Genomic DNA, 56,779 nt, shown 5'->3' on the forward strand with positions numbered 1-56,779 from the left:
CCCTTGGAAAAGTCCTTTCCCTTCTATAAGCTTCTTAATTCTGTCTGCTCTGTTTGGGTCCCTGGGCCTTTTGGGATCTGTAAATAAGTGGGCTCCTGGACTGTTTTCAGTATTTCAAACAATCAGAGGCACGGATGCGTGTCAGCGCAACTCTGGCCAATGCCCAACCACCATTTTCGGCTGGAATGATTCTGGTCGGACCTGGCTATGAATCCGGCTCTGGGTGACCTTGATCGTCTGTAGAAGGGCGGGACCGCATGCTTTAACAGGATTTGGAGACTCCTTGCCTTGCCCGGGACCCCAGTGCTCAAAGGAGCGGGTATGCGCTGGCCCAGCAAAGCCACCCCCGCCTAGAGACTTCTTACGGCGGCGGTGGTGACGCAGCGACAGGCGAACCCCACGGGCCAGGCAACCCCCGCGCCGCGGTCCCAGCCCTTCTACTCGCTGAGAGCGCACGCCTGGGGCGAGGCCCCACCCCTCACAGCAGGCCCCGCCCCGCCGCGCTAGTCCCCACCCCTCGTCCGCTGCCCCATCCGGGCCTCAGGCTGTTCCACATGTGCACGCCCCTCTTGGCGTCGCCCTATCCGAGGTCGCGCCTGGTCCGGGAGTCCCCGCCCCCCCGGGCTCTGCCCAATCATGACCTGCCCCACCCCCCGCCCGGGACCCCGCCCCCGCCCCCGGGTGCTGCCGGCTTGCTCCTGCCCGGGGCCGCCCTGCTCTGCCCCGCCCCTGCCGGCCCGGGTGGCCCAGGCGCGGCGCGCTGCGACCCTCTGCTCCCCTGTGAACATGGCGCTGCGAGCGGCGAGGAGCGTGCGAGTCGCCATCCGCACCCTGCGCGTGGCCTCGGCGCCCGCCGCGCCCTGCCCTCCGCGGCCCTGGCGGCTGACGGTGGGCGCTCTCCGGACGCTGCACACGGGACCCGCTTTGCTCTCGGGTAAGCGCGGCGGGCACGTGGGGTGAGCCGGCACCTCCCTCCCCGCCTCGGCTGGTTCTTCCCGGGCTGGGTTGGACTTGGACTAGGGCGGGTTCCCACTTTTGAGCCACCTGGCGTAGAGCGAATGCAAGCCCTGTCCCAGCTTACGTTTATTGTTGGGATCCCTAGTTATGTGGCCGCTTCTCCCTCTTAAGTAGGCGTGAGAATACACAAGCGGTCTTTGTACCGGGGGCCTGGACTGAGCCAGGAGCGGGAGGCCTGCAGGACGGAGTAAAAGTAGTGGTGACCAGGCTGGTCCCCGAAGGCGAGTCGGCCGCTCATGCTGGAGAAGCCGGGCAAGCATCGCTAAGCTTAGTGACCGTAGTTTATTTCGCATTTGTGTGCATCTTGAAACCCTAAATGTGGAGGTCTTTAGTTTACTAAATGGACCATTACTGAGAATTCCGAAGTAAAATTACAGCAGAGGTACTTGTTAAGATTAAAGCACTGGATGTGGATTTTTACTAGCTAAAACAAGCATAACGTGTTGAAGACTCAGTTATTTCCCCCAAACATGTTAAAGTCTTCTGGAATCTTTACAGAAGTTCTGTTGTATTGAGTCATTTTGTTTTGGGGCAGAAATGAGGCCTAGCTTAAACTGACTTGAAATAACTGGGAGACCTGCCCGTGAATGTCTTGGCCATTTGTGCTACTTTAGCACGATTAGCACAGCGGTAAACAATTTTCTGTCTTTATGCGCAAATATTTGAGACACTAACTGCTCCTTGTCAGATCTCAGACTCCTTACTTAGGGTGCATAGATCTGTGATGGCTGTTGTCTTATTGTTTTAAAAACCTGTTTGGAACTGGAATTGCTGATAAATTTATTTATTCTAAACTTTGAGGCATAAAGATGTGCTTCTCCCGACTTGCTAATATTCCCTCCGCTCTGTTTGTGACACTTATTAATACACATTACCAATGTAAATACGAGGGTAAAGCATTTCTTGTATAAGAATTTCAAGTCTATGTTTTTGTTTTCGTTATTCAGTGTTGCACTGTCTGTAGCTGTTTGCATTATCTGCTTATCTAGTTAAATATTGCCCAAAGTCAATAGCCATGGTCTGGTTAAGCACCTAGGTTTTGTTTTGTTGTTTGGGCAAATAGGTTTTTAATAGCAGTTTCAATTTTGGTTCTACCTCTTATGAACTATGTGATCTCAAGCAGTCACTTAACTTCTCCAAATCTTTTTCCTTCATCAGAAAAGTGGGAAGTAATACCTACCTCACAGGGTTGTTGGAAGGATGAAATGAAATAATGTTAACTGCTGTACATACAGCCTGTCACATAATAAGCCCTTGATGAATGTTGTTATTAAATATTTTAGTGCGTAGCATCAAATAAATAGTAAAAAAACCCGGTGAGTATTAATATAAAGTATATTGTATCTGACTAATAACGTTGAAAGGAAAATGCAAAATTTTCATGAATTAGTCACAACTCCTAATTTTGAGGCCAAAAACCATGTTGTTTCAAGGCTGAGTAAGAAAGTAACTGTTTACCTAATCTGTCCATTTTTTCCTTTTAGGCCAAGGGTTAAAGGAGAACTGTACTAATCATTGTATTTAGCCTAAACAGCATGCCTAGTAAAAGAAAAAAAAAAAAAAGACTCTACAGACTGAATTCAAGTGGACCTGTGTGCACTGAGCTTACTAATGTTGCCCCTTCTCTAAACTTGTGGTTGTTCAGTTGCTAAATTAAGTGTCACAGCAACCTTACTCCTAAGATTATCTTTACAGTTAGTCAGGATGGCAAGGCCAAAGTCAAGCCAGTAGTCCCAGAGAGGTCATATATGTATAGTTGTCCAGCCCCTACTTTCAAAAGGTATGTTAGTTTTAAATTGCTCATAATTGGTGATGTAATTAGCAAGTTCTAGAGTTGTAACAGAATAAGAGGGATAATTGAGTGTTGTAGCCAAGTAATTATGTACCATCAATTTTGCTCAGAATCCCCTTTACTTAATAAACTTTATTATTATTATTTGGCAGCTGGCCCCTACAGGGATCCGCATTACTTAATAAGCTTTTTATTTTTTTTCGTTTTTGACCGGTAAGGGGATCGCAACCCTCGGCACGGTGTGGTCTGCACCACGCTCAGCCAGTGAGCGCACCGGCCATCCCTATATAGGATCTGAACCCGCGGCCTTGGCGCTACCAGTGCCGCACTCTCCCGAGTGAGCCACGAGCCACGGGGCCAGCCCTACTTAATAAGCCTTAACAAATTATTTCACTCCTTCAACTGTTGAGTACTTACGGTGTGCCAAGCACTGTTTAAGAACTGGGGATACAAACGACAATGAGATAACCCCTGCTGTTGCTTGCTCTATACTCACAGTCTACTTCCAGGGCAAACTGACAAACAGGCTAGAGCTATGTATGTATGTTAAGTGCTGTGTGTTGGGGGTTGGGTTGGGGGGAAGGGGATGCAGGCTGGGAGAGCGTGTTGGATGGCCCAGGAACCCAGACTTGAAGAGTTAGACAAGGCTTGAGGCAGGAAAAGGCTTCTAAATTGAGTCCTGAAGTAGTTAGAAAAGGTGGTAGGGAGTGTTACAGTTAGAATCCTACTGACAAATCTTAACCTTTCTTACCTAACATCAGATTAACCTGAAGCATTCAGTTATTTGGAATGGAGCAAAGCAAGTTCCTTTGTGACAAATTTTGCAACTTCTTCCATTGAAGGGTATGAAATTTAGAAAGTTTCATATTAGGGGAAAAAGAAAGCAATGATAAGTTATACACTTACCTTCTGCTGCTGTAATAAAAGCCACTCAGTGCTCTTTTAAGTACAACTATCTTTTAGGTAAGGCCCAAGAATGAATCGGGAAAGCTTACTTTAAAACAGTATTTGAATTAATGGACTGTTTTCCTATTAAATTCTGGAAAAATACTTGGCTTCAGAATGTGATATATATTTAAGAATATATCATATGCTTTTTAAAGAAAAATTATTCTTTGAAGTAAATACTTTTAATTTTAAATCCTAAATAACTCTTTCACATCTCTTGACTGTTGGGCAGTCTTCTTCCAGGAATCCCTGAATAGTTTGACCATGTCCTTGAAGAGAAGTAGCTTATAAAGCCAAGGGCTAACCTGTCTAGTGAATGTTGAGCAGAGCTTGAATTTCCACCAATTAGTGGCTTGTCAGGTGACTGCTGAGTTCTGTTCTTAGTTTTCTTCCTTAAACAAAGGTATCCACTTTTCAAGGGCAGGCTTGAATTTGATTAAAATAGAATTTTAAGAACTTAATCAAGTTAAAATTGTTCTAGGAAGTCAGTTTCATTCCTGTAAAATTTCACTTCGTAGCCAAGTTGCAGTGAACCCCTTAGGTCAACTCTACCTAAACAGGCACATTTTTTTAAAGGTTAAATCATTTAAAAAAAAATTATTATTAAGTTTATTTATTAATATATATATACTTTTACATTCTAAGATGTTGTGGAGTTGGAGGGGAAGGAGAGAGAGGAAAGGGGAAGGAAATAGGGTGGGAGGAGGGGGAAGGAGGGGGTAAATGATTTCTTATATGAGCAATTTTATGCTGCCTCCCCAAACCCCATTACCCCAAGTTTGTCTTCAGAGGGACAGACTTCTGCAAGACAGACCAATAATAAGTATGCATTTGAAATGTGCTCCAAAATTTTCCTTGTGATTTAGGCTGAGTTTAAATGTTAAAGTAAATAATCCAATCTTCAAAAGGTGTACAGGGTGTTCAAATCAGGCCATATTTGCCTGAATGATACCACTGTTTAGAAGATATACCATCTTTACACATGATCTTTGTTCTTTCCTGGGCAGTGTACTATTGAAAGGCAGCGTCAGTAAGTCAAACACAAACACTGGGAAAGTTTTGCCTTTTAACAGCAATGATGTGAAAAGTGCTTTTTAAGAAGTGATGCCACGGCTTTTCTGAAATATTGGTCTTCTGTTTTAGTGCGTAAATTCACAGACAAACATGAATGGATAACAACAGAAAATGGTATCGGAACAGTGGGAATCAGCAATTTTGCACAGGTATTGGATTGTCTTGAAATATTTGTGACAGTCTCTGCTCTTGCATAATTTGGATCATTTCTACCTTTTAAAAATGGTTTATTCTGCCCATAGTACTTTGGGCCCTTGAAAGGTCCTTAGAAGAAAATCAGTCAGAGATGAAACAAGGAAAACATAATTTAGTTAAGGTAGTTTGTGGTATTTTAAGAAATACTGAAACGTTAGCACTTAAAAGTAGGAAACATACCGTACGCAAGAAGGAAATATATTTGTTATATATCGGGCAGTTAAGGAAAGAAGAAACAAAAGAAGAGCAAGCAAAAGGGCTGGAGGGTTGCTACTACTTGTGGTTGCAGTGATACACACATGATCACAGGGACATGAAGAAGAGCGAAAACCTAAATAGGCACAGATTACACAAAGGGAAATCTTTTATTTAGGCTATCTTTAATCTATAAATTCCCCTATCTCCACTATCCCATATTGAGATATAGTTTAAAAGAAAATGAGAAGCCAAATAGTAGCATAGGTCAGTGATTTTCAACTGGTTGTATGTGTTGAGTAAGGCAGGAGGGGAAAAGGGGATGATCACTGGTGGGAATAGATAAAATTCCTCAGAAATGTTGGATTCTTGGGTATTGAGAATCACCAACAGTTATATCTTCATTGGCATGTATGTGTACTTACTATGAGGGCTAGCACGGGATGTTTTGTGAAACATTGTGTAAGATGTTGTCCTTACCTCTTAGGGTTTATCTATGAAAGGAATCACATACATGGAAACAACATACAAAACATTACATGATAGATATCATCTGAATAGTATAAGGGGTTGGAATTCACTCACCTGTTGGAGAGACCACTTCTTCCTGGAGTCAGAGTCTTCAGGGGGAGTACAAGGCGTGAGGACTACTATTTGTAGAATCAATGAGTAGGATTTCAGCAAACGTAGTAGGGGTAGAGGAAAACTGCAGAGGTGGAAAAGTACAATGTGTTTGTGCTCAGAAGAGCTAGAAGTCTTGTTTGGGACATATGGTTTGTGACTAGGGTCACTACAGCCTATGGGGCAAATCTGGCCAGTGGTCTGTTTCTTGCTGCTCCTAAATTAAAAATAGTTTTTACTTTTTTTTTTTTGGTGGCTGGCCTGTACGGGAATCTGAACCCTTAACCTTGATGTTATCGGTACCACACTGTAACTTTGTGAGCTATGAGTTAGCTAACCAGCCAGCCCTGATTTTTAAAGGTTTGTGAGGAAAACCAAAGAATGTGGTCCTCAACTGTAAAATGTGTACTGTCTAAATTACAGGGGATTTAGTGTTTGGCTTGTTCCTGTTTACTGGGGGGTTTAATTTGACTTTGAGTTTTTTTGTTGTTGTTTTAGGAAGCTTTGGGAGATGTTGTTTACTGTAGTCTGCCTGAAGTTGGGACAAAATTGAACAAAAATGGTGAGTTTTTTCTCATCATGGAACGTCATGATTCATGCCATGAATTTTCTTTACCTGATTATTACCTCGAATAATAACTTGTTTGCACCCAGGAAAAATTAAGAGTGCTTTTGACTCAAGTAACAAAATACGTAAAAGTAGTTTAGCAATAGGAGTTTATTATTATCTCATACAAGCAGTTCGGAGATAGGTGGATATAGGGTTGGTTCAGTGGATTGGTGAAAGTTATCAAAGATACACCTTTTTGTGCTTTTCCTGTATGTCAGAGGTCACAAGATGGCAGCAAAATTTTCAGTCATCACATTCTCAAATGACAATATCCAAAAGTAGAAAGAGAGGGGCAGGCTCTCCCTTGTCTCCATCGAGAAGGAATATCTCCACCAGAAATCTTGGCAGACGTTTCCTTATATTAGCCGGGTCTGGGTTGTCCTGCCACCCCTAGCTACAAGGGATGCTGGGAAGGAGAATAAGGAGCACTTGTAGACTTTCTAATGCAAGGTAGGAAGGAGAGGGAAATGGCTCTTAACACCTCCCCATGTACTGACTGACAGGGTGTGCTACCGCTGTGGTCTGTGAAGTTTAAAAAATAAATCTGCCCTTCTTTGGAGGCAGTAGAGAGCGTCAGGGAAGAACATGGGCTCGGGAGTCAGAATTTGGTTTTAAATCGTGACCCCACAACTTATCAGCTGTGTGACTTCTGGGAAATTAATTAGGCCTCATTTATAAGTTAGGATACCTATCTCATAGAGTTGTTTAAGGATTAAGTGAGCGTAATGTCCAGCATAAGATATGTGCTTGACAAATGTTAGCCAGTAGTGCCAGATATGTTATGAGTTCCTTGACATGCATAAGACAGTTCTACAGAATTTAAGTATTTGTTTTTTAATTATCTTTGACAGTATTGGCCATATCTTTTTCTGCTTAATTTTTTCTCCCATTATTTATCTTGTTTGAACTTTCTCAGTTTCCTGGCTCTCAATATCCTGGTTGGCCATTATATAATATAGGTCATATCCTTCTTTTTTGACGGTCTTCCAGGAAAACTTTTTTGATTTCATGGTAAGACCCTTGTTGTGATTGATAATCTTTGTCTCTTCATTTTTCTATACATCAACTGAGCAAAATTGTTCTTGTTTTCTTTACTCTTGTTATTTACTGTGTATCCACTCTGCTGCTCTCAAGCAGATCATGTTTCTGAACATCTCTTTACAGCAAGTGAGCAGCATAAAAAATTCTGTTAATATAAATGTTAGATAATATCCTTAAACTAATGAATGCCCTTTGTAAACTTTCTAACTTTTTTTTGTACAATTTAATGAGTTTTGACAAATGTATACACCTGTATAAACTTTCCTAATCATAACTCTTCTCAATAGACAACCTCTTCTCAAGTTTCTACATGGTAGATTAATTTTGCCTGCTTTTTAAATTAAAAAGGTATACCTTAATTTAAAAGGTAATACCTTAAAAAGGATACCTTAATTTAAAAGGTATCGCACAGTATCTGTTAAATCCTGCTGTTTTTGTCCAATATCATGATACTGAGATCCATTCATAATGTTAAGTGATTAGCAGTTCATTCTTTTTTAATTACTGAGTAGTGTTCTACTGTATGAATATAACACATTTTTATTCATTCTGTTGATAGATTTTTGTGTTTATAGTTCTTGACTACTATAATATAAAGCTACTATAAACATTCTTGTATAAGTCTTTTCTGTGAGGTATGTCTTCATTTCTCTTGGGTAAATATATGTAGAAGTGAGTCATGGTTAGGTTTATGTTTAACTTAAGAAAACTGCCAAATGGTTTTCCAAAGTGGTTGCATCATTATACATTCCACCAGAAATATAGAGTTCCAGTTGCTGCAAATCTCATTGTGGTTTTAACTTGCATTTCTCTAGTGACAAATTATTGTTGAGGACCCTTCCATATGCTTTTTGCCACTCATATCTATTTTGTTTTATTAAGTCTCTACTCAAGCCTTTTACTAGATTTTTTACTTGGATTGTCTTTTTATGATCAATTTATTTTTAGGCATTCTTTAAATATTCTGGATACAAATTGGTTTTTAGGTATATATTTTGTGAATATTTTGTCATAGTTTGTGGTTTTACCTTTTCATTTATCTGTTTCTTGATGAGCAGTAGCTTTTAATTTTAATAAGTCCAACTTACTGTTTTATGTACACAACATTGTGTCTTCTCTAAGAATCTTTGTCTATCTCCATAGTTCCCAAACCACCCCAGTGGCATGGGTTGTTGTAGGATATTTAAAATTTTCAATACCTGTTGGATACCACAGAAACTAATAGCTCAATGGAATTTACAGTTTCAGTATTAGATTTCACCATATTACTTTGGACAATATATCTTTGAAGCAAGTACTGCATGAAAATCAAAGTGGAACATCACATAAGGTCATGGTTGTGTTCAGTCTGATTCCCTGATGTGTCAAGAAATTGTGCAGTATGCAATATTAGGCAGATATGTATCAGTAAATAATTGTTTAAGAATGAAAAATATTTTTCTTTCCATTTACGTGTATTAAAATTTCAAACAGATATTCAATTGCTAGGATGTAAAAACTTGCTAAGCAGTTTGGACCTAACCTCTTAATAAATTGAACCTGTTAGTTTTTAAAATTATTTATTTATTTTTTGGTCTAGGAATCATTGTAAAAAAATTACCGAGACACTAAGGGCACTGTGAAATTGAGAGTGTTTGGGCTGCTGTAACAAATATCATAAACCGGGTGACTTACAAATAAAAAACATTTCTGACAGTTCTGGAGGCTGGGAAGTCCAAAATCAAGGTGCTAGTAGATTTGTTATCTGGTGAGGTGGCTCGTTCCTCATAGCAGGCACCTTCTCTGGGGCCTCTTTTTAAAATTGTGTGTGTGTGTGTGTGTGTGTGTGTGTGTGTGTGTTTTGTGTGTATGGCAGCTGGCTTTATGGGGATCTGAACCATCGACCTTGATATTATCAGCACCATGCTCTACTGAGTGAGGTAACTTGCTCATCCCATTCATGAGAGCTCTGCCCTAATGACCTAATCATCTCCCAAAAGCCTCCATCTCCTAATACCCTCATCTTGGGGGTTAGGATTTCAACATATGAATTTTGGAGGGCACAAACATTGACACCACAGCACCACATTTACAAAGATATTCTCCTGTTTTCTTTTTGGAACTTCACATTTTTAGCCTTCATGTTCAGGTCTATCAAGTTTTCTGTGTGGTGTGAAGGAAGAGTTGAACTTCATTTCTCCCCTCTATGTTTACTTATGTGTTCTAGCACCATTTGTTGAAAGAAAGTTTACTTTCACTACTGGATTGGTTGCTGCCTTTATCAAAAATTCAACTGACAATAAACGTGTGGGTCTGTTTCTCTACTCTCTACTCTTTTCCATTGGTCTATTTGTCTATCTTTATAACATACCAAATCTTGATTATTTCAACTTTATAAATTTAGTTTGCTGCTCTTTTTCTAGTTTCTTAAGGTGTAAACTTGGGGTTTTGTTTGTTTGCTGTCTCCCTTGTGGTAGGTGGCAGCTAAAATCTTAGTTCAATTCTTTTAGCCTTAGCTGGGACACTGGAGTTTGCCCTGTGTGTGCATGGTTCGGGGATCATTCAGAGACCTGAGCAGAGTTTATACACAGAATTTAGGGCTTTCCCTTTTAATCTTTATCCTGCCTGAGATTTCCCACCTCATTTTCCAATAGTTGTGGTAGCCTCAAACTTTTGTCTTCTGGTCTTTTGAGACTCAGATTTTCCTTCAGAATTTTGGCTGCCCTGCATGGCACAGACTGGTGCTTTTCCTCTGTCAAAAAGCCATTACCTAAAAAACAATCCGAATTCACCAGTATCATTCCTTCTTTCAAGTGTTGCCTCTTTTCCAGAAACAGCCTGTTTTTGTTCATTTTCCAGTGTTTTTAGAACCCCAGTCATTGACTTAAAAACACTTTTTAAAATGAAACCTAAATATATAAATTTCTAAGCAATATTTTAGATATATCCCACATGTTTTGATATGTTGTATTCCCAATCATTCATTTCAAAGTATCTTCCAATTTCCCTTATGATTTCTTCTTTGACCCATGAGTTATTTAGAAGTATGTTATTTTGTTTTCAAGTATTTGGGGCTTTTCTAGATAGCTCATTGTTAGTGATTTTTAACTTAATTTGTTGTAATAAAGGAACATATTCTGCAAGATTTTAGTTTTTTAAATTGTGACTCATATTATGGTCCAGCATATGGTCTGGTTTAGTGAATGTTCCATGTGGTAATGGCTTTTTGAGAAGATTGTATATTCATTTGTTGGATATTTTCCTAATCAGTTTGGGCTGCTATAATAAAATGCCATAGACCGGGCAGCTTAGGAACAACAGGACTGTTTCTCACAGTTCTGGAGGCTGAAAGTCTGAGATCAGGGTGCCAGCATGGTCAGGTTCTGGCTCTCTTCTGGGTTGCAGACTGCTGTCTGCATGGCAGAAAGAGAAGAGAGAGCTCTCTGGAGCCCTTTTGTAAGGTCACTAATCCCATTCATGAGGGTTTCACCCTTATGACCTAATCACCTCCCAAAGGCCCTGCCTCCTAATACCATCACAGTTACCATCACATCAGGGGTTAGGATTTCAACATATGAATTTTGAGGGGACACAAGCATCAGTCCATAACAGGTATAGAGTTCTATAAATCTTAGTAGGTTAAGTTGGTTGGGGTTTATATATATATATATATATATATAGGCCATAATTTTTTTTTATATATATATATAATATATATATAAATTTTTGTGTGTGTGGCTGGCCAGTGGGGGGATCTGAACCCTTGACCTTGGTGTTATAACACTGCACTCTAACCAACCTTATTGATTTTTTGAGAGGGAGTATTAAACTCTCTTGACTGTGATTATAGATGTCTGATTTTCCCTTTAGTGTATTTTTGTGTTGTATATTTTGAAGCTCTTTAATTAGGTTTTAAGATTCTTAGTCTTGATGAGTTGATCCTTTTATTACAAAATGTCCCTTTTTATCTCTGGCAATTCTCCTTGTTTTGAAGTCTACTTTGTCTGGTATTACTCTTGTCGTATCAGCTTTCTTACTGTTTATGTGGTATATCTCTTTCCATCATTTTACTTTTGACTTAGCTGTGTCTTTAAGTGTGTTTCTTAAAGACAGGTGTTTTCCTTTTAATTAGAATGTTTAGTCCATTTACCTTTAGTATAGTATTAATATACTTGAGTTTAGGTCTAGACTCTTCCTTTTTTGGTTTTCACATTGTCCTGTTTGTTATTCCTCTGCTCTTCCATAAACAAATTTTAGTGTTTGATTATATTTCCTCCATTGGTTTTTAAACTAATACCTCTTGTACTATTTAACAGTTCTCACAATATGCTACCTTAATTTATCACAGTTTATTTAGAGTTAATATATCACTTCATATAACATAAGAAACTTTGGACAGTATAATTTCATTTTCCATTGTGCTGTTTTTTCCCAGTTTTTTTTTTTTTTACATCAACAGATATAGTTAACTCTACAACATGGTATAATAACTTTGCTTTAAACAGTAAAGTGCCTTCTATAGAAAGCAAGAGAAAAAGAAATATTTTATATTTACTCATTTACCATTAAAAAAAACACAAAAAACCCTTTTCATTTCTAACTGTAGATCTGTGGTTTTAACTTGTGTCATCACCTTTAGCCTGACAGACTTTAGCATTTCTTTCAGTGAAGATGTGTTAGTGACTACCTTTACTTATCTAAAAATGCCTTTATTCCATTTTTATTCTTAAAGGATATTTTTGCTATGTATGGAATTCTGGGTTGATGATTTTCTCTCCCCTGCCAGTTTATAAGTTTTCATTCCATTGTTGACTCTTCCTGATGAGAAGTCAGCCATCCTTCTTGTCTTTCTCCTGTATGTAATGTTATTTTCCTCAGAGTGCTAAATTTTTAACAGTTTGACTATGACTTATGTAGAAGTGGCTTTTTGTATGTTTATCCTGCTTAGGGTTTGCTGAGCTTCTTGAATCTGTAAGTTGATTTTTTTTTCACCAAATTTGGAAAATTGGTGAAAAATTTTCACAGGCCCCCAGGCTCTCCATTTTCCAGTCTTTTTTTTTTTTTTTTTTTTTTTTTTAACTATTCTTTAGATTGGTTAATTTCAGTTTATCTTTCTTTACATTCACTGATTCTTTCTTCTGCTGTCTCCAGTTTGCTGTTAATGCTATTCATGGAATTTATTTTAGATATTATACTTTCCAGTTCTAGAATGTCCATTTTTAAAATTCCCATTTCTTTGCAAGTATTCTCTCATGTATTCATTCATTAGATCTTTTTCTTTAAGCCTTTGAACACATTTATAATAACTACTTGTTTCTCTGGTAATTCTACCATGTGGGTCATTTGGGGATCTGTTTCTGATAACTACTTTTTCTCTTCACCATGGCTCCCTTCTTTCTAGGATTTCAACCCTCAATTTCCAGCCACTCTGGCAGTCCCACATTTCATCATCTTCTTTTTTTTTTTTTTTAAAGATGACCGGTAAGGGGATCTTAACCCTTGACTTGGTGTTGTCAGCACCACACTCACCCAGTGAGCTAACCGGCCATCCCTATATGGGATCCGAACCCGTGGCCTTGGTGTTATCAGTACCACATTTCATCTTCTGACCCCTCAAGCATATAAGACTATGGTTTTCTGCTTGTGTTTTAGTCACCCTGTGCTCTTTGGATGAGGCAGTGTTGTCGGGGGACAAACTGTATAAGTGAAGATCTCATCCAGTTTGGTTCCCTTCTTTCAAGGATTGACTTCCCTTTTGATCACTCTATAAAGCCTTCATATAATTGTTTTTTATGTTTTGTTCAGAGTTTATAATTGTTATCTGCAGAGAAGTGGTCTGATATGAGGCATTTCACCATTACTGGAACATCCTAAAGTTTTCATTTTGTTATTTTCTGAGCCACAGTAAGTTGAAAGTAAGTTGAGTTTTATGAACTTAAGCACATCTGTTATTCTGACACATCACTGTTTGTTATTCACTTTGTTCAGAACAGAGAAGTCCACTTTATTGAGGATGTTTATATTCTTCTCATAGGTGATATGAGCATGACAAAACCTATGGTTTTATTTGTGGTGGCTGGCTGGTACGTGGATCCGAATCCCTGACCTTGGTGTTATCAGCACCATGCTCTCCCAAGTGAGTTAACCGGCCAGCCTCAGTTTTATTTTTAATTAAGGAAATTTGGAATTTTTTATTATGACTGTATGAGAGGTGACCACTTCTCCATATTTTATCCTTTTAAAGCCATTGACTTTTGACATTTAATATTTTTTCCATTTAGATGAGTTTGGTGCTTTGGAAAGTGTGAAAGCTGCTAGTGAACTCTATTCTCCTCTGTCAGGAGAAGTAACTGAAATTAATGAAGCTCTTGCAGAAAATCCAGGACTTGTCAACAAATCTTGTTATGAAGACGGTAAGTTGTTGCTAGAAATTTTTCAAAAGATTGCTGTTATAGCTTAACAGTTAATCTAGAGTTTAAAGCAAGCTTAGCTGATTTTGACTTTGTTTTCCACTAAATTTAGTGTGGTACTAAATAGAGATGTTCTGCTTTAAAAAGGAAAACAAAAATTAGCTGAATATATAATGTTATATTTAAGATCTCTGACATAAAAGCATTGCCTTATTTTGCAGGGTTCTTGGTATCATAGTTATAGATTCTTTGATTATGTTATAAGCACCTGCAAAGTATTTACCATCTTCGATGCATCCACTCATATTGTAATATAGTTGGCAGTAAATTAATACATATTGCACTGATTTTTGGTTTACTTCTATTTTCATCCTTATAATAACTTGGTGAGGCGGATGCTAATAGCAATTTTTTCCATTCGTAGATGAATTGAGGTCCCCAAACTTTTATCTGTCAGGGTCACACAGACAAAAAATGGCAGTTAGGATTAGGTTTTAATTCTCTTTTGCTTGTCACCTAGCCCTTCTAACTCTCTAGTACTGCTTTCTAATGCCCTTACCCTCAGTAGTTACAGTGCTGTTCCTTTTGTTAAAGAAAGATAGACCTGGCCTTGTGTATTTGGATCCATTATTTAAAGATTTAAATGTCAGTTGTTAATGCTTATTATAACATAAGAGTTCTTAATCCATTATGGTAGAATCTATTCTGGATGTAATTTTTTCAGTTGTGACATGCAAGTATATTAATCTAATTCTAAGGCTAACACTCAAAAGTTCCATGAACAAATAATGTATGATTTATGTAAAGAATACTAGATTAATTTTGAGGCACTCAAATTTATTTTACATTTTGGAACATAAGGTTTTTTTGGTTGCAGGTTGGCTGATCAAGATGACACTGAGTAAACCTTCAGAACTAGATGAACTAATGAGTGAAGAAGCGTATGAGAAATATGTAAAATCCATTGAGGAGTGAAAATGGAACCACTAAACAAACTAGTATTAACTTAATCCAGCGTAGTTGTCTTAAATTAATGGTGGATAGAAGACTTGAAATAGCGACCTTTAGCAATACTGATGGAAAAAGAAACCAAACAATGCTACTGGAAGAAAATACTCCTTAACTTTCTAATGATTGCAGATAAACACAATATTATCTTTTTCTAATACCCTATAATTTTTAGGTATTTTACTAGGCTGTAGTATTCAGAATTCATGAAATTATCTGTGGTAAAAACTAGTTATAAAAATTATGTAGTTCAAGGCTAACACTGTTATCTTAAGCTTTATATAATGTTGTAACACACTTACATCTATCCCTGGATTTGGGTCAAAATACTTAATGATCTTTCCATTGGAAATAACTGGGAGTGGAGAATAGTGTTTTGTTAGTTGTACAGTGTGAGATGAAGAACAATACTATCTTAATTTTTCATTATACTGCATTTGCTGGAGCTATTTTTATACAGTGAAGCAACAGCTTTGCAGCAAAATAAATAAAAATATTCAACTTCTTAATCATGTTTTCTGTTTTGATTTTAATATTTCGTGTAGTGACTCTGGTAGTATTTGTGAAAATGCTAATTTTAACTTATGAAAAGTTATTTTTTAAAAAGAAATTTAAGCTATAACAATGAAAGATTCCAAGAAAATGTTTCCTTTTAGTCACAAACCTGGTTTTTCTTAAGCAAAGCTCTAATTGCCTGATAGCATTAAGTACTTATTTTTGCCACCTTTAATATAATAAAAATGAAATCACTGACTTTTTCTGTCATGCTAAGTTAGAAGATGAAAAACAAGGAAAAAAATATTTTTTTTCTTCCCCCTCCCTCCTTCCTCGGAAAAAAATTTTTTTTTTTTAAAAAAGATGACCGGTAAGGAAAAGATGACTGGTAAGGAGATCTCAACCCTTGACTTGGTGTTGTCAGCACCACGCTCAGCCAGTGAGCTAACCGGCCATCCCTATATAGGATCCGAACCCGTGGCCTTGGTGTTATCAGCACCACACTCTCCCGAGTGAGCCACGGGCTGGCCCAGAAAAAAATTTAATAACTTGTTTAGTTTAGTAAAAACAAGGAAAATTTTGATCAGCATAGCACAATATTATTCTTAAGAAGTTAAACCACATTTGGGTTTCCACTTACGAGAATAGAAGTGGACATTCAATGAAGTTTTATGAGCTCAGACTCTGACATAGTGAATATTCTTTGCAGTTTAAGCACATTTAGAGTGCCAAATAGTATTTTCAAGTGGCTAATATAGCATACTCTCTAAATTAGCCAGCTGTAATATGCTGGTATTTGGAGGGAGGAGTTTGTATATACACATATACAAATATGTATACATACACACAAGGGAAGAGCAGACAAACTCCTCTATCATTTCCCCATTTGCTACAGGAAAAGGAAAGTAAGTACTCATATACTGCCAACTTCTGGTGGTGAATAAACAGCAAATATGAGAACTTGGAGGAATTAGGTAGGTACAAATCTTTCCTGCTGCTCAGTGGAAGAAACCAAGACTGCTGATGGCCATATCACTGCTGAACTGTATCTTTGTATGCTTATCAAGAAAGTATCCAAGGTATCCTGGATAATTATCTTCCTCTTTGTGTAATTACTAAGCAGGTTAATTAATCTATCTGCTTTGTAAACAGAGAGGAGTATAAATTTACCCTTTTGTTTTGAAGGTGCTCTCATACGTTACCTTTGATCTTCACACCAACCAGAGCCAGGTAGGACATATTCATTACCATCACCATTTCACAGATAAGGTAAAGAGAATAAGAGACTTGTTAAATAGTTGGGTGGTCATGGTAAGAATTTCCACATTTCCTAGTCTATTCTTCATCAGTCCTTTAGCAAATGTTACTATAAAAATATGTAAATGGGAATCTTTGGAGGAAAAGAATGTCCTAAAAGTGGGAAGCAGAAATGGCCATTCAAGAGTGAAAGCGATCAGTGATTGTAGTCTCTGAAAAAGGTGGGTGGTTTTTGATTCTTCCATCACTTCCCAAAGATACACTTGGTCTGAAACACCCATTTTTTAAAAAATTTTATTTTATTTTCTTTTTTTTTAAATTTTATTTTCTCGATATACATTGTGGCTGATTATTGCTCCCCATCACCAAAACCTCCCTCCCTTCTCCCTCCCCCCCAACAATGTCCTTTCTGTTTGCTTGTCGTATCAACTTCAAGTAATTGTGGTTGTTATATCTTCTCCCCCCCCGTTTTGTGTGTGTGTGTGTGTGTGAAACACCCATTTTTTTTTTTTTTTTTTTTTTTTTGTCTTTTTTCGTGACCGGCACTCAGCCAGTGAGTGCACCGGCCAGTCCTATATAGGATCCGAACCCGCGGCGGGAGCGTCGCCACGCTCCCAGCGCCGCATTCTCCCGAGTGCGCCACGGGCTCGGCCCGAAACACCCATTTTTGAAGAATGCTTTCTCATAGCTAAAACTTAGAAATGGAATAGGTTACCCTGGAATTGTTAATGTTTTTCTTCTATGGCCCAGGCAGTTTAAAGAACTTGATGGCATTAGGGCCAGCCCATGGCTCACTTGGGAGAGCGTGGTGCTGACAACACCAAGTCAAGGGTTAAGACCCCCTTACTGGTCATCTTAAAAAAAAAAAAAAAAAACAAAAAAAAACTTGATGGCATTAGATTTTAATAAAGAAACCACTAGAGGGCTCTCTGCATAGGCATGCTAGTATGAAAATGAGGCTAGTGTTTCCAATCAACTCTTCAGCAAATCAGAATTTCTGAATTTTTCCAATTTCTGCACTTTTTCTGGGACTGCTGGAAAGAACACAGCCCACTTTCAGTTTTAAAAATTATGCTAACTAAAGTGTGCCTTTATTACTGCTCAACAATCACTGTATTCTTTCAGACCTAATCACACATCTGCCTTCCATTCTCAGAGGGGCCTTATTTACACTAAGATTAAATTTCTCTTCCCTGCCAAAAAGCTTTGCTACTGACTACCTACCTGTCGGTCTTTTCTTTTCCCCTTTAAATAGATTATTTTTAGAACAATTGTAGGATCATAGCAAAATTGAGCAGAAAGTACAATTCCCATATATTCCTTGCCCCTGTTTCTGTGGGTTTTTTTGGCTGGCTCCATTTTTCTGTTTTTGAAATGTCCCCTTTGCTAACTGGGATCTTATTCTACTAGAATTTCTGGTATTTTGACTCAATCTCTATGTTGGCTTTTTATAAACATGACTAGTTAAATACACTTGTCCCTTAACATTTCTACTAAATCATGCTATCGGGCTTGTTTTACCTGCTAAATTTCAGCAGATTTCAAACTGGGGTATGCAGGCACAAATAATGTGAAGGAAATTGGTTTCCAATCTTCCAACTTCCATGTGTACTTAAGAGAATGTGTTTTCAGTCAAGTTGTTTAATTACAGGTTGAGCATCCCTTATCCAAAAGGCTTGGATTGGCCAGCCACCAAAAAAAAAGCCAACAAAATGCTTGGGACCCAAAGTATTTTGGATTTTTTTTTTTTGGCAGCTGGCTGGTATGGGGATCTGAACCCATGATCATGATGTTATAAAGCTGCTCTCTAACAAACTGAGCTAACCGACCAGCCAGGACCAGAATTATTTTGGATTTCGGGTGTTTTTGAATTTTGGAATACTTGCATATACATAATGAAATATCTTGGGGATGTGATCCAGGTCTAAATACAAAATTCATTTAGGTTTCATATACACCTTATACACATAGTCTGAAGGCAATTTTATACAATATTTTAAATAATTTTATGTATGAAACAAAGTTTGTGTACATTGAACCATCAGAAGCAAAGGTGTCACTACCTCAGCCACCCATATAGACAATCTATGGTTGTTTATCATCACCATCGTTCCTGATTGAATTTATTATGCTACTGATAATCATTTTCTTATACTTTTTCACACATAAGTACTTAACAGTAAAAAATGACATACCATTAATACAGTGAAAAATAACATGTTTAAGGTAACTCGGCAGCACAGTAGCAACACCAGAATACCTGTATCATCGGTTAAACATTAGCAACAAAAACAACAGAAGGCTTTTAGTCTCAACCTACAATGTTGTGTTTTGATTAAAAGGTTACTGTACACTATTTTTTAGGTGAGAAAAAACATAAGCGGTTGAGGGACCAGAAAATGGGCCTTCTAGGTATAAGGAGGCATTCTGCTGGATGGCTTTTTAAAATGTTTCCTCCAGTCACCTGCCTCATTAACAGTGGTGTTTGTCTTAGAAGTCTCTTTGATTTTATTAATTGACATGATTTCTTGTTCTGTTAAGAATGAATGCTGCTCTAGTCCTTCAATAAGCCCATCACACATTTTCACCGTGTCATCTATTGGCACTTTTTCTGCAGTTTTAACGTCATTTTCATTGTCATTATTATCATGATTACCTTGATTCAGAACCACTTTGTATATTTCACCATGAGTCAATGAGTGAATAACTGGAGTCTCATTACTGATGTTAAAAACTTCTTTGATACCTACTTCTTCCAGTTTACTGACAGATTCTGAAGGCATAGTTTTTGCATATGTAAGGAGCTCAGACACTATTTTTTTTTCACTTGAATTATGGAATTCTTCGGTCACCACTTTGTTCATCATCATTGAATCTGTCAATGAATTTCTCCACTGCTTTGTAATCATCAGATGCTTTATCACCGTGAATCTTTAAAAATTTAATGCCATATCTTTTCTTAAACTTCTGCAACCAACCTGTCGAATATTCACAGTTCCCTTCAATTTTTAGTTCATCATGATTGATCTTTGCTTGTTTCATGATCAGCATACCATTAAGTGGCATGTGTTCAATGCAGCGCTGATGGATCCATTCTTTCAATACATGATCAAGACCTTTGTTTTTGGCCTTATGCAGTGTTTTCCTATTTTTCATTAACTTCTTTTCACCACTTTCAGCATAGAATTTCAAGTTTATCCTTTTGTTTCTTCAAGTCATATATGGTGGTCATTCCAACACCATACTCTTCCATAAAATGTTTCACACTTACACCGCTGTCCAATTTCTCCAACAGCTTGACCTTCAGTGCTATAGATAAAGATAAATGCTTCCTCTTTTTCTTATCACTGTTATCCACGGGGGTATCTGCTGCCCTTTTTGACATTTTCAACAATATCTTCACACCACAAAGCAGAAAATAAGTAAAAGAACACAGTGAGTAATGCACTCAGGTCATGGCCCCATGTATGTCATCATGGGGAACCTGCTGTTGGCATGTCTGGTCTTCACACGGGCCATTTTATTACCCCTTGGGTATGCTTGAGTGGAGCGTGCACAGAAGAGATGTATCACAGCTGAAGGGGGCTGGGAGGGTATTTTTTCTCTGGGGATGCTGAATGAAAAGTTGTGTACCTGCATTTTAACTGTGGCCCATAACGTGAGGTCAGGTGTGAAGTCTTCCACTTGTGGTACCGTGGCAGTGTTCAAAAAGTTTTAGATATTGGAGCATTTTGGATTTCAGATTTTCGGATTAGGGACGCTCAACCTGTAATAGTCACTTAGTAAATCTTAGTTAAGACTTTGGGCATACTTCCCAGAAACTGAGAAAGTAGCTTTATGTCTGAATAACAAATCCTTCTGCTAGTCAGGTGGTTTCAAATTCTGTTTTCAACACAATTGAAGAAGGACCAAACCAAATTATCGGCTGATAGAACATTAAAAATTTTTTTGGTTAATGATTACTATGTGAGTTTTGGTGGTGTGAAAAAGTTTTAAAAAGCTTGAGACACTGCTGTAACAAAAACCCTTTCATTTGTATCTTCCTATTTATGTGAAAAAAAGATATCTCATCTTACATCTATGAAAAAAAACTAATAAAATTATATCTGAATCTGTCTCATTCTAGAAATATGCAGTATTCATAGATACATGGATGGGGGAGGAAAAGCTCCACCCATTTCATTCTAATACACTTCTAATAACATTTTTTTTGTTTAATATTTTCAACATATGTAATATATTTGTATTTGCCAACTGAATAGGAATAAAGGTTAATTATCTGGAAAAAATTTATGTGTTTTGGCCTTGAAGACTTACAAAAAAATTTTAAATTTCACTTTCAATTTATAGTTTTTGGTTGCAGAGAAATACATTATTCTTAAAAGTTTTTGACCATAAACATGTTAGAATAAAATTCTGAGGAAGTAGAATAAAAATACAATTATGAATTTAAGGAGAAAAAACAATGGAAGTTTTCCCATCTTTTATCAGCACGGCACTCTACCGAGTAGCCACAGGCTGGCCTTTTCCCATCTTTTAACAAGATGATTCATATTGTTTTAAAATAGATGATGAGTATTAAATTGCCATTGGATTTGGATTTCTTTCAATATGTTTAAAAGAGTGTTGCAACACCTTTTAAATGCCAACATTTGTGATACTCCAGATGTTAACATCCTTTGCTATTATATAAGTTTATGATGAAAATTTTGTTTTAACTAAATATGTAGTTTAATATGCAGTTTTAAACATTTTTTTTTTTAGAAGTTTGCAGGCATACAATCACTTCCAGGTTGTGAAATACATTAGGATACAAATATGAACATTAAAAAAAACCCCAAAATACTAAAAAAGTAGTCAGTGATATTCGGGAAATGTCCTTTGTTCCAACATCCTAAAATAAAGTAATATATATATTATACAAAGTAGTCTATCCATAGGCTTTACAGGCCTTCTAATTAATACTGTATGTTCTGTAAAAAAGCAGTAATACCTGGCTATCTTTACAAATACCTCTAATCACAGTGCTATAAAGGACTTATAATGTTTTTCTATAGCATAAATATTCACATTTTCTAAAGCAAAAAGCAGAAGGGCTTTGGAATAAGACCTGAAGTGGTTGGAGACCCGGCTCTACCACTTAATGCCTGACTTCGGGCAGAGGTTCCCACCCGTAGCTCCATCCTGGGGCGCTTAACAGAACCAACACCACACGGAGGGAAGGAGGGGGGGTGGCCTTGCAATATGTCTTCAACAAGTTGTGGGGCTACTTTTCTTCATTTGTATAAAAGATGTCAATGCCCACTTCACAGGGCTGTACTGCTACAGGCCAGAAGTTCAAGGAGCGCTAGCTGGTGTCAAACGCCAGGGCCAGGCCAAGTAAGCGGGAGCTGAAAAGTTAAAGGACAGTAAATCCGTGGAGCTGCAGGCCTGCATTACACGAGCACCGCGGTTCTCACGAGGAGGGGGTTCGGGAGAGTCTTTGCCCCCTAGGGAACATCTGGCAAAGTCTGGAGACATCTTTGGCTGTCTGGTTTTTGCTAAGTATCCTAGAAGGCACAGGGCAGCCCTCAACAGGCCCAGCAGGCCTAAACGTGGACAGTTCGAGGTTGAGAAGCCCCGCCTCAGCAGCAGTAGCTGCGCGGGTCTTTGAAGGGAAGCCGAGCCCAGGGCTGTAGTGGGGTACCCTGAGCATCTTCTGATAGTTAAACCTGCCCCCTTCCGCTGGAGAAACTATTTTAGAAATTTTATGCTTGGCTGTCTTAATCGCGAACTTCAGCTTCTGCAACCCAGCTTGCTTCCTGCACCCATGCAAATTAGGCTCCAGAGCTGACAAATGGACTGTGTCCCATAATCAGCCAACACGAATTAGCAGGGCTACATCCCTCACTTACATAAAAGGACCTGAATGGGAACTTGGGCGAAAAGTTAGGGCGGGAATTTTGGCTATAAAGACTGCCTCTTCCCTTTGTTCGGGGAGACATGAGCCTAACGCTCGGGCTCTCCTTGCTTGCAAGCAATGAAGCGCTGTAACACCAAAAAGAGCTGACCACTATTAAAAGAGCTGTAAAACCGACGCTGGAATCCTGCGAGCGCCTCACGACAGGGCCGGGTAGGCCTCCAACTCCACCTTCTGTTTCCCTGACCGACCGTTATGGCCACCGCGTACCTCTCCCAAGCTGCCGCGGGCGCTCGCGGCGGAGCCTTCACAAGCCGCGGGAACGGTCGCGACCGCGCCGAGCCTGTCGGGAGCACGTCCCCACTCCCGCGCTCAGCTTTGTTGCGCGAGGTGGCCGCACGTCACTTCCGCTGCGAGTTCCCGCGGGCCCGCCCACCTCCCCGCCCCCAGCGCGGCCGTAACCCAGGGCAACGGTCCAGCCGGCAGCGGTGAGGATCGTCGCCCTAGCCCGCCGGCCCGGACTAGCTGTCCAGGGGCCTGCCACCTGGCTCGGCCCCACATGAGGGTGTGAGCGGCCCCTTCTCCGCCTCCGGGGCGAGGCCCCAGACCACTCCACGGGCGGCGGAGAGAGAAGCTCTGCCCCTCTGGAAACAGAGCGACCGCCTGAGGCTCGAAAGTAAAGAGGAGCGGTATCCCGGCGCTGGGGCTGGGCTGAGAGTGGCGGGGCCTGGCGAGAGGAGCGGGGCGGAGTGGGCGGGCTGCCGCAGGGGCGGGGATCCCGACGGCGGGGTCAGCGGAGTACGGGGAGGGGGTTGGACGGGCAGGCGGGGACGTTTTCCTGAGGGGGATAGCAGTTGAAAGAAGGGCAGGCGTCTCTGAGGCACGGTAGGAGCTGCTGGAATAAGGGCAGCGAGATGAGGAAGAAAGGAGGACCCTGGGGGAAGAGGAGGAGCCTGGAGGGGAACGGGAGGGGTGGAGGGGGAGGGGCCAGGAGGGAAATGCCTGGGGTTTAGGAGTGGCACGTGGAGTGTGTTTGTTGACTCCTTTCTTGTGGCCTGTGAGCTGTGTGAGAGCTGAGAAGGCGGCGTTGCTTTATCATTTTATTTCCAGGGCTAGGTACTTAGTGAGGTAATGAATGTGAGTCGAAAAAGGGGAAGACTTGAAGAGTTAGAGTAGAAACGGTTTGATCGGAAAGAATCGTTGTAGAAACCGTGCTCCTAGGAGTCATTTCACGAATACTTAATCAAGGCTGCTGTGTCCTGAATAAAGCAGAAGTAATTAAGATGGAAAGATAAGATCTGTGCTCTTAGAAATGTGAACAAATTGTGCAAGTTTGAAGGTGCATGTGCTTAACTTTAAGGCAAAGTTTCAACTCCTTGTTGAGTGTGTTTCAAACCTGTAAGTTAGATTGGAGTCCCACTGGTATTTTCCTGTAGAAACTAAATAACTAGTGATCAGGATGCCCCGGCTAATTTCTTTTCTTTACTTTTTTTTTTTTTAGTTTTTTGCAGCGGGCCGGTGCAGGGATGAAAACTTGTACCTTGGTGGTAGTAGCACGGCTCTAACCAGTTGAGCCAACCGACCAGCCCCTTCAAAACCTGTTTAAAGGGTTCATATGCGTGAAGCTTAGTGCTGTATTAACGAATTTAACTTCCACCATGACTAACAGTGTTTCTATTCATTTATTTCCTTATTCAACATAACGTTGTTAAGGACCCGCAGCATCATCCATTCAGAACTCCAAGTGAGGCCGCCAGAAACCCTTCTTAACCTGGTTGAAATTCTAACAGTAGATTCAAGATTCCTTTACACTTATAGCTTTTAGGAAGATGAGGGTATGGGGCACTGTGATAAGGAGTTTTGAGGGATTACAGCCTACTTTTGATTTAAATACCCTGAACTTTGACCTATCCTGGCATATCAACATTCTCTCCACCCCGATTAATGTATTAGGGATGTGTCAGCCAGATGTGGGAATCTAGGTAAGGCATTTGTGAATTTGACCGTATAGAAAGATAATGGCAAACGTGATGTGGCACATGTACTACCACTCTTTATTTTCTGGCAGACATTATTAATCAATCATAGAACTTTTTCCTAGGGGCCGGCCCGTGGCTCACTTGGGAGAGTGTGGTGCTGATGGCAACAAGGCCACGGGTTCGGATCCCTATATAGGGATGGCCAGTTGGCTCACTTGGGAGAGCATGGTGCTGACAACAACATTTCAAGGGTTAAGATCCCCTTATCGGTCATTATTATTTTTTTTTTTAAGGAACTTTTTCCTGCAGTGGTCAGGTTTTAAGATCCTTCTCAACACAACACTCTAGGTAGCACTACTTGTTTGGAATTGACAATTTGGAATCTAATCTTCATCCCTGGTAAGGACAATAAATGTAAAAAGATAAAGAGACATCAATGTAAATGTACACTTTAACTCTTGGTAAGGTTCTTTTTTTTTTCATTATGATTACCTAAATTGATGGATATGGAATCCTATGGATGAGATTTAGAAGTTTAGGCCAGATAATTGTATAGTGAGATAAATTTGCAGCTGGTTAAATAACTAGTAAACCCCCAACTAGAAGGGATAGCAACAGGGCATTGTCCTTTACCCTCTCCTCTTCAACATCTTTATCGGTGATCTAAGGTATTCTTGTCAAATTATTGGAAGGAAGGAATGGCCAAACATAGGATGTCAGGGTCAGATTCTGAATTCTCTAAGCAGATATGATGATGGTCCAAAACCAAGAAGGGGAAATTTTACAAAGATCTGAAACATTTGGAGGTCTTCGTATAGCTTAAAAACAAAAAAAAAACCCAAAACAAAAAAACAACAACATTGATATAGAGTGAAGAAGACAAGTATTTTTGTGGGGGAAAAAAAACCCCTATAAGTTGTAGTTGATCTCAAGCTCAGTGTTAATTAAGATTGGGCTATAGTTTTTTTAAAATATAGCAATCCTTGTTTAATTAATAGGTGTAGATTTCAGATCAAGGGGAGTCAGATTTCAAAACATTTCTAGTCAGACCACATTTGATGGATTGCATCAGTTTCAGGCACCACATTTTAGGAGAGACATTGACAAACATTGTGCATTCTTAAGATGATGAGAAATTTGAAATTTTTGTCTGAGGAAATGAAGCTGTCTTCAGGTGTTTGTTTTGTTTTGTTTTTGTTTTTTGAAGCCGGTTGGTAGAGGGATCCGAACCCTTGACTTTGGTGCTATCAGCACCATGTTCAGGTATTTTCAGGACTATCATATGTTGTATTTGGGAAGAACACCCAGAACTGAGGAGCAAAATTTTCAGGCTTGCAGATGTCCTGATTTGAGATCATTTTAATCTTTAGACCTGCCAGTGTAATGCAAAATGATGCTTGTAAAGTAATGAGCTCTCAGTCTTTGAAAGTACCTAAGCAGAAGTATTTAAGATGAATTATTATTGTGTTAGTTTTCTATCGTTGCTGTGTTCTCTGTGTAGAATCTCCCAAGGCTGGAATCAGTGTCAGCCAGGCTGGACTCTTATCAGGAGGGCCCAGAGAAAAATCAGCTTCCAAGATCATTCAGACAGTTGGCTAAATTCAGTTTCTTACAGTTGTAGAACTGAAGTCCTCATTTGGTTTCTCACTGTCAGCCAGGTGCTGCTCTCATCTCCTAATTGCTGTCCACATTCCTTGGCACATAACTTCCTCATTCTTCAAAGCCAGCAATGATACCTTGAATTCCTCTTATGCTTCAAATTTCTGGCTTCTGCTGCTGCTGTTTGCCAAGAAAACTCTGCTTTTAAAGGGCTCATGTTGTTAGATTTGGCCCAACCAGATAATCTTCTATCTTCAAGTCAACTGGTTAATAACTATATTAGTCCATTTCTGTTGCTTATAACAGAATACCTGAAACTGGATAATTTGTAAGAAAACGAAATTTCTTGCTTACAATTTCTGAGACTGGGAAGTCCAAAGTCCAGGGAACACATCTGGTGAGAGTCTTCTTTGGTGGTGGCTTTACAGCAATGCTGGGGTCTCACATGGCTGAAAATAGCGGAGCAGAGAGAGAGACTCTCATGCTGTCCTTTTAAAGCCCTCAGAACCACGCCCATGACCACTATTATTAATCCATTCATTAAGACATAGTCCTAAGAATCTAAGCCCTCATCAAGGTCCCACCTTTCAATTACCATGATAGGATTTTCCACCCTCAACAGTCAGGTGGGGATCAAGCTTCTAATACATAAAACTTGGGGGACAGAATTCAGTCCATATCAATAACTGTAACTGCATCTGCAAAACACTTTTGCCATGTAATATAACATATTCGTGTATGTTATATCTCATATTCATAGTCCCAGGGATTAGAGTGGGAAATCTTGAGGGGAGAGAATTTATAGAATTCGGTCTACCACACTATCTTTCAGGAACATTGTAAACTTATTGCAATAATTTTTTTTACCCATTTGCTCTCTATGACTATAAATTAATCTTATGTACTATTAATTCCACCTCTAATTAGATTTTTATCTTTGACTTGATTCAAGCATATTTTTGGTATTCCAAAGACATGGAGCTTGTATTCCTGAGACTTTCAATCTGTAATATTCACCTTTTAGTCTGAGTTTATTATACATACGAATCTGGCTTTGCACAGTAGAATAACTACAGACATCTGTTCCCTTTTAAATGGTAAAATTCTTTATTTTTTATATTTTCCTACAGTGAAACAATAACATTATTTTCCTTCTTTACCTAAGCTAGTTCTCTTTTGCTTGCATCATGTAGCTTCATATACAGCAGCTATAATTTAGAGGACCAAATAGCACTGTAGTCCCTTTAATACGTAACTCTTTATTCAGTTATTTTTAAAAGTACATTATAGCTAGTTTTTTGTGTTTGTTTGTTTCACGTGTAATAATTAAATGAGTAAGCTTTAGATTCAGAAAGATCTGGCCTTGCACGTTCAGTTCTGACAATCTTAGTGTCTATATTCATCAGTAGAGGGCAGGCTATGCTGCAGGAACAAACATCTCTAAAATCTCAATCAAGGCTTAACTCATTGAGTTCATTATCATTTATGCACAGTCTGATAAGGGGTTATGGGAGTGCTACTCAAAGCTGTGACTCAGGATCCGGGCTTCCTCCATTTTGTGGTGCTGCTAACTCAACACGTCACCTCCAAGTCATTGTGGGAAGAGAAGAGAGAATTCAAGTAGCACATTACCTCTTCACTGCCACATCTGGGAAGTGACACACATCAGTTTTACTCACATTTTGCTGACTATTCACATTGGCTCTAGCCCAAGTGCAAGGGAGGCTGCAATGTAGAGAAGGACAGTGGCTTTTTTGGGAGGACTGTCTCTCTTACAGTAACCTTGGAGCACTTCCTAACCTTCCTGTATATGTTTCCTCATTTATAAAATGGTAATAATTCTCAATAGTTATTCTCTTTTGAAGGTTTAGTATAGATACCAGTCATATATGTGCATTGACTTTTATTTTCCCATTGTTTCTATCTTAATTGAAGTCAGTGTTTCTTATATGTCCTCTTTGTCTTGGACGAGTTCATTTCCATTATAATGACTTCCATTCCCCTGTGGCTGTTATATTTTCATCTCTGGCATTCTTCCAGCCTTGATCAAAAACAGTTGGTGGCTTTTATTCATTAGTAATGACCTGCCACATTTAACTGAGCCACTTTGAGTTTACTCTTCCCACCAGGAGTGGAGTTTTAGCATTCTGAATAAACTATGATCTCTAGTAAGTAGAAATAACCAGGGACCAGGTATGGATGTCACTTTCGCTCTTCTCAGTGGGGCTAAACAAAGAGTCTCACAAGGTCAGAACAAGTAAAAGCCACCGTAGAGCTGCTTTCTGATTGGCATTGGATTCCTAGCAACAAGTATTTCCACACAATATAGTGAAGAAAAGCATGCATGGACTTCGGAGTCAGAAAAGCATGGTTCAAAAGATGTCTGAAAAATCTTTGGTACTTCTCTTACAGAGAAGTAGAGTCTGTATCCCCTCCTCTTGAGTGCAGGCTGACCTAATAACTTTTGATAGTTTTTTTTAAAAATTAAAAACCAGTGAAGATTCTGTTGTTTACAACTAAGGGCCCAACCTAATGAAAGTGTACACTTGCAGTTTGAAGCCTCAGATTCCATTTAACAGCTATATAAGAATAATGGCTCATAGTTTTATGCACTTCATAGTTTATAAAGAGCTCTCAGGGGCCGATCCTGTGGCTCACTTGGGAGAGTGCGGCGCTGGGAGCCCCAAGGCTGCAGGTTCGGATCCTATATAGGGATGGCCGGTGTGCTCACTGGCTGAGCTTGGTGCGGGCGACACCACACCAAGGGTTGCGATCCCCTTACCGGTCATGAAAAAAAAAAAAAGAGCTCTCAGGAGTTATTTTTTTAATGTAAAATTTCATCTTTAATGACAAACTGTTTTCCAAAGTGTACCCATTTACTCTCCTACGAGTGGGATTCTATACTTACTAACAGACTTTTTAACCTTTACCAGTATATTGGGTATGTAGTGCTAGCTCATTATAGTTTTTCCTTTTATTTTTAAAATTATCAAAGAGTAAAACTGACATTTTTGTTGGTGTGCAGTAATTATGAATTTTAACGTGTGTATAGACACTATTCTGTTTCTTATCACTTTTGTTTTGTTTTTTGAGAATGTCTTATAAATAGAGTATACACTTCTGTATACTGTATAGCATATGATGTCACTTTTTGAGACTGGCTTCTTTCACTCAGCATAATGTCTTTGAGATTCTTATTCACCCATGTTTTTACATATCTAAAGAGTTTGTTTCTTCCTATTGCTGAGTAGTATTCCATTGTATAGGTATATTACAGTTTGCTTACCTGTTCACTTACTGAGGGACATTTAGGTTGTTTCCAGTTTGGATTGATTATGGATAGTGATCCTGTAATACTTGTGTACAGGTTTTGTGTGAACATAAGTTTTTAACTCTCTAGGCTAGATAAACAGAAGTAGGATTGCTAGTTAGTATGGCGAGTTATACTTTATAAGAAATTGCCACACTTTTTTCTTGAGGGGATTTACCATTTTGCATTTCTACCAGCAATGCATAAGAATTCCAGTTGCTGTTGTCCTTGCCAACAGTGTTGGTATTGTCAGTATTTTTATTTTAGCCATTTTAGACTAGTGGTGTTAATTTGCATTTCCCTAATGGCTAATGATGTTGAATGTTTTTTTCATGTATTTATTTGTCGTCGTTATATTCTCTTTGGTGAAGTGTCTGTTGAAGTGTTTTGTTCATCTTTTATTTGGTAAAATTAATTTTTAAATTTTTAATTTGTTGTCATTTTCTTACTATTAAGTTTGCAGAATTCTTGACATATTCTGGATAGAAGTCCTTTGTCAAATAAGTGATTTGCAAACAATTTCTCTCAATCTGTTGCTTTTCTCTATCTCTTTTTTTACTGTTCATAAAAATTTTAACATTTACTTATACATATTGGTGGGGTAGACTGTGTTGTTTCAATACATGCATATACTGCACAATGATTCACTTAGGGTAGATAACATAATTTTGTACACGTTAGTCCATCACTTCTCTTCCTCCCCGCCCTCCTTCCTTTCCCTCCTCTCCTGGCCTTTGGTATCCAATATTCTATTCTCTCCTTCTATGACAACCACTTTTCTTTTTTTTTTTTTTAAGATTCCATATGAGTGATATCATGTGGTATTTGTCTTTCTTTGCCTGACTTACTTCACTTAACATGATGGTTTCTGTTTTCATCCATTTTGCATGGGTTTATTTCTTGGTTCTCTATTCTGTTCCATTAGTCTGTTTTACTGTTTTTATAACAGTACCATTCTGTTTTGATTACTATAGCTTTATAGTATATTTTGAAGACAGGTAGTGTGATGCTTCCAACTTTGTTCTTTTTTTTAAGATTGTGTTAGCTATACAGGGTCATCTGTGGTTACAGACAAACTTTGAGATTGTTTTTTCTATTTATGTGAAGAATGGCATTGGTATTTCGATAGGGATGGCATTGAAACTGTAGATTGCTTTGGATAATATGGACATTTTGATGATATTCTTCCAACCTGTGAACATGGGATATTTTTCCACTTATTTGTGTCTTCAATTTCTTTCACCAATGTTTTATAGTTTTCATTACAGAGGTTTTTTACCTCCTTGATTAAATTTACTGCTAGGTTTTTGTTTTTTGTGGTTTTTTTGGTAGCTATTATGAATGGGATTACTTTCTTGATTTCTACTTTGGCTATTACATTATTGGCATATAGGAAGGCTATTGATTTTTGTGTGTTGATTTTGTATCCTACCATTATAGTGAATTCATTTATTCTAATAATTTATAGTTGAATCTTTAGGTTTTTTTTTTAATTGAAACATAATTGATTGTACATGTTTGTAATAGGGTTTTCTATGTATATGATCATGTCCTCTACAAATAGGGATAATTTGAATTCCTCCTTTCTGATTTGGATGCCCTTTATTGCTTTCTCTTGCTTTATCGTGCTGGCTAGAACTTCCAGTACTGTGTTGAATAAGGGTGGGGAAAGTGGACATCCTTGTCTTGTTCCAGATCTTAGAGGAAAAGCCTCCAATTTTTGTCCATACAGTATGATATCAGCTATGGGTTTGTCATATATGGCCTTTATTGTGTTGAGATACATTCCTTCTATATTTAATATGTTGAGTGTTTTTATCATGAAGAGGTGTTGGATTTTATCAAATGCTTTTTCTGCATCTATTGAAGTGATTATATGTTTTTTTCCCCTTCATTTTGTTGATGTGGTGTATCACATTTATTGATTTGCACATGTGAACCATCCTTGTATCCCTGGGATGAATCACTTGATCATGATGAATGAGCTTTTTAATGTGTTGTTGGATTTTGTTTGCTAGTATTTTGTTGGGGATTTTTGCATCTGTATTTATTAGAAATATTGTTCTGTAGTTTTTTTTTTTGTTATGTCTTTTTCAAGTTTTGGAATGAGGGTAATGCTGGTCTTGTAGAAAGAGTTTGGAAGTATTCTCTCTTCAGTTTTTTGGAAGAGTTTGAGAAAAATTGATATTAGTTCTTTTTTAAATGTTTGGTAGAATTTGGCAGTGGAGCCATCTGGTCCTGGGGTTTTCTTTTGGGGGAGGCTTTTTGTTACTGCTTCAATCTCATTTTCTGTTATTGTTTAGGTTTTCTAGTACTTTATGATTAAACCTTGGTAAGTTGTATGTGTCCAGGAATTTATCCATTTCTTCTAGGTTTTCCAGTTTGTTAGCATATAGGTCATAGTAATCTCTTGTGATCCTTTGTATTTCTGTGGTACCAGTTGTAATGTCTCTTTTTTCATTTCTGATTTTATTTATGAGTCTTCTCTCTCTTTTCTTCTAGTCTAGCTAAAAGTTTATCGATTTTATCTTTTTGAAAAATCACCTCTTTGTTTCATTGATCTTTTGTATTGTTTTTTAAATCTCTAATTCATTTGCTTCTGCTCTGATCTTTGTTATTTCTTTCCTTCTACTGATTTTGGGTTTGGTTTGTTTTCATTTTTCTAGTTTCTTGAGATGTAACTTTAGAATATTTGAAGTCTTTCTTCTTTTTTGATGTAGGCATTTATTGCTATAAACTTCTCTCTTAGGAATGCTTTTGTTGTATCCCATAGATTCTGGTATGTTGTGTTTTCATTTTCATTTGTCTCCAGAAACTTTTAAATTTCCTTTTTGGTTTCCCTGACCCATTCATTATTTAGGAGCATGTTGTTTAATTTCCATGTATTGGTATAATTTCCAGTGTCCCTTTTGTTGTTGACTTCCAGTTTTATTCCATTGGGTTGGACAAGAGAGCTGATATGATTTTAATTTTTAAAAATTTGTTGATACTTCTTTTGTGTCCTAACATATGAGCTATTCTGGAGAATGTTTCATGTGCTGCTGAGAAGAATGTATATTCTGCAGCTATTGGATGAAATGTTTTATAAGTATCTATTAGATCCAATCAGCCTACAGTAGAAATTAATTCTGATGTTTCTTGATTAATTGTCTGTCTGGATAATTTGTCCCTTGCTGAAAGTGGGATACTAAAGTCCCCAACTATTATTATGTTTGAGTTTTTCTCTCTCATTAAGTCTAATAGTAATTGATTGCTTTACATATATCTGGGTGCTGCAGTGTTGGGTGCATATATATTTAAAATTGTTATATCTGCTTGTTGAATTGTTCCCTCTATCATTATTTAATGACTTTCCTTATCTTTTAAAAATTTCCTTGGCGGGCCGAGCCCGTGGCGCACTTGGTAGAGTGCGGCGCTGGGAGCGCTGCGACGCTCCCGCCACGGGTTCGGATCCTATATAGGACTGGCCGAGTGCCGGTCACAAAAAGGACAAAAAAAAAAAAAAAAAAAAAAAAATTTCCTTGGCTTAAAGTTTATTTTATCTATATAAGTATATCTAATCCTGCTCTTTTTTGGTTTCTGTTTGCATGAAATATCCTTGTCCCTCCCTCCACTTTCTGTCGACATGTGTCTTCATAGATGAAATGAGTTTCTTGTAGGTAGTGTATTGCTGCTTCTTGTTTTATAATCCATTCAGCCACTCTATGTGTTTTAATTGGGGGCTTTAACCCCTTTGCATTTAGAGTTATTATTGATGTATAGGGTGTTGTTACTGACATTTTGTTAGTTTTTTCTTGTTGTTTTGTAGATCTTTTTTTCTTTTTTCTGTTCTTACTGTCTTTCTTTGTGGTCAAATGGTTTTCCCTAGTGGTATATTTTGATTTCTTGCTATTTATTTTTAGTATGTCTTTTATAAGTTTTTGTGTTATGGTTACCATGAGGCTTAGCAAAAACATAATTATACATACAGCAGATTATTTTAAACTAATAACTTAATTTTGATATCTAAGAAAAAAGAAAACACCAAAGTCAACTCTATGGTTTGATATCATCCCCTCCCCCCCACTTTTTGACATTTTGTTATTTTAAGTTTATCTTTTAATGTTGCCTGTCTCTTATATGGCTGCTGTATTAGTTATTGTCTTGTTAGGTCAGTCCTTTAGTTTTCATTCTAAGGTTTTAAGTGGTTTATTCACCACCCTTACAACATTGGAGTATTTTGAGGTTCTCTGTGTGTAGTTATTTTCATAGTGAGTTAAGTATCTTCAGATGTTTTCTTGCTACTGTTTAGCATCATCTGTCAGATTGAAGAGCTCCCTTTAGCATTTATGGTAAGACAGGTCTAGTATTGATGAATTCCCTTAGCTTTTGTTTATCTGGAGAAAATTTTATTTCTCCTTCATATTTGAAGATTAGTTTTCCTGGATACAGAATTCTTGGTTGATAGTCTTGTTCCTTCAGCACTTTGAATATGTCATCTCATTCTCTTCTGGCTTGGCGGGTTTCTGCTGAGAAATCCACTGGGAAACATATTGGGGTGCCAATAAATATTATGTGTTTCATTCACTTATTCACTTGCTCCTTTCAGTATTCTTTCCTTGTCTTTGGTTTGTATTTTATTTATTTATTTACTTATTTGTTTGTTTATTTATTTACTTACTTACTTTTGACTGTTGGCTAGTACAGGGATCAAACCCTGGACCTTGTGTCTTTGGGTTTTTTTGTTTTGTTTTGTTTTTGTGTCTTTGGTTTTTAATTAGCTTATTATAGTATGTCTTGGGGTATTCCTCTTTGGATTAAATTTGATTGGTGACCTCTGAGCTTCTTGTACCTAGATACTGTCATCTTTCTCCATACTTGGGAAATTTTTTGTCATTATTTCCTTGAATATGCTTTCTAGTTCTCTTTCTTTTTCATCTCCTTCAGGTATACCAATTATGCAGAGGTTATTTTGCTTGAGGAAGTCCCATAATTGCTGCATTTCTGTTTCATTTTTTCTTATTCTTTTTTCTTTTTGCCACTGTGATTGGATAGTTTCGTATGTTCTGTCTTCAAGCTCACTGATTCTTTCCTTTGATCAAATCTGCTATTGGAGGGCCAACCCCGTGGTGCACTCGGGAGAGTGCGGCGCTGGGAGTGCAGCAGTGCTCCCGCCGCGGGTTTGGATCCTATATAAGGATGGCCGGTGCGCTCACTGGCTGAGCGCGGTATGGCCGGTCACAAAAGGACAAAAAAAAAATATATCTGCTGTTGGAGCTTTCTATTGAGTTTTTCAGTTCAGATAATGTATTCTTTATTTCTAGAATTTTAAAATTATTATTACTAATTCTACTCCTTTGTCAAGTTTCTTGTTCTGCTCCTGAATTACTTTCTAAATATCATTTAATTTTCTATCTGTATTTTTCTTGTGACTCAGTGAACATCCATAAGAGGGTTATTCTGAATTCTCTGTCAGACATTTAATAATTCTGCTGTTCCTCTGGGTCCATTGCTGGTGCTTCGTTTGTTTCCTTTGTTGGTATCATATTTCTCTGTTCTTTCTTGATCTTTGTGTCTTTATGTTGCTGCCTGGGCATTTGAGGAGATGGCCACCTCTTCCAGGTTTTATAGGTGTTCTTAGTGGTGTCACGCTTTTGCTGGTCAATATCAGAGTTTTGTCTTTGGTCTGTGGTTTGGTTCCCCCCCCCCATTCAGTGGTGGCTTATAGCTACCACCACCACTTATACTCTGCTCTGGAACTAATTTGCTGTCCTGTGGTTAATTCCCATATTGGGAGAATCTCCCTGTGGGAACTGGGACTTGAGCTCTGTGCTTGAGCTAAATGGCTGCTTTGCTGCTGTTTCTTAAATTGGGAAAAGCATGCTTTTTAGTCACTTCTCGGTCTTCTGAGGTCACCACAGACACAACTGGGTTGAGTCTTTCCTGCAAACTGCACCCCTTGTAGTTCTATCACCCTGATTTATTTCCACTGTGTGGCACCTATGCTGATTGGAAGGCAGATCAGCTGCCCACGCTAACCCCAATACTCCCCCTGTGGTCAGCCTCCCCACCAGCACTCCAGCCCTTTCCCATGGGGCAGGACATGCATGAGTCCCTTGCAAAGACTCACCAACCTCTGGGTGGTTTCTTTCTCCAGTTGGCTGCAGCCTGTCACTCCTGTGTGGGTCCAGGGGAACCTTGCTAGTGGCTTTGCTGGCCTGGAAGAAAGGATGGTGCACTCTGAAGCTACATACTCCCAGTAGCTGCATGCAAAGGGCACTGCTGTGGCTTTGCCATCTCCTGATAGCTGCTCTGCATGCTGCAACTGCCCATTGCCTTGTACCTCACCAGACCCGGAAGTGGCTGGGACTTGGAATGGTTGGAGTGGTCTCTCCTGCCTCTCACGGTGGCCTTACACGCCTTCACAGACTCTGTGGGTCTCTCCTTCTCTTCCCCTAGCTCCAACAATCTCAGCATTGTACTTTTTGCTTTTTAATAGTTGCCAGTTTATCGGTTGTGGTGGTGGGGGCAGGGGAGCAATGCCAGGGATCTTCTGTTCTTCCATCTTGATCACTTTTCTCTTTTCATTCTCTAACAGAGCCTTTGGCAGAGCGAAAGTTCTTTATTTTTGCTGGCTGGTTAGCTCGGTTAAAACACAGTGTTATAACACTAAGGTCAGATTCCTGCACTGGCCAGCTGCCAAAAAAAAAAGATGTTACTAATTTTGATTAACACCAGTTTATTAATTTTTTTCTTTTACAGGTCATGCTTTTGGTGTTACTTCTAAGAACTCTTTCCCTAACCACAGGTTATGAAGATTTTCTCCTATGTTTTTTTCTAAAACCTGTGTAGTTTTATGATTTATATTTACATCTATGACCCATTTTGAAGTTGGGGTTTTTTTTGGTTTTTTTTTTTGCATATGGTGAGTTGTTGCAACACCATTAGTTGAAAGACTGTTCTTTCTGTATTTAATTATTTTTGTGCTGTTGTAAAAAATCAATTGACCATGTTTGTGTGGGTATATTTCTGGACTCCCTGTTCTGACCCACTGGTCTGTGTGTCTCTCCATTTACCATTACCATATTGTTTTGATTACTGTAGCTTTATGGTCATTCTTAAAACTGGGTAGTGTGATTCCTGCACTTTATTCTTCCTTTTCAAAATGTTTTAGCTATCTTAGTTTCTTTGCCTTACCCTATACATTCTAAAACTAGCTTGTCAGTATCTACACAAAAATTCTGCTCTAGATTCATATCTTGATATTCATCAGGGCATTACTCCAACTTCTTTAAATTTTTTAATCTAACTTTAAGCCCCTGTATTATCGTATAAATTTTAGAATCCAAAAAGTTGAAGAAAATTATAAGAACAGCTTTATAATATCCTAAACACATAGTCTTGTTTTCTTAAGATCTAGGACTTCCCATTCCCAGGAGCCCTAGACTCTACTTTGAAGGATGATAAATGTCCACATTTTAGGTTGTGATATTTACAATACATATAGGTATTTTTACAACACATATTTTTTTGTATGTCACCAGACTAGTATGGTGCCAAGATGTTACTACCTGCCACCAAAATCTGACTTCCTTTTCTTTCTGGAGTTGGAGGAGGAAGAATAATCCCCAATTCTCCTTGAAGTTAGGCAGTGCCTTGTGATTTGTTCCAGCCACTGCGTGAGTCCCCGTGTTTGCCATCACTTTCTGCCATGAGTTAGCTAAGGTTTCTGATGATGGAGCTTCCATCAGTTCAAGTTCCAGAATGAGGACTATGTGAATCAGAGTCCAGGATGTCATATAATGGACATATAGCATGAGTTAGAACTAAACAGATGTTGTTTTTTTACCACTGGAAAAAAAGTAGGGTTGCTTGTTATTGCGGCATATGCTTGCCTATCTTGACTAATACTATGTAACTAAGACTAATGGACTGTAACCAGGCCAAACTGAAGTTTGCCCTGATCAGGCTGCCAGTGCAACCTTTTCCAAAAAGAACTTGGCAGCTTGAGCCATTTCTGGGACAAACAAAGAAACATGCAAAAAATAAAACAAAACAAGCAAAAAAAAAAATTCTCAGTTTTTTTATAGATCCATTTCTAACTTCATTTTCGTTAAAATGATAAAGTAAACGTGTTATTACCTTCTTTATCAAAACAATACAAAGGCCCTTTTTGTACTGTATGACATATTTGTGTTTGTCCTTTCTGTTTCTTCTCCTATCCCTTTTCTTAGTTTTTCTTCAGCTACTAGCCTTTCGGAAATTTCTTTGTTCTGGGTCAGAGGGTCTTTTTTTCAAATAGGTTTTTCTTTGGACAACATGACTTCTTTGTAAATAGTAGATATATTCATTGTTCTCAGTTTACATTGATTTTCCCCCTACCCCATTTTCATTTTTACACAACATGCAACAGAAATATGTCCTTTTGCTGTGCTCAGTTGTGATATTGGTGTGCCTCTACTGTTGACTGTGGTAGCTTAATGATATCTTTGTTCATTTCAGTAGCAAGACACTTTTTATTCTAAGTTACAGATTGGTTAGTGTGTTAAAGCCACACTGATTTTGCCAGATGTATAACAGAGAGGCATTTGGAAGTCTGTATACTTCTCAGTTCATTAAAAAACTGCATGATCTTAAAATAGTGTCAGAGATCCAAATAGTAATATCTATTCTTTGTCTGCATTTCCAACCCTTTCCTTGGCAGTTTAGTAAATTCATTGAGAAGGCTTTGTGTACTGACTTAAGAATAATTGGACAATTATTTATGGAGTTTCTCTAAATTACCTTCATAAACACTACTCTCTGATTTGCTATACATTTACTGTGTTCCTGTTCTTTTTCAATAAGTCCTCATTCAAGGTCTTAACTCGAACTTAATTATACAAACCATGTTATTTATTCATCCTTTGATACATTTATTTCAGTTTGCTTAAGGTCAAAATTTACAGTACCTTGACCTCCACAATTATTCCATATTTCACTTCTTGAAACACTCTGATAACATAAAAGCTTAAACAATTTTTTTGTTATGGAAAATTTCACGCTTACATAAAAGTAGAGAGAATAGTATAATTAATCTCCATGTCCTCATACCCATCTAAAACAAATAGAACTTGTGGCCACTTTTATTTCATTCCCTCCCTAACCACAACCTCTTCCCCTACCCAGCAGGATTATTTTGTGGTAAGCCATAATGGCTTATGTTCTTGGTAAACAAGCTACTTAACGGTTCTTTGGCTGATCTTTTCCTTTCTGTTTTTCTTTAAATTCTACCAGAAAAGATATTTTCTGGATCATGTGAATTTCCATAGGCTGTATTTATTAAACTCCATTCACCTTCTCTATTTCTTTTCCAAATACCTTAAGTTCTTTGTTCAGTTTTTCTTTGAGTTTATTCTTGTTTATCTGGACATCTACTTTGGAGACTTGTAGCTCAGTCACCAATTTCTTTGTACATTTTGGTTCTGGTTATTTCAATAGCTTATGTAATAGGGTTTAATACCTTCCAGCCTACTGGGTCTGTGAGCCTTCCTGCTTTGTTCTCCAAATCCAATTTAATAGTTGCATCTGCAAATGCATTTCCTGTGGCAGCATTTTCACTGTGATCTTTGTGTTTTTTTGATGTGATGGAACACATCACTATGGACTTTGATCTATGCTTTGTACCCGTGATTCTCAAACTGAGTTAGGTAAAGCTCAGTGGAAGTCAAGAAATGAAATAGCATGAACTCTTAAATTACTTCAAGTCTGTAAATTAGGCATAATTTTACTATCAGAAAATATTATATTAATGCAGATTTCTGCATTCCAACATAAGAATAAAACTACATCCAATTTGTGAGAAATAACACTCTTTTAGTTGATCTTTGCTTCCTATACATTTTTATTTGTCATTTGTTAACATAAACTGGAAAAAAAGAATGGGTAATAAAATTTGAAGGTACTTTTGTAAAAGGAAAACTTAAAATAAAGACGATTCTATCCACTAACTGATTTTTTTTTTCTATTAGGAAAAGACCACCAGTATTCTCTTTTAGTGGTGGAGCATCTTGATCCTGCTTGAAGAACATGAGTGTTCCGAAGGAGCATCTAGTGATCTGGTATGAAGTAATCTGACCTTTTGACTGTGTTTTTACTGTGTTTACTGACTCAGGGATGATTCCGAGTTTTGTGTCATAAGGAGTCAATACAGATCCTCATAATCCTCCATTAAATGCTTATAAAAATGTAATGTTTATAAGAAATACGTAGAGTGCTTATAACCATGCCTGGCGCATAGTAAGATCTACATGACAATAAGTTTAATTATTAAATTATTATTGTTACCTAGGTTTCTATTGCTACTTTGTAATAGAATGTGACTGGAACCTTTTCTGGTTCCCTTGCTGGGTCCAATTTATACTGCAAAATAGGGACTTACCCAATATCACATCTTTTGGCCTCTGTGTTCCTTTCTCTCTATTTGTATGTATGTAGTCTCCCCCCCAGATTTCACCTATTCTCATGACATGAGGAATGGTTGAAGGAGCTGGAGATGGTTACCCTGGAAGAGAAGATGAGCACATGGAACCATTTGATAGGGTTTTCGAGATGTTGAGACAATGGGCAGTCTCTGGATCAATTATTCTCAGCTTTTGTCCTGACAGACAGTGTTGTGATTCTGGTGCAGGAATTTTCAGAGATATCATAGACCTCCTGAAGCTCATCCATATGCTTCCAATACAAAGCCTCGCTCTGGAGGGCATAACTGGGACCAGGGATGGAGGATGTTGATGGGGCATGGCAGCCAATGTTGGCTGAATATAAGGAAGAACTTTCTCACAGAACAGCAGTTCTCTAACTTTACTGGTCTTTAGAATCACTGACAGTTCTTTTAAAAATCATAATACATAGGCTATACCTATGCCAATTATAATAAGACCCTCTGTGAGTATGGTCTGAGCATCAGTATTTTTTATAAAGCCCCCTAAATGATTCCAAGGTGCAGCCAAGTTTGAGAACTAGTAAATTAGGGCACTTTGTCATTGGAACAGGCTCTGCAAGTAGTGTATGCTTGTCAGTGGAGATAATTCAAGCACAGAGCATTTTTCTTATTGATTTGAACATCCTAATTATAATTAATTTCTCCTAAACAGTATCTATTTCTTTGCTATATTGACCTCAAGTTTAAGCTTATTTTATTATTTAATAAATGTCTTTGCTTTTGATTCTCTGCTTCTTTCAAACTGTACACTTGTGGGGTTCTGTGGTACAAGTGCATTTGTAATTCAGAAGAGAGCAAGGTCAGAGTATACTTGTAGGAGCCTCTTGGGGCTGCTACACAGTGTTTGAAATGAAATTTCAAAATATGAAAGGATCAGGCTGGTTTGCACCGTCTGTCTGGGCTCTAATCATGCTTCTCTTTGTAAACAGAATGGTGCTTCTAGTTTTTAGTCATTTGTAATATCATTTTTTCCTTTCAGATTTTATTCATTCCCTTTGATGTCATATTGGAAAAAAGTAGGATGTCCAAAGATATTTGACCTTCCATAGGTAAATGGAATTTTTTTTATTACCATCAAAATGCTACTTTAAGCCTATTTATAAAGCCAAAATGGTAATTAAACAGATTTTTTTTTTTTATAAGAAGTACTGATCTCTCTACCTTAACAAAAAATGAAAATAGTGAGTTTTTGGTCAGGGTCACATTTGAGAGAAAGAAAGCAAGGTGTCGGTCTCCAGTGGCTTGTCTCATCACAAGCAAGGAATGCCTCACGAAGACACTGGCTGCCCATTAGCACTCAAGCCAGACCATTGGTGGTCACTGCTTAGACATTTGAATTAATTTCCACAGCTTGTGGAGTCCCCAGTGTTACCGACAGATCAGGCTCAGCGTGCCCTCTCGCATTACACAAATTACCCGAAAGTCCAAAATTTGGTGCAAGGATTGCATGGTTTATTCAGATTACCAGTACTCAACTAAATGTCTAACCAAACAAACAAACAAACAAAGAGAAAAGAGGAGCAGTGGGGTCCAGTTTATCCTAGTCCCAATTGGCGGGGCCAGCCTATTCCACTGACAGTAATTGATAAAAGTTTTCCCCATTGTTGGTGGAATAAAGAAGAAAAATATCGACTATATTTAAATCAGAGCAACAAAGCATGGCCAGGAGCCCTCCAGGGCGCATCTATACAGAACAGCAGAAGAGGGCTCGGAAAATCAGAGACAAAGCATAGCCGGGAGCCCTCCATGGTGAACCTACATAGTAGCGGATACAATCCAACCAAACAGCAGAAGAGGGCTCAGGAAATCAGAGAAAGGTAAAGAGAATAAAACATTGCCTTGTCAGAATTTAGGCCACATACTCCAGGAGAGATCTACCAGCAGCAGAGACATGGTAGCAAAATAGTCCCAGTGACCACTTGCCTCTTTCAGCTAGAGTCTTCTCTGGTGCCCAAAACTTTCCAATTTTTGCCAGTGATTAAATTAGGCTCTAGGATTTCAAAGTCATAGAAATGAACAATGTACCCAGCAGTAAAGCAAGCAATGCTTTATTAAAAGAGGAGATAGACTTATGCATAAGGAGGGTAGCGACAGTAAAGCTAGCCCCCCGAGGGGAGCTGTTCAGGGTCTTTTATAGGGAAAGGAGTTAAGGGGTACAGGCCAGTGTCACTAGAGGTGGTCCGTTCTGTTCTTCCTGGTTGTGTAATAGGTGCATGCTTTGTAGGTCCAAAATGGCAGTGGTATTCATCATTGTCACCCCAGGAGGGTCATTGTAGCAGTCACCTTGATGCTTTGTGCTCAGGTGGGAATTCCTAAAGGGGTCTTAAGGTTAATCTGTAACTTCTACAATTATAGTAAACAAACCTTGGGGAGGGGTTTTGCAACTCAGTAAATATCTGTTTCCTCTCATCTCAGTCTATTTTGTCAGGGCAGCCTATGGGGTAATCATTTGCCCTGGGGGGGTCCCATGACTGAGGAGTAGAAAAGTAACAGAGTGTCCTCTGCAGGGAAAATGGAGTCAGTTTGGTTCACAGGCCTAGCTTTACTCTGTTTCACCAGGAGGAGCCCCTGTCTGTGGGGAGGTACTGTGATGAGCAACCAGACCCAATGTTACCATCAACAGGCTTGGCTGCCCCTTGTCCTAAACAAATGACCTGAAAGTCCAAAAGCTGGTGCAAGGATTGGAAGTTTTATTCAGATAATTGGCATTTGGGGGATGACCAGGCTAAAATCATCCCGCCTTCTGATGCCTGTTCTGGAGTTTATAAAGGGAAAGAGGCAGGATGGTGAGGTAAGGGTTTTGTCATGCAGGAAAATGGGGAGGCTGGTCATGGGTTCAGCAGGGGGTCTGAATCAGATGTCAGGTCCCATCATGGAATGGATGCTTTGGCGTCATGGAGTCTGCAGTTGGTGGACTGGTCAGCTTCAAACCCTTGATGTTATCTTGGGGTTGGAGTCCTTATCTACTAGGGAGAGCTCGAAGACAACAACCTCACTCAGGCATCACTGGAACTTAAAAATACCTGACTCGTACCTCTAACTAATGTGGATGCAATTTTCCTTTAAGCAAGAAGGTGATTTAATAATCAGCCAGGGTGCTTTCCCTTTCTCTTGGAATTCCTTTGTTTGCAGTTGATTAGGAAAGGTAAGGAAAACAAGAAAACTTAGTTTCAATTCTTAATTTTAGGTGAGCAACATCTAAAGTAGATCAACACAAGAGGGTGTAATGGGAGATAAACAGAAATCAACTTTTGAGAAGGATCCTTTTTGGGGTATGATTTCATCTCTGGGCAGTTTCAGCCTTATGGTCAGTTTCTCAATTCCTCTGCTAACCTCAAGGAATTGATGATTATCAGTTCTTCAGCTTGGAATGACTTTGACTCACTTGAAAAAGGAGAACTGTGAGTTCAGCAAGTCACTAGTTGAAATAGCATTGTTCCTAAGTTAATGGCTAACTGAAAATTTCTGCTTTGTCTTAGTTACCCCAAAGATGGCCATTCACTGGCTAAGGTTCCTTTCCCCAGGAAAGTAACTTGCTCAAGGTCACACACTTAGTAAATAGGATTAGAACTATTAGGCTATTTGGCACCAGAGTCTGTTCTCTGATCAGGATTATGACTTCCCCAACCCTTTGCCTGGATCATAAGTATTAAGTCCCATTTTTCAACTGGGAAAAATATCCGTTAAGGGTAGATAGTATCATCACCAGTATTAACACCATCAACTACTGTATTATTTTGCTAGGGCTGCCATACAAAGTACCACAGACTGATTGGCTTAAACTACAGAAATTTATTATCTCACAGTTCTGTACATTTGATATTTAAATCAAGGTATGGCAGGTTTGGTTCCTTCTTAGGGCTGTGAGGGAAGCATCTGTTCTAGGCTCCTCTCTTTTGCTTGTAGATGGCCATCTTCTTCTATGTCTTTTCACATCGTCTTCCTTCTGTGCATGTGTCTGTGTCCAAATTTCCCCTTTTTATAAGGTGTCTTAGTCCGTTTTTGTGTTGCTATAATAGAATACCTGAAACTGGGTAATTTATAAATAAACTGGGTAATTTATAAATAAAAGAGTTTTATTTGCCTCACAATTCTGGGACAGATGTATCTGGTGTGGGCCTCAGGCTGCTTCTACTCATGGAAGTGGCAGGCGGCTGGCAGGTGCAAGATCACATGGCAAGAGGAGGAAGCAAGAGAGAGGAGGAGGTGCCAGGGTCCTTTGAACAACCAGCTCTCATGGGAGCTAATAGAGCAAGAGAACTCACCCACTATCCTCTCCCAGGGAGGGTATTAATCTATTCATGAGCGATCCACCCTTATGACCGAAACAGCTTTCAACACTGCCACATTGGGGATCAGATTTTTTTTTTTTTAAAGATGACCAGTAAGGGGATCTTAACCCTTGACTTGGTGTTATCAGCACCATGCTCACCCAGTGAGCTAACCAGCCATCCCTATACAGGATCCGAACCCATGGCCTTGGTGTTATCAGCACCACACTCTCCCGAGTGAGCCATAGGCCAGCCCCTGGGGATCAGGTTTTGACATGAGTTTTGGGGGGACAGCATACTCAAGCTGTGTCATAAGGACACCAGTCATATTGGATTAGACCCACCCTAATGATCTCACTTTAACTCGATTACTTCTGTAAAGATCCTATCTTCAAATAAGTTCACATTGTGAGGTACTGGGGATTAGGACTTTAATATATAAATTTTAGGGGAACACAGTTCAAACAATAACACCTACTATTTATTGATTCCTCACTTGGACCAAGTTCTTGTTTTTTGTTTTTTTAATGTGTTATCTCATTTAATCCTCAAAAACTCTTGAGAAGTAACATTATTCTCATTTTGCAGATGAGGAAACTAAGAGAGAGACTGATGGATGTAATGTGACAAGGTGGAATTTTCCTCCTATTTCTTATCTTATTCCCGAAACACTCTAGCTAAATGAATATACTTAAGTGTATTATATGCATAATTATATACATAATTGCCTTACAATTATGCCTTGTTCTTTCAGCAAACATTTGCAAGCATCTCTTGTGCTATGCACTGCTTTTAGGAACTTCATGCTGACTTCTTATCCATAGGGAAGCACAGTCTTAGCCCAGAATTTTTTCTTGTTTTACTGTTTTTCTTATTCTTTGTCACTCCACTCATGCCAAGTCCCTAGTGATCTTACATTTAAGTTCTATTGCTTCTTACTGGCAGTCTCTATACTTTGCTGCTGATCTTCTGTTCATTTTCTCTTAGCCTGACCAACACAAAAAAGTACTGGCAGTAACATATATCCCCAGCACTATCAACAGCTAGGCAACCCTGCTGCTCAGAGGAGGGTGGAGTTGTATTATGGACTCTGTTGACCTGCCCGGACCTTCTGTTCTTTCCTAACCATGTATACAAATACCTCTTAGAAGTCTCTTCACTATTTGTCTCAGAAATAGTTCTATTTTAAGTAACAAAATACCAACTCAGACAGTATTAAACAATGGAAGGAATTCACTAGGGCATATAACTGAAGAGTCTAAAGGTAAGTCTCAGGCAAGGCATAATCCAGCAGTTAACAGATATGTTATTTTTTTCCATCTCGTTACTTTCTTTTTTTTTTTTTTTTGCCTTATTCGTGACCAGCACTCAGCCCCGTGAGTGCACCGGCTATTCCTATATAGGATCCGAACCCGCGGCAGGAGCGTTGCCGTGCTCCCAGTGCCGCACTCTCCCAAGTGCACCATGGGCTCGGCCCTCCATCTCGTTACTTTCAACCTAACTGTGTCTTTATCTTTAAAATGTGTCTCTTGTAGACAGCATACCTTCAGGTTAACTTTTTAAAAATCTATGTCAGTAGATTAAAAATCCCACAGTCTCTGTCTTTTAATTGCAATGACTAGTCCATTTACATTTAATGTAATTTGATATGATTGGATTTAGGTCTGCCATTTTATTATTTGTTTTTTGTTTGTCTGCTGTGTTTTTTGTTCTGCTGTTCTTCCTTTACTGTCTTCTTCCTATCTTCTTTCCTGTTCTCTTTTCTTGTGTCTTTACATTATTATTGTTTTTTGTTTTATGGGTAGTTTTCAGTGGTTGCTCTAGGGCAGGCTTCCTCAACCTTGCTCTTAATGACATTTTGGGACAGATAATTCTATGATGTGGGGGGCTGTTCTATGCATTGTAGAATGTTTAGCAGCATTCCCTAGCTGCTATCCACTAGATGTCCCCCAGTTGTGTCAACTAAAAATGTCTCCAGACATTACCACACATCTCCCAGGGGGGGCACATCATTCCCAGTTGAGAACCACTGCTCACAGAGAACTTAGAATTAATATTATACCACTTCATGTAAAATATAAAAGTCTTACAACTATTCAGGCCTATTCCCTATCCCCATCCTTTATGATATAGTTGTATTATATATTACAGCTGAATACATCCTAAACCCCACAATATAAAGTTTTAATTTTTGCCTTAAACAGTCATTTGTATTTTCAAGAAATTAAGAGGAAAAAATCTTTTATATTTACATGTTTACTCTTTTCTATATTATTTTATATTGGATAATTTCTATTGATCTATCTTCATGTTTATGACTCTTCTTTTGTCATTTCCAATCTGCTGTTAATTTTTTGATTTCATATTTTATATTTTTCAGTTCTAGGGTTTTCATTTTTTAAGAAGTGATTTCTGTTTTTCTACTAGATTTCCTATTTGCTAATTCATTATGAGCATATTTTATATTTTTATGTATTTGCCATTTCTGTTGCTCTTCATTCCTTCTTGAATTCCACATTTGGTATCCTTTCTATTCAGTCTAAAGAATTTTAGCATTTCTTGTTGTACAGGTCTTCTGATAGCAAATTCCAAGTTTTTGTTTATCTGAAAAAGTCTTTATTTTACCTTTATTCTTGAAGGAGATTTTCACTGGGCATAATATTTTCTTTGGCCATTTTTTTTTTTTTTTTTGGCATTTTAGTGAAGTCATTTCACTGTCTATAGCTTCTATTGTTTCTGATGAGAAGTTAGGGATTATTTATATTATTTTTGCATGTACATGAGCTGAAGTTTTTCTTTGACTGATTTTAAGATTTTCCTTTCTACTTTGGTTTTTAGAAGTTTGACTCTGATGTGGCTCTGTGTGGCTTTCTTTATATTTATCCTTCTTGGGATTCACACTGAACTTCTTGAATCTATAAATTTTTTTTTTTTACCGTATTTGGGAAATTTCAGCCATAAATTATGCCTTCAGAAATTATTTCTGCCACATTCTCATTCTCCTTACTTACAGGGACTCCAATTATATATATATTTTAGCCTATTTAATATTGTCCCACAGGTCCCTGAGGCTCTGTTGATTTTTTAAACTCTTTTCTATATATTTTCTGTATTGAATAATTTCTATTGATCTGTTTTCATGTTTATGACTCTTCCTTTGTCATTTCCAATCTGCTCTTAATTTTTTTATTTCATATTTTATATTTTTCAGTTCTAGAGTTTTCATTTTTTAATAAGTGATTTCCATTTCTCTACTAGATTTCCTATTTGCTACTTTATTATGAACATATTTTCATTTATGTCCTTGAAAATAGTCATAATAACTCTTCTTAAAATCCTGTCTGCCAATTTCAACAACTGGGTCATCTCAGGGTGATTTACATTTTGTTTCTTTGTGTGTTCAGTAGTTTGGGACTGAATCCTGAAAATTGTGAATCATACATTATAGAAACTCCATTCTATCATGTTCCTCTGAAGAATCCTGAATTTTTCAAGTAAGGCACTTTTTGTGGCTGGACTTAAACTGCATGCTCCATTTCTGTTGTAGTAGGCAGCAGCAGAAATCTCTGTTCAGTTCTTTTACTTTCATCTGGGCTCCTTGGAATCTGACCTATGTGTATGTAGTTCAGGGGTCAGCCTGAGATTTGAGCAGAATTTTTACGAAGAAGTTAGGGATATCCACTCTTCTGGCTCTCTCCTTTCCAGAATTTCCCCCAATCCACTTTCCATTTACTTTAGTTGCCCTGAACTCTGTCCCTTGGTTCTAAAGATCAATGCCAGTCTTCAGATAAAAAGCAGTAGAAAACAGGAAACTAACCTATCCCCTTTCCTTTTTCCAAGTCTAGATGCCCTCCGTGTCTGCTTGCCTTTGGGTGCTCTCTAGTACCTTCAGGAAGTGCTTTTTTATATTTTATCCATTATTCTTAGTTGTTGAGGAGCTACCAAACTGTTTTCCAAACATTTCCAAAAACTATTTTTCATTCCCACAACCAGTGAAGGATTCTGATTTCTTCATATCCTTACCAACACTTATTTTCTTTATCTTTTCTTTTTTTGAGAACTAGTAGTTAGTTTGGGGAGTAGAGTGGGAACACAGGGGTGGAGGTATGGGAAGGAGAATGAATCAATGATTGACTTAGCCTAGACTACATAATCCACTAGCTTCCTCAGAAGCTTATGGATCCCCAAGCCAGTATCAAGGGTTGTTGGGAAGGGTGAAAGGAGGAGGGTAAGGAGGCTGGGGGTACATAAATCACACATAGCCACTACAGTTCTCTTGGTGTGAACAGAATATTATTTGGACATTTTTGGAGAGGGAGGGTGGGGATGTTTGAACCTATGTTCTTTACTGCACTCTGTACCCCACACAAGAGATAGAGCCTGTGCTAATGTCTTCCTAGCCTTTCTTCACTCCTAACATTGGTCTTTAATTAAATCCATTAGTCTTTAATTAAAATTAGCCTTATCTATCTTTATAATGTCAATAGTTGGCAACGATGGTTTCATAATGTTTGTTCACAGTCCACTTCTGAATGTGTCTTAAAGATATTTCACCTGATTAATTTAACTGCTTTTTAAAAAAATTAATATTAAAACACAAGTTCAATCCACATTTTCAAACTGCAGGAAGAAGATGTTAAAAACTTTAAGCAACCATCACAGTAATGGATTTCTGTCAGAAAAATAAGACTGATTTAGAAAATAGTGAAAATAATGAAATTCAAAGCACAGAAGACACAGAACTAACCTGTACTTGTCCAGATGAAAGAAGTGAAAAGAATCATATTTGGTGTCTTCTTAATATCAGTGACATTACACTTGAACAAGATGAAAAAGCCCATGAGTTTATTATTGGAACTGGATGGGAAGAAGCAGTGAGTATCTTCTTGAGTTAGAGCTCTTGTACATCAGTGTTTTGATACAAGCCTTTCTTTCTCAAAAATAGCTAATATTACCAAAATACATGGAATCAATGGAGTATAGAAACTCTTAGAACAGAAATAAAATATTACTGATGATAATAGCAGTACCAATTTCAGAGTATTTATGGTCACTTCAGTATGTGAACAGAACAGTACTAAATGCTTTACATACATTAATTTGTTCAGCCTCTCAGTAGTCACATGAGGCAGGTATTAACAGCCTCATTTTTTGGATAAGAATACTTCAGCACCCAAAAGATAAAATAACATGCCAAAGATCACCCAGCCAGTAAGTGACCAAGGCGGGGATTGAATCCAAGTCCTCTGGACTCCAGAACCTGAGCTCCCTAACTGCTGTGCTAAACTCCCTGAGAGACCTGAAGTTTCTGTCCTAATGGTTCTACTCAGAACCTTGTGGGTTTATGCTTAAACTATTCTTGGAATCAATAATAGAATCCTAAATTTAAAACTGTAAGGAATCTTGGTCTAATCCAGTGATTAAATGTAGGGTTTACAGATTAAGCAAATGAAAATATAGGATGCCCAGTGAATTTGAATTTCAGATAAACAACATAGAATAAGTATGTCCCAAATGTCCTGTATCTTTATCTGACAACCCTGTTTTAATGGTGACCTTTGTGGCAAGGTCAACCAGGTTACTCTGGAAGTGGATGGGGTGGAGGTGCCTTAGGTATGAATGCCTGTGCACCTCAGGACCTGCCTCTGCTCATTGCTCTCTCTCCAGTCCCTCCAAGCAACATCCACCCTAGGTATGGTAAACAGAAACTGGCGGTACAAGAAATCCTTGTAGGTAGGACAAGTTTGAACAGTTTTGATTTTATTTTCATAGTTCTAAGTTTAGTGTGCATCCGAAAAGAGTCAGCACATCAAAATGGACATTTACAAATACTGTTGCTTAGTATGAGGCTAAAATAGGTGTTAAAACTTTTAAAAGGTGAGTCAATTTTAAGAAAAATATTGGTTCATATAAGACTGCCAAAACGGGGATGTGGCCAAAATTCGGGCAACTAGAGTTTGAGCAATTCAGTTAGAGTAATATGCTTTTTATTTGCAGGTCCAAGGCTGGGGAAGGACTTCTCCAACTGCCTGCATCTGGTCGAGGAAGAAACCAAAAAAGATGAGGGTAGGAGAAAGTGCCAGCAGCAGCTGTTTACTCTGTGTCAGTCTCTCCCAAGGGAACCCTGAGGCCAGGCCTTTGATGGAGGCTGGGAAATTGGGGGCAGGGGCTATGGCTGAGGCAAGCCTGGAGAAGGATCAGAGCAGCCCCTCCCAGATTCAGGAACAGCCCCAGAGTCCTAAGACTGCTTCCAGGGAGATTAGCAAGATCTGCTTTCCCACCTACATTCACAAAGAGAAAAAAAGTCTACAAATCAAGGAATATATTTGGTGCACAGAAGACTGGGTCATCCCTGAGACTACCAGGGGAAAGGCCCTCAAGAGTCCCAGTGGAGGCACTGACAGAGAGCTCTCCGACTCAGACTCCTTGGTTTCCAGGGCCCTCTTAGTTCTGCCTCCCCTGAAAGCTTCACCACAAAACGGCTTGGATGTTATGGGTAAGGAGAGTAAGAACTTTCTCTTGCAGTCAGAAGAGAAGGTACTTTGTGTGGAAAAGGATGAGCGTATGGCTTGTGCATATGGATTGAAAATGGTTGATGGAAAAAGTGAAAAGAGACCCACTGAGCTGGCCAAGCACCTTAAGGTCAACAACATGCTGCCCTTCCCTTCCCCAGCAGCCCGGACATCCGTGCTGGCCAACCCTGAGCGGTGCTGCCTGCACTGGTCCCTCCTGCCTGAGAAAAATCTGGTGTGCCCTCCCAACCCCATCAGCATTCGCTATCTTGCCACCCTGCAGCTTTTGCAGAAACAGGGAGTGCAAAACTACAAAGCCAAATTCAAAGTCAAGGAGCCAAGACCTCCCCTGAACACCCAAAAGCACGTTCTCACAGAGGCCAAGCAGGAAAACAGGCCCCAAACACTGGAGACCAAAGTGTTCCCAAGACCTCTCTTGCCGTCCCTCACAGTGAGCAGAGTTGCTATTCACGTCTCCACTCACAGACTCCTCTGAGTTGTACAGTAGAATTCCCTGGCAATAAGCACTGCTCAGAATTCATTCATCCATTCTCTTTCTCCTACTACACTCTCCCCATTTTTTTCTCCTCTCCTTCCCCTCATTCTCTCTTTTTCCTTCTCTTTTCTTCTCTGCACTTCTCCCTCCCTCCCACCCCTCTTTTTTTTTTCTTCTGTCTCTCATCCTTTTTTGTATTAGAACCAGAGGAAGTGGAACCTTATTGGATGGGTTTTGATTTATTATCTAAAACACTATCTTCATCTATTACTTGCTTCTGCTGCTTAGCCATTTACAAAATGCAAACAGGTAATGTCCTGGCCTCTGCCTTCCTTACCTCTTCACTCTCAGTGGAAGCTTTGTGGAAGGTGGGGAATCCAAAGGGCCTCCCTCCATCCATGCTGCCCCTATGCCAGCCCGGAGCCACCCGGCAGGGGCTCTTTCTGCCCTACATCTGTGCCTTAAGCTAAGCACACTTGGCTGAATTAGACCAAATTGCTTTCTGATCTTTTGAACCAGGCAGATATCTGTCTACTATCTCATTTTTCTCTTGCAACAAAGACCTGAAGGATTGCTTTAGTAGAAAACTCAAGCCTGTGTCTAACTGAATATCCTTTTGTCCACAGTGTCATATATCCTGTGTGTCTAAGGTATCCTACCCTTGTATGGATATACACTGTCCATCATCTCCTGTGTGTCCAGGCTGTCATATCCTCATACTGTGCTCATGAGTGTTCATTATCTGCTGTATGCTGTCTCTCCAGGGTGTCATATCCTCAAATTGCAGCCTCATGCTAATCTCTGTGGCTGGAAGTTTTAGCCATAGCTCTACGAAATCCAGCTTGGGAAGCAGGTTAAGAATAATTAGTTATTTGGGAAAAAAAAGTCATTGTGAGTATCGTCACTCCACACTTCCTTCGCCTTACCTTGAATCTTATATTTGGTCCCTTAACCCCAGACACCTAAGGAATGGGGCTGTTACTTTTTCCCTGCTGTCCTCCCTCTGCCCTCATTTTACACCAAGGCATATTTCCTGAAGTTGTATATATATTAAGTGTTTGTAAATGAGTTATATTTTAAATGCCGAGTGATGTTTGCTCTGTAGACAATGTTTTGACAAACCATTTTGTAATATAAATAACCATTAAGCTGCATTGTAATTACATACTTTGAATTTGCTTAACGTAGATTGTACTCGGACTCTGGACTTTCCATCCTAAATGCTATAGTGGACAGAGTGTGTTTATAAACATCTCTTTCTGTAATTTGTGATATCTATTAGCCTAGGCTTTTTGTTTTGTTTTGTTGGTTTGTTTTTAGAAAATATCAGATGCTGGAATGATTATAGTACAACAGTCATGAGAGGATATATTTGCCTATTGAAGTTGGATGCTTCTTTAATGTCTAGAAGCGGTTTTTAGGGTTTCGCCCCCTTCTTTCTTGAATAAAGAAACCATCTGGATTCTGTCCCAAAGAGGAGGCCCAATATTCTACTTTTTCTGGACCATGGGTGTTGGACCTTGGTTTAAGTAACTTCCAGCTCTGACAGCCTGCCGACCTAAGTCAGTAGTTTTTCAAACCCCCTTTTTAAAATAGCAGAATAATGAGTAAACTCAGTATATAAAACAGTCAAAAGGGTTTGTTTAGGGGGTAGGGTATCCACCTGTATGAGTGAGGGACCAGGCCTCACCTACTCAGCCCCATGCACTTACCTTTTGAGATCTAGAGGCAGTTTGATCTAAGTGACAGTGGAGTTTTTTTTTTAAAGAAAAAATCCTGTGTCCAAATAAGAGTTGTAAATTCTACAGATTTTGGTTTAAACATATAATAATTTAGAATTAAGAGAAGGGCTGGCCTGAACAAAGGAAGGGCCCATTTACTAAAGATTTATAGTATCCTTGTTGGGTAAATAATTAATTTGGCCAACAAAATATTGACTAGAGAGAGTCTTCTGTTAATAGATTAAGAATGTTTTGCATTTGGCATCTCTTTGCTTAGGTAGTTATTCAAGCACCCGATAAAGTCCCTCTGGACTCTTATTTGTTTGACTGGTTCCTCTGTGGATAAAGCACTCTAGAATTGTCCCAATTCTCATTCAGATTAGCTCAGAACATCCAAACTGGTCCCTGACTGTCCAAGGTAAAGGCTAAATGTTTTAGAATACAGTTTCCCATTGGCATTCTGAGTCACTAAAAAACTTTTAGGGTAATAACTGTGTTTTAAAAAAGAGATAAGCATCTTATAACATAGGTATCAGCAGCCTCTTCCTACCTCCCAGTGATCATCTCAGGTTTGGTTCCTCTAGTCCTCTCCAAGCCAAGCATAGAGAGCTCTGTGTTTCATTCCACATTCTATTTATTATTTTTGGATATCTCATTAGTCAAACTTTCCAAACTCTTGTTTTTCTTGAAACCTTAAAAATCATCAAGTGGAATTCTGATAACACCTGACACAGGATTCCCACAGGGCCTGAGGAATGAATGAGGCTGGGGCTAAGGTTTGGGGAAGCTGCTAAGGTCTAGATAAGGCAAGGGAGGGGTCAGAGGGGTGGGAATCCTCTCCCGCCACAGACAGAATGTCGGCCCTACAGGCAAGGGGAAGACTTTAAATCACAATAAGCCCTGGCTATGTTTGGACAAGTACATAGGCCTTTGGGTACTCTGGAAGACTTTCCCTAATTTTTAGCTTTGTCCTTTTTATTTTTTGTTTGTTTTTAATTTTTTTTCTTTTTATATATATATTTTGTTGTTGTTGTTCTTTTTTTTCTTTTTATTCTGAACTTTGCCACATATTGTAAAATTTACCTGTACTTTAAAGACCATATTACACAATGATTTGAATACAGAATCAAATTTGCTTTCAATCTGTCCTTCCCTCTAAGTTCATGAGCTTCAAGACTCAGAAAGACCACAGAAGCCCTAGCTCATCTCGCTCTGGGCGCCCCCAGCTTGCCAAGCAGGCACAGCTGCACAGCCACAGGCCTCACAGTGGGGGCTTTTCAGGGTGTCTGGGCTTGGGTCCAATGCAGTCTTGATGCTATAGTTTAGGAGCTACTGATAAACAAGACAGGGAACAAAAAAGGAGAGGGGTTCCTTGACCGATATAAGGCAAGGGCCGTGCCTGGTGCCACAGGAAACCTCTCCTGCTGTCTGCCAGGCAAACTGGGACCTCTGGAGCCAGGAGCAGATTCAATGCCATGCTCTTGATTACCAAGCTAAACTCAACTGTGTTCTAATAGCCACTAATGTGATACTGTCATTCCATTTGGATTTATAAGACTGTTCTAAGAATTTGAAGCCTCTTCCTGGCATTATCTCTTTTTATCCTGATCATATTCATGAGAATCAGGGATCATGTTCCTCCTTTGACCCAAGGAGAAATTGATCAACAGAAGGGTTGAGTTCAGTCAAGCCAGCATAGAGTCTGTAGCCTGAGTGTCTGAAGGCTCAAATACATTTCACAGGTGGGGAACATTTAACATACTGGGTGGAAATATCACATAAGGCAGGAAGGAAGACTCAAGAATGTCATTTCTTCCTGTAAGATGGGAACAACTTTCATGATCAGGTAATGTATGTTAAACTCCAACAGAGATTTATGTTTTTCTGAATGTGTTGATTAGATCAAATATAAAAAGCTGTATAATTTCCTTCCTGTGGCCATGCTGAGCTGTCATTTGGACATTTAATGGGTCTTTACTCTTTAATAGTCCTCAAAACTTAGCTTTGTAACTTGTCAGCTAAGTCTCCTTGCATGGATTCCTGTCAATCAATCCACAGGCCATCTAATTCTCTGGCTGTTTTCCTTATCTTGTTTGGCGTACATTTCCATGGTACCAGTCTAAATACTATTGCTCTGAAGATTAAAACCATGACTTTTATACTGATTTTGTGTCATCTTACATGTTGTAGGAAAAACTTTACTTTTCAAGTTCAATCTCCCAGATCAAAGCTACTGTATATCTTTTTGAACACAGTCTTAGGATAAATCCGGTATCTGTTGCAATAGTTAAAAATAGAACCATCTTCCCTTTTCCTAGGAGCTAAGAACCATTCAGAGATTTGGGTTTGTTTATACCCCAGCTTTGACATTGGGCATTGCCGCCTTTGCCCTATAAAATGAGGGGATTAATGCCTAAAATCCTTCCTAATTCTGTTATTTTAGCACAGTTAACTTGCCCACAAACCTTATTATTAGAGACTCAAAATAGCAAATGGTTCTTTTTGTCCCAGGTTTCAATCAGACTTGCTCTGGATCCTGGCCTTTCTAGTGTGAAATTTAAAAAAAAAAAAAAAAAAAAAAAACTAAGTGAATTTCAGTTTAAACATTTTAAAAGTTACTGATAGTAAAAACCCTAAAGAGATTAAAAATTTTTCTTTTACATAGGACTATGAGGATTCAGCCTTCTCTATTAACACATACTTCTAAACAACATACATAACTTCTTAGAGAATTGAATGGCCCAGCTTTATACTGCATTTACAGCAGTGCTGAAGGTTCCACCCCACGAACTGGCCTATGTTTAGGGTACAGTTTATTGACCTTGGCACTATTACCATTTTGGGCTGGATCATTCTTTGTGGTGAGGTCTATCCTGTGCATTGTCGGATGTTTAGCAGCATTCCTGGCCTTGACCCACTAGATGCCAGTAGGACCCCTCATCATGACAACAAAAAATGTGTTTAGGCATTGCTAAATGCCCCCTTATGGCAAAATTTCCCCAGCTGAGAACCGTTGCTTTCGGGAACTGGTAATTCTAGAACCCACTGCCTTTGTTTTCAGCTTCTCTGACAGCTCTACTTACAGAGCAAACAGATGCCTTAGCACAGGTGCAAAGGGAAAGTAGGAAATGCCTGTTTGCCTCATCCTGGAAGGTGCAGGTGCTCTCCATTGTACTCTGGTCTTCTGGGATCTTCTGATGGCAACTGCCCAGACCCCTCTAAAAAGAAGTGACCACAAGCCTGCTTTTCTCTGAGAACAGTCTCTGATAGTAATTGTAGAGCCCATTCAGTCAGTGCCAGGAAGAGCTCTTGCTGTTCTCTTATCCTTCCTTCCGGAGAATGTGCCTTATGGGTTTGGCAAGGTTTTCAAGATAATTTGAGGATGTTAAATTAATATATTTACATTTAAGGCCATTATTCAGAATTCTCTGTTTAAGCAGTATTCACTGCTTGTGCTAAACAGGTGTAAATATTAAGAGGTAGCCAATGAAATATGTGACACACCTTTGTAACCACTGGTAAATCTATACTCCATAGGTATGTATGAAAATGGCTTTTTTTCCTCCCCTTTAACTTAAATTACAAACCTTTATCTCCTTTTTATCTTTTAAAATGAAACAATTTCTCTACTTATTAAAATTTGAAGACAGCTAACTTGAAAACATACTGTAGTCTCTTATTTTCAGCACCACATAAGGGTTATAACTATTCACTAAGTCTCTAAATGTGAAAGAAGTTAGTGATTTCATGTTTTAATCTGCATGTGGCGTAAAGAAAAACAGAAACTTGGCATTGAATTTGGGATAAATACCAATGACCTTGAAGCTATTTGTATGCTATCTTAATTTTTTTTTTTTTCTTTTTTCACAGCTGGCCAGTACAGGGATC

At 38.7% G+C, this 56,779-nt stretch overlaps 2 protein-coding genes across 4 annotated transcripts; both read left to right on the forward strand.

The window, feature by feature from the left end:
• The first annotated feature begins 675 nt into the window (after positions 1-675).
• GCSH (glycine cleavage system protein H) lies at positions 676-15,399 on the forward strand. The gene is made up of 5 exons (XM_063112416.1): positions 676-934; positions 4,901-4,980; positions 6,341-6,404; positions 13,754-13,885; positions 14,760-15,399. The coding sequence occupies exons 1-5, from the start codon at positions 787-789 to the stop codon at positions 14,855-14,857; spliced, it is 522 nt and encodes a 173-aa protein (XP_062968486.1). The 5' UTR covers positions 676-786; the 3' UTR covers positions 14,858-15,399.
• Positions 15,400-23,039: 7,640 nt separating this feature from the next.
• Positions 23,040-52,501, forward strand: C10H16orf46 (chromosome 10 C16orf46 homolog). 3 transcript variants are annotated; one of them, XM_063112147.1, is made up of 3 exons: positions 23,040-23,217; positions 39,419-39,508; positions 50,160-52,501. In XM_063112147.1, the coding sequence occupies exon 3, from the start codon at positions 50,223-50,225 to the stop codon at positions 51,168-51,170; it is 948 nt and encodes a 315-aa protein (XP_062968217.1). In that variant the 5' UTR covers positions 23,040-23,217; positions 39,419-39,508; positions 50,160-50,222; the 3' UTR covers positions 51,171-52,501. The 3 variants fall into 3 exon arrangements, with proteins under 3 accessions (XP_062968217.1, XP_062968218.1, XP_062968216.1); XM_063112148.1 differs by lacking the exon at positions 23,040-23,217 and adding an exon at positions 23,370-23,426; XM_063112146.1 differs by lacking the exons at positions 23,040-23,217; positions 39,419-39,508 and adding an exon at positions 48,827-49,036.
• The last annotated feature ends 4,278 nt before the right edge of the window (positions 52,502-56,779 follow it).

This window comes from Cynocephalus volans, chromosome 10 (assembly GCF_027409185.1).
Source record: "Cynocephalus volans isolate mCynVol1 chromosome 10, mCynVol1.pri, whole genome shotgun sequence".
In the NCBI taxonomy this organism is placed as follows: Eukaryota; Metazoa; Chordata; class Mammalia; order Dermoptera; family Cynocephalidae; genus Cynocephalus; species Cynocephalus volans.

Bases quoted from the DNA above. Each gene is read 5' to 3' on its own strand.
- C10H16orf46 (XM_063112146.1), top strand. From the start codon at position 48,827: ATGGATTTCTGTCAGAAAAATAAGACTGATTTAGAAAATAGTGAAAAT. The intron at 49,037-50,159 runs GTGAGTATCTTC...TTTTATTTGCAG, and splicing joins GAACTGGATGGGAAGAAGCA to GTCCAAGGCTGGGGAAGGAC.
- GCSH (XM_063112416.1), top strand. From the start codon at position 787: ATGGCGCTGCGAGCGGCGAGGAGCGTGCGAGTCGCCATCCGCACCCTG. The intron at 4,981-6,340 runs GTATTGGATTGT...TTGTTGTTTTAG, and splicing joins GAATCAGCAATTTTGCACAG to GAAGCTTTGGGAGATGTTGT. The intron at 13,886-14,759 runs GTAAGTTGTTGC...TTTTGGTTGCAG, and splicing joins CAAATCTTGTTATGAAGACG to GTTGGCTGATCAAGATGACA.